This window comes from Oncorhynchus clarkii, chromosome 18 (assembly GCF_045791955.1).
Source record: "Oncorhynchus clarkii lewisi isolate Uvic-CL-2024 chromosome 18, UVic_Ocla_1.0, whole genome shotgun sequence".
In the NCBI taxonomy this organism is placed as follows: domain Eukaryota; kingdom Metazoa; phylum Chordata; class Actinopteri; order Salmoniformes; family Salmonidae; genus Oncorhynchus; species Oncorhynchus clarkii.
The window spans coordinates 28,863,933-28,936,021 of NC_092164.1; the positions used below are offsets into that span (position 1 = coordinate 28,863,933).

Here is a 72,089-nt window from a genome sequence, read left to right on the forward strand (position 1 = left end):
AGTATTGAATTTCAAAAAGATGGTGGCGTACTGGATGGCCGCCGTTTTTGCAAGCTCTGACCCAACTTTGCTATTTTTCTTACAACCAACAACGTCTTTTGAACATCACATTGGCAGTTACTTACCTCAATTCCGGCTTCAAATTAGAATTCCGAACAAATTTTTGGCCTCCAAAGAGGCAAGAGAGGTGGGGGTCCTGGCGAGATTATGGCGTAGGAAAAATGTGGCACCTCTTCTCTCCATCCAACTGGCCAATGTACTTGAAAATAAGATGGATGACCTCCGATTGCGGATATTCTACCATCGGGATATGTCAAAACTGCAATATTCTCTGCTTTTCTGAAACATGGCTCTCGGACAAAATACCCCCATGAATGTCTAACTCGATGGATTCTCCATTCACCGTGTGAACTGGACAGTGGAGTCAGGGAAATTGAGAGGGGGAGGGTGCCCGCCCCACGCACCAGGCCTCCTGTGTGTCTCTCCAGTCCGGTGAGTCTTGTGCCTGCATGAAGGACCAGCCCTCCTGTGTGTCTCCCCAGCCTGGTGAGTCCTGTGCCTGCTGCACGAACTAAGCCTCCAGTGATGATCCATGGCACGAAGCCTCCAGTGATGATCCATAGCACGAAGCCTCCAGTGATGATCCATGGCAAGAAGCCTCCAGTGATGATCCATGGCAAGAAGCCTCCAGTGATGGTCCATGACACGAAGCCTCCAGTAAATGATCCATGGCAAGAAGCCTCCAGTGATGATCCATGGCACGAAGCCTCCAGTGATGATCCATAGCACGAAGCCTCCAGTGATGATCCATGGCACGAAGCCTCCAGTGATCATCCATGGCACGAAGCCTCCAGTGAGGAGTCATAGCACGAAGCCTCCAGCAACAGCCTCCAGTCTGGAGCCTCCCGCGACGGTCCGCACACCCCTTTTTGTTCTTGTGCTGTCTCTCCGAGTGCTCATTGACTCTGGGGGTGATGAATGTCTTGTGAATGCCACGATAGCTTCGGAGTTTGGTATTCCCACTCAGCCTCTCTCTGTGCCCATGGATACTAGGGCACTGGACGGCCGCTCTATAGGGGAAGTCACCCATAGTACTGTGCCCGTTCAATTACGGGTTTCTGGTAACCACAGTGAGACCATACAGTTCATCCTCATTGCTTCTCCCCATGTTCCGGTTGTGTTGTGTTGGGATTTTCCTGGCTACAAAAACACAATTCTGTGATTGACTGGACCACAAGCTCAATCCTGGGTTGGTCCTTTTTGCCATTCCCACTGCCTTCAAGCAGCATAGCCTTCCCCAAGTCGTCCTCCCCAGGATGTTAGCAAGATTGTGGATGTCTCTGCTATTCCTACTGAATACCAAGACCTCCTGGAAGTGTTCAGTAAGACACGTGCTACTTCCCTTCCCATGCACCGTCCTTATAATTGTGCCATCGACTACACCAGCTCGGGGTTGGTTTTAGTCTCTGTCCGGACCAGAGACCAAAGCTATGGAGGAGTATATAGAAGTGTCTCTGGCCACTGGGGTCGTCCGTCCTTCTGCATCTCCTGCTTGCGGAGGGGTTTTCTTGTGGAGAAGAAGGACAAGACCCTGCGCCAGTGCATTGACTACAGGAGACTTATTAACAATGTCACTGTCAAAAATCGTTATCTCTCCTCTCCTCAGCGTTTGAACCTCTCCAGGGAGCTACCATGTTTTCCAAGTTGAACCTTTGGAATGCCTACCACCTGGTTCAGATACGTGAGGGGGATGAGTGGAGGACAGCCTTCAACACAGCCGGTGGACATCATGAGTACCAGGTCATGTCATTTGGACTCACCAACGCCCCCGCTGTCTTCCAGGCTTTGGTCAATGATGTGCTTCGGGACATGCTCAAACGGTTTGTGTTCTACCTGAACGACATCCTGTTTTTTTCCCAATATGCCCAAGAACATGTACTCCATGTCAGACAGGTCCTTCAGTGACTCCTGGAGATCAAATTGTTTGTGAAAGCCGAGAAGTGTGAGTTCCAACGCTCTTCTATCACCTTTCTGGGATATGTCATTGCTGAGGGCAATGTTCAGATGGATTCTGAAAAGGTCAAAGCAGTGGTTGATTGGCCTCAACCAACGTCCAAATGCAGTTGCAACGGTTTCTGGATTTGCAAACGTCTACCTCCGTTTCATTTGGGATTACAGCACCCTGGCGGCTACCCTCTCGGCACTCCCCTTCCCTCAAGGTACCGTTCAAATGGTCTTCAGCTGTCAACAAGGTCTTTGTGGACCTGAAGCATCAGTTCACAACAGCACCCATCCTCATCCATAAGGACCCCTCTCGTCAATTTGTGGTGGAAGTGGATGCTTCGGATGTGTGAGTGGGGGCCATCCTGTCCTAGCGATCTGCCCAGGACCAGAAGCTTCATCCCTGTGCCTTCCTGTCCCATCGTCTCAATCCTGCTGAGATCAACTACGATGTTGGCAACCGAGAACTCCTGGCGGTGAAGATGGCGTGGAGTGGAGGCACTGGCTGGAAGCAGCAGAACAGCCATTCCTGGTCTGGACCAACCATAAAACCTGGAATATCTCTGTTCAGCCAAGCACCTCAACTGAAGGCAGGCCCGGTGGGCCCTCCTGTTAACCAGATTCAACTTGACCATTTCCTACCATGCTGGGTCTAAAAATGTGAAGCCTATTGCTCTCTCCCACCTACACAATTCCTCTGCCACACCCTCGACCTCTGAAACCATTCTCCCTACCTCATGGCTTACTGCCACTGTGGATTGGGGTATTGAGAACCTGGTTCGCAAGGCGCAATGCTCCCAACCTGGACCTGAAGGTGGCCCGGCTAACCGACTGTTTGTCCCTAACCCAGTCTGGTCCCGTGTCCTGGACTGGGCTCATTCCTCCAGGCTGACCTGTAATCCAGGGTCCCGTCGTACCCTAGCCTTCCTTCAACAACGTTTCTGGTGGCCTACAATGGTCCCTGACATCTCTGCCTTCATCACCGCATGTACTGTGTGTGCTCAAAACAAGACTCCACGGCAAGCTCCTTCTGGCCTCCTGCAGCCACTACCAGTTCCTCATCATCCCTGGTCTCAAATATCTCTGGACTGGCAACACTGTCATTCTAACGGTAGTCGACCGGTTCTCCAAGGCCGCCCATTTCATCCCTCTCCCCAAACTACAAGGAGACGGCCCAGCTTATTGTGCAGCATGTCTTCTGGATCCATGGACTCCGCTCAGACATGGTCTCCGCTCAGAGTTCTCGTCTCAGTTCTGGAAGGCATTCTGCACCCTTAATGGGTCGGCGACAGTCACCAGACCCAAGCTCCCTGCTACTGCATTGGGCAGAGGGTATTGCTTTCAACTCGGGATCTGCCCCTTCGGGTAGAGTCCCGCAAGCTGTCTTCCCGGGTTCATTGGTCCTTTTCCCATCTCCAGAGTCCTGAGTTCCGCTGCTGTCCATCTTGTGTTACTCCGTACCCTCCGTATTCACCCTAACTTCCATGTTTCTATGATTAAGCCTGTGTCTCACTGTCCTTTGTCTTCTGTCTCCAGGCCCATCTCTCCCCCCGGGTTATCGGTGGCCAGTAAGCGTATACGGTGAGACGCCTCCTGAGGGTTTGATCACGGGGCAGGGGTTTCCAGTACCTGGTTGACTGGGAGGGATATGGCCCGGAGGAGAGGCACTGGATTTCAGTCAGTAAGTTAAAGCTTGGTCGCAAATGGGTCTTCCAAATGGACAATGACCCCAAGCATTCTTCCAAAGTTGTGGCAAATTGGCTTAAGGACAACAAAGTCAAAGTATTGGAGTGGCCATCCCAAAGCCCTGCCCTCAATCCTATAGAACATTTGTGGGCAGAACTGAAAATGTGTGTGCGAGCAAGGAGGCCTACAAACCTGACTCAGTTAGACCAGAACTGTCAGGAGGAATGGGCCAAAAATGTTGACTCAAGTTAAACAATTTAAAGGCAATGCTACCAAATACTAATTGATTGTATGTAAACTTCTGACCCACTGGGAAAGTTATGAAAGAAACAAAAGCTGAAATAAATCATTCTCTCTACTATGATTCTGACATTTCACATTCTTGTTTCTGATTAAATGTCAGGAATTGAGAAAAAACGGAGTTTAAATATATGCACACTTCCGACCAACTGTATAACTAAACATTAACCTCAAAATGTGGCCATTGATGTGTTATTCATTTTAAGGTTGAATAAACACTGTTCAATTAGTTTTTAAGATCGCCTTATTTACTGTATTACAAAAGTAATATTGAATTCTTTGGTTGACATCGCAACCAAATCTTAACATTTAAAGGTGATGTATCTAATGATCGATCGTTTCTCCGCTGACCTTACTGAACCCATTATCTTTCTCAACCTTCAGTCTCAACCTTGACTGTGATTACTCATAATTATTAATTATGTTTTATTTTGCTTGTTTTTTGTTGTTGCTGTACAGCCCTTTGAGATGTTTGATTGTTATGAATAGCACTATAAAAGTCAAATCAATTGTTATTATTATTCATTTTATCTGAACCACTCTCTTAATCTTATTCTTTAACTTTTATTTTTGGTTTAGTTGGAGATGTGAATCCAACAAATAATATCTTAACAAGTTAATAGGCTGTGTATTGTATTGCAATAGTGATATTGAATTGTTTTTTGTTATCAACGCAACCGAATATGTACATTTGAAGGGGATTTATGACTTAGTCTAGCTTTAATTCCAGTTTGTCTACAAATAAATAATGTATATGGTGGATTCATGCCTTCATCTTAACCATACATGTAAGTTAAATAACAGGACTAAATCAAATCAAACTTTACAGAAAGTGCTTGGGGAAAAAAGAAGGAAGGGAAGCGCTGCAAAGGTATACAATAGTAGGTTTTTGTAGACAGAAGGTGCTCCTTGGTAAAAGGGGTAAATTGATCAACGAAAGGAGAACAAAGGCACACTTCATATAATTACTTAAAATGTATTTATTTGTATTGCATGTGGTTACAGAATTCATTGGACAACACCTAGTAAGCAATATCATACACATTAAAAAAGTATAATAGATACAGTGGTGGAAAAAGTACCCAGTTCATTCTTGAGTCAAAGTAAAGATACCTTAAAAGAAAATGACTCAAGTAAATGTAAAAGTGACCTAGTAAAATCCCACTTGAGTAAAATCTAAAACTATTTGTTTTCAATGTACTTAAGTATCAAATTAAAAGTATAAATAATTAAAAATTCCCTATATTAAGCAAACCAGACAACATGATTTTCTTGTTTTGTCACGTCCTGACCTTAGTTCCTTTTTTATGTCTCTGTTTTAGTTTGGTCAGGGCGTGAGTTGGGGTGGGCATTCTATGTTGTGTTTTCTAGGTTTCTATTTCACTGTGTTTGGCCTGGTATGGTTCCCAATCAGAGGCAGCTGGCAGTCGTTGTCTCTGATTGGATACTCCCTTAAAGCCCAGCTCATTAGCTATCGAACTAGCTTTGTTACAGTCGATCAAGTGAAGACCGCCCGCTTATCGGCGTGCCATGAAGGTGTCGCTTTCAAATCAAATCAAATCAAATCAAATTTTATTTGTCACGTACACATGGTTAGCAGATGTTAATGCGAGTGTAGCGAAATGCTTGTGCTTCTAGTTCCGACAATGCAGTAATAACAAGTAATCTAACTAACAATTCCAAAACTACTGTCTTGTACACAGTGTAAGGGGATAAAGAATATGTACATAAGGATATATGAATGAGTGATGGTACAGAGCAGCATAGGCAAGATACAGTAGATGGTATCGAGTACAGTATGTACAAATGAGATGAGTATGTAAACAAAGTGGCATAGTTTAAAGTGGCTAGTGATACATGTATTACATAAGGATACAGTCGATGATATAGAGTACAGTATATACGTATGCATATGAGATTAATAATGTAGGGTAAGTAACATTATATAAGGTAGCATTGTTTAAAGTGGCTAGTGATATATTTACATCATTTCCCATCAATTCCCATTATTAAAGTGGCTGGAGTTGAGTCAGTGTCAGTGTGTTGGCAGCAGCCACTCAGTGTTAGTGGTGGCTGTTTAACAGTCTGATGGCCTTGAGATAGAAGCTGTTTTTCAGTCTCTCGGTCCCAGCTTTGATGCACCTGTACTGACCTCGCCTTCTGGATGATAGCGGGGTGAACAGGCAGTGGCTCGGGTGGTTGATGTCCTTGATGATCTTTATGGCCTTCCGTGGTGTAGGTGTCCTGGAGGGCAGGTAGTTTGCCCCCGGTGATGCGTTGTGCAGACCTCACTACCCTCTGGAGAGCCTTACGGTTGAGGGCGGTGCAGTTGCCATACCAGGCGGTGATACAGCCCGCCAGGATGCTCTCGATTGTGCATCTGTAGAAGTTTGCGAGTGCTTTTGGTGACAAGCCGAATTTCTTCAGCCTCCTGAGGTTGAAGAGGCGCTGCTGCGCCTTCTTCACGATGCTGTCTGTGTGAGTGGACCAATTCAGTTTGTCTGTGATGTGTATGCCGAGGAACTTAAAACTTGCTACTCTCTCCACTACTGTTCCATCGATGTGGATAGGGGGGTGTTCCCTCTGCTGTTTCCTGAAGTCCACAATCATCTCCTTAGTTTTGTTGACGTTGAGTGTGAGGTTATTTTCCTGACACCACACTCCGAGGGCCCTCACCTCCTCCCTGTAGGCCGTCTCGTCGTTGTTGGTAATCAAGCCTACCACTGTTGTGTCGTCCGCAAACTTGATGATTGAGTTGGAGGCGTGCGTGGCCACGCAGTCGTGGGTGAACAGGGAGTACAGGAGAGGGCTCAGAACGCACCCTTGTGGGGCCCCAGTGTTGAGGATCAGCGGGGAGGAGATGTTGTTGCCTACCCTCACCACCTGGGGGCGGCCCGTCAGGAAGTCCAGTACCCAGTTGCACAGCATTTGTGTTTAGTGAGTCTGCCATATCAGAGGCAGTAGGGATGACCAGCAATGTTCTATATTAATAAGTGTGTGAATTGGCAATTTTCCTGTCCTGCTTAGCATTCAAAATATAACAAGTACTTTTGGGTGTCACGGAGTAAAAAGTACATTATTATCTGTGTTCGGCCTAGTATGGTTCTCAAACAGAGGCAGCTGTCAATCGTTGTCCCTGATTGAGAATCATACTTAGGTAGCCTGGTTTCACTTTTGAGTTGTGGGTGTTTATTTTCTGTTTAGTGTTTGTGTGACTAGTGTGCACGTTAACCTCTAACGTGTTTTCCTGTTCGTGGGTTTTTTGCTGGACTGTTTTAGTCCCCGTGTTTGGAACATTTTTTTTATGTGCGCCCTGTGTTTTCGTGGGGTGGCTTATGTTCGCCGTTTGTGCATTAAATAGCACTACCCTGAACTCTCTGCTTCCTGCACCTGACTTCGCACCCACTACACCCAGATCGTTACAGTAGACTAGTGTTGAGATATGTCAACAAACCCATACATTTTGTAGATCCAGCTATAGGCCTCAATCACCAATGAATGGTAAAAATAAATAACTAATTTCCTAGGTTAATTTGGTGCTCATCTTTTCCATTTGTTTGGGGGTTGAGGAATATAGCTGGATCGACACAACCAATGGTCTGGGAATAGGATATTCTGTATTTTAACTCTAGTTACCCTATTGACTTTGATAAACATCTGCATTCTACATGGAGCTGTATTTCTATATTGATACTTTCAACAGGAAATCTGTCTAAGGTCAAGTGTATGAAAATTACCAGTTAATCCCTGCTTATATGTCCCTGCTTTACTCATGTGCTTTTATCCATATTAAAGATTAATTAGACACATTGTCAGTTAAAATCAAATTGTTAAAGTGGTGCAGCAGAGCTTTTGTATCATTTCAGCCAGTAGTTTTGAAGTAGTGTTCACGAGTCAAAACGGGTTCACGGAAATTGTACACAATTGTGTACAACATCAACCATTTCATATGATATGTTACATACCACAAAAATATTCTATAAAATCCTGCAATTTGTATATATTACGGATTTGTAAGTGCTCAAGATCCCGTTCAATCTCCTTATTTAATAACAAGTCAACAGTAAAGATGTCATCCCTTACGAATGATGCAGAGCCTCACCTTTGGCCAAATAGTCACAACAATTCAAGCTCAAAATGGAATAGGAGATATGCTTGTTCACAGTTTGGAATTACTAACGTACGAACAGACGGAGACAAGAGCCATAGTCTCCCCTCCAATTTCTTCGTGGTGCCAATTTACACACGAGCGAAAAGCAAGACCGATGTGCGAGTTAAATATACTCCCTTTTCACTTTTAGTATTTGTCCAAATTTGAATCCACTAGGGAAGACAGAACCTGCAAAGGAAGAAATCAACTAGGAAAGAAAGAGAAAAAGCTAAATTTGACCAGGGTGATCGCTTTGCTGTTGTCTGAATCTCAGATTGACCCTTTAATTCTGTGCTCATACATCAACTATTAATAGGTAGCTATTTATTCATGAAATCATGATTATTCAATTACATCAGAGGGATTCATTACCTTTTGCTCAAACATCAGGCAGCTTTTGCCACCAACAGAAAATAAGTACTCAGATAGAAACGAACAAAGAAGACAATCTATCCCTTCATCCAAATGATAGATGGATGAATCACAGACACACAGGCGCACACACACTGCTGTGATTTACAAGGCTTCTCCGTCAGACTCCCACTCAGATTGGTCCTAAAAATGGTACAATTCAAAGGCTTTCCCTTTTCATTGCTGTCACTCACCATCATTCCCCAAGATGCTTAGTGCCCTCTCTGAGTGGTCACTGACTCAACACAAAGTAGTACACAATTGGACAGACAGCAGAGTCTGTACATTCCAAATGGCAACCTATTCCCTAGACTAGTGCACCACTTTTGACCAGAGCCCTATCACAAGTAGTGCTCTAAATATCCATCAATCAATCAAATGTATTTATTAAGCCCTTTTTACATCAGCAGATGTCACAAAGTGGTTATACAGAAACACAGCCTAAAACCCCAAACAGCAAGCAATGCAGATGTAGAAGCATAGTGGCTAGCAAAAACTCCCTAGAAGTGTAGGAACCTAAAGAGGAACCAGGCTCTTAGGGCTGGCCAGTCCTCTTCTGGCTGTTCTGGGTGGAGATTATAAGAGGATATGGCCATTAAGGTCAGCTCATTCTTCAAGATGTTAAAATGTTCATAGAATCAAGCAGAATCAAACAATAATCACAGTGGTTATAGAGGGTGCAATAGGTCATCACTTCAGGAGTAAATGTCGGTTGGCTTTTCATAACCGAGCATTCAGAGGTTGAGACAGCAGGTACGGTAAAGAGAGAGAGAGAGAGATGGAGAGAGAGGAAAAGAGAGTCGAAAACCGCAGGATCAGGGCAAGGTAGAATGTCCGGTGAACAGGCCATGGTTCCATGGCCGCAGGCAGAACAGTTCAAAGTGGAACAGCAGCACGACCAAGTGGAATGGGAACAGGGACAGCCAGGAGTCATCAGGCCTGGTAGTCCTGAGGCATGGTCACAGGGCTCAGGTCCTCTGGGAGAAGAGTGAGAGAGAGAGATGTAAAAATTTGAGGGAGCATAGGACACCAGATAAGACAGGAGAATTACACCAGATAGTTCAGACTGGTCCAAGCCCCCCGGAACATAGACTATTGCAGCATAGATACTGGAGGCTGACAGGGTGGGTTGGGGACACTGTGGCACTGTCCGATGATACCCCCGAAAAGGACCAACCATACAGGATAAAACCCTACCCACTTTGCCAAAGCACTGCCCCCACACCACTAGAGGTATATCAACAGACCACCAATTTACTACCCTGAGACAAGGCTGAGTATAGCCCACAAATATCTCCTCCAATGCACAAGCCCGAGGAGGCGCAGAACCGGACAGGAAGATCACGTCAGTTACTCAACCCACTCAAGTCGAGTATAGCAAAAAAAGCAGCATGTGAGCACTAGTAAGCCAGTGACTCAGCCCCAGTAATAGTGTCAGAGGAAGAGAATCCCAGTAGAGAGAAGGGAGCCATCCAGGCAGACACAGCAAGGGTGCTTCGTCACCCTGGTACCTTGCCTTTCACCTTCACACCCCTGGGCCAGACTACACTCAATCATAGGACCCACTGAAGAGATGAGTCTTCAGTAAAGATTTAAAAGTCAAGACCAGGTCTGCGTCTCTCAAATGAATAGGCAGACCGTTCCATAAAAATAGAGATAAATAGGAGAAAGCACTGCTTCCAGCTGTTTGCTTACAAATTCTAGGGACAATAGGGAGGCCTACGTCTTCTAACTGTAGTGTATGTGTAGGTACAGTATGTACCGCAGAACCAAATCAGAGAGCAAGTTTGGAGCAAGTCCATGTAATACTTTATAGGTTAGCAATGAAACATTGAAATCATTCCTAGCCTTAACAGGAAGGCAGTGTAGAGAGGCTAGCACTGGAGTAATATGATAGATTGTTTTGGTTCTAGTCAATATTCCATCAGCCGTATTTAGCACTAATTTAAGTGTATTTAGTGCTTGATCCAGGTAGCCGGAGAGTAGAGCATTGTAGTAGACTAATCTAGAAGTGAAAAAAGAGTGGATTAGATTTTCTACGTAATTATTGGTGGAAAGATGGAAAAAAGCTGCCCTAGAAATATTCTTCATACTGTATGTTCGTCTAAAGAGATATCAGGGTCCAGAGTAACACCGAGGTACTTCCATGTGTTATTTTAGACAACTGTACAACCATCAAGTTTAATTGTCAGATCAATTGTCTGATTATATCTTGCGACCTAGAACTATCATCTCTGTTTTGTCCGAGTTTAAAAGTAAAAAATGTGCCTCCATCCACATCCTTATGTCTGAAACACAGGTTTCCAGGGTCGGCAATTTTTTTGCCATCACTATGTTTCATCTATGTTTCATTTAAATCTTGTGTGTTATCTGCATAGCAGTGAAAGTTGACATTGTATTTCCGAATGACATCACCAAGAGGTAAAATATATAGTGAAAACAATAGTGATCTTTAAACGGAACCTTGAGGAACACCAAAACCTACCATTGATTTGTCAGAGAACAAACCATCCACAGATGGAGTCAAAAGCGGCATCGATGGCGCCACCGTGTATACATTTATTTTGTCCCCCTACACAAAACGCGATCACGACACGCAGGTTAAAATATCAAAACAAACTCTGAACCAATGACATTAATTTTGGGAAATATTATGTAGAAATACGATATTCAAAGAGGAGTCCATCATTTTATTTTTAATGATAATTATATCTTTGTTGAAGAAGTATCTTTGCGACAGTATAAAAACAAAATTTTTGATTGTTTTTATTCTCCTTAATCAGGTTGGAAAAGCAGCAGCGATACTGTACGTTGCTGTCTTTCCAAACTAGTCGGAAGACTTCCAATTTGGTGGAACGCCACTTCCGTTCCAATTTTCTGGAAGCTTGCTTCAGGGCTCATGTATTTTCTGTATACCAGGGAGAAAATTTCTATTGACAAAGTTGTTTGGTTTTCAGAGGTGCGACTGCATCCAGGGTATTATGGATTCCATCGTGCCATCATGATGCACAAAACAACCATTTGATGCAATATCAGTATTATAACATATTCTTGTAATTTCTCTCACAGCCCTTGGGAAGGTGGAGGGAGTCTGAAAGGGAATCTAGGAATCTATGGGTTGTCTGAGATAGTGCGGCTTTTGATAATCCTTGCTAGGGGACTGAGCAGATTATTGGTTGCTATTGCAGACGTTAAAAATGGTGGTCCGATAGTCCAGGAGGAAAAACCTTTAGATCCACAATATGTATTCCACTGGACAAAACTAGATCCAGAGTATGATTGTGGCAATAAGTAGGTCCGGAGACAGGTTGGACAAAACCTATTGAGTTGATAATGGCTTCGAAAGCCTTTTGGAGTGAGTCTATGGACTTTTCCATGTGAATATTGAAGTAACCAAAAAGTAGGATATTACCTGCCATGACTACGAGGTCCAATAGGAATTCAGGGAATTCAGTAAGAGACGCTGTATACGGCCCAGGAGGCTGAATATGGCCCAGGAGGCCTGTAAACAGTAGCTATAAAAAGTGATTGAGCAGGCTGTATAGATTGTATGACTATTGTATGAGGTTTCGCGGAAGGAGATCGTGGTTCCTGGTGACGAGCCGGCGACGAGTGGCTAATCTGCCTTTGCCATCGGTACTATTGGCCAACGTACAATCGCTGGAAAAAGGGGATGAACTACAAGTATGTATATCCTACCAACGAGACATTAAAAACTGTAATATCCTAAGTTTCAGCGAGTTGTATCTGAACGACGACATGAAAAAGTTACAGCTGGTGGGTTATACAATGTATTGGCAGGATAGAACAGCAGCCTCTGGTAAGACAATGGGTGTGGGTCTATGTATATTTGTAAACAACAGCTGGTGCATGATATCTAAGGAAGTCTCAAGGTTTTGCTTGCCTGAGGTAGAGTATCTCATGATAAGCTTTAGACCACACGATTAACCTAGAGAGTTTCCATCTATATTTTTCGTAGCTGTTTAGTTACCACCACAAACCGATGCAGGCACTAAGACCACACTCAATGATCTTTATACGGCCATAAACAAACAGGAAAATGCTCATCCAGAGGCTGCGCTCCTAGTGGCCGGGGACTTTAATGCAAGGAAACTTAAATCAGTTTTACCTCATTTCTACTAGCATGTTAAACGTGCATCCAGAGGGAAAAAAAACTAGACCACCTTTACTCCACATACAGAGATGTGTACAAAGCTCTCCCTCGCCCTCCATTTGGCAAATCTGACCACACTTCTATCCTCCTGATTCCTGCTTATAAGCAAAAATTAAAGCAGGAAGCACCAATAACTCTGTCAATAACAAAGTGGTCAGATGAAGCAGATGCTAAGCTACAGGACTGTTTTGCTAGCACAGACTGAAATACGTTCTGGGATTCTTCCTATGGCATTGAGGAGTACATCACATCAGTCACTGGCTTCATCAATAAGTGTATCGATGATGTCATCCCCACAGTGACTGTACGTCACCAGAAGCCATGAATTGCAGGCAACATCCGCACTGAGCTAAAGGGTACAGCTGCTGCTTTCAAGTAGAGGGAATCTAACCCAGAAGCTAATAAGAAATTCCACTATGACCTCCGACGGAAAGCGTCAATAAGATCGAATTGTACTACACCGGCTCCGATGCTCGTCGAATGTGGCAGGGCTTGCAAACTATTACAGACCACAAAGGGAAGCACAGACGAGAGCTGCCCAGTGACACAAGCCTACCAGATGAGCTAAATCACTTCTATGCTTTGGATGACTGTGTGATCACGCTCTCCGTAGCCGATGTGAGTAAGATCTTTCAACAGGTTAACATTCACAAGGAAGCAGGGCCAGACGGATTACCAGGACGTGTACTCTGAACTCACACTGACCAACTGGCATGTGTCTTCACTGACATTTTCAACCTCTCCCTGTCTGAGTCTGTAATACCAACATGTTTCAAGCAGACCAACATAGTCCCTGTGCCCAAGAACACCAAGTTAACCTGCCTAAATGACTACCAACCCATAGCACTCAAGTCTGTAGTCATGAAGTGCTTTGACAGGCTGGTCATGGCTCACATCAACACCATTATCCCAGAAACCCTAGACCAGGCCTGGGAAATTCTAGTCCTCTGGGGCCTGATTGGTGTCACACTTTTTCCCCATCTATAGAAAACACAGCTGATTTTAAACTAATTGCATTTTTAATTGAAGATCATGATTAGTCGATTATTGGAGTCAGGTGTGTTAGCTAGGGCTGGAACAAAAGTGTGACACCAATCAGACCCCCGAGGACAGGAGTTACCCAGGCATGCCCTAGACCCACTTAACTTTACATACCGCCCCAACAGATCCACAGATTATGCAATCTCTATTGATCTCCACACTGCCCTTTCAAAAATGGACAAAGGGAACACCTGAGAGAATGTGAGAATGCTATTCATTGACTACAGCTCAGCGTTCAACACCATAGTTTCCTCAAAGATCATCACAAAGCTAATGACTCTGGGACTAAACACTTCCCTCTGCGACTGGATCCAGGACTTCCTGATGGGCCGCCCCCAGGTGATAAGGGTAGGTAACAACACATCCGCCATGCTGGGTCCCCTCTCAGAGGTGTGTTTTCAGTCCCCTCCTGTAATCCCTGACTGCACGGCCAGGCACGACTCCAACACCATCATTAAGTTTGCCGATGACAAAACAATGGTAGGCCTGATCATCGGCAATGATGAGACAGCCTATAGGGAGGAGGTCATAGACCTGGCGATGTGGTGCCAGGACAACAACCTTTCCCTCAACGTGATCAAAACAAAGGGTGATTGTGGACTACAGGAAAAGGAGGACCAAGCACGCCCTCATTCTCTCTTAGCTGAAGAGCTAGTCGCAGGTTGAGAGCTTCAAGTTCCTTGGCGTCCACATCAAAACAAACTAACATGGTCCAAGCACACCAAAACAGTCGTGAAGAGGGCACAACAAAACCTATTCCACCTCAGGAGACTGAAAAGATTTGGCATGGGTCCTCAGATCCTCAAACGTTTCTAGAGCTCCACCATCGAGAGCATCCTGACAGGTTGCATCACTGCCTGGTTGCATCAAGGTTGCATCAACTGCTCAGCCTCCGACCGCAAGGCACTACAGACGATAGTGCACACTGCCCAGTAGATCACTGGGGCCAAGCTTCCTGCCATCCAGGACCTCTATTCCAGGCGGTGTCAGGAAGGCCCTATAAAGTGTGACCCGATTCAATAAAACTAAGCGTATGTCGCAAGTCATGACATCACAGGAGAGCGTTTTGAACGTAAAAAAATATTTTCTTTATCAAATTGCGTTTTTTGAAGCCTGCTGTCTATATGAGCTCCTCAGTCTGTGTTGGTATTAAAATAAAATCTAATTGTATTATTCACATGCGCCTGTAGACCTTAGAATGAAATGCTTACTTACGAGCTATTAACCAACAATGCAATTTAAAAATATGCAGATAAGAATAAGAAATCATAATATTAATCCTGTCGAACACGGCTTTACATTTTTTTTTATTGTGTACTGGAGCTGCATAAGTGTTGCTCTACACTTTCTGGAGGATCAAGTTTTGAAATCAGTGGAATTAGAGTATGATAACTAAAGAGATGGAGAAAACACCTGTCTCCGGATTACACTTATAGCAACCATGGTATGGCGTTCATGACAGGGAGACTCATCCATCATGCAAGGGTAAGATTGTCTAGTGTTAGCTAGCTACATTTTCAGATATTACATGTTTCTAATTTTGACAGAAAGTGGTTTCATTTCAAGCAAGTGTACTGTTAGCTAGCTAGCTAACATTAGCTGGCTGGCTACCTAGCGGACATTACTATTCGTTTCCCAGAGCTGTTTGCTTTTCTAATTAGAGCCTAATGTTAGGCATTGTTGGCACATTGTTCGTTGTTAACGTTAGCTAACTAGCTAACGTTAGCTGGCTGGCTCGTTAGCTAACGTTATGTGACGTGTGTACAACACCCCTTGAATATGGTTGGTGTCAGTAAACGTCTGAAAAAAGACGTAATGGAATTGTTGTCAACAGAGCTGATTAGGCTGTTTTCTTGTTATCCAAAGGTAAACAAATCATCGGTCAGAGCATCAACTGTGCACTACTACAGCGAAATGAGATGGGTGGGGCTAAAGCTTAAGAGGGTGTGAACAATGCTGAATTAGTTGTAGACAAAGAAGAGCACTTCACTAGATACCAAAACATTCAAATGCGATTTTCTCAAAAGTGAGTTTACAGGTTGATCAAGTTTCAAAGCAAAATTACTTTCCATTGTTCCTCAAATGCAGTGTATGATATACCATTTTGTAGCTCTGAGTCTCTACTTTTATCCAATGTAAAAAAACACAATTTCACATTTTACTACATAAGACCGAATCCAAGTGGTGAGTCACAATTGTAAAAGACTCCAGCCACCTTAGTCATAGACTATTCTCTCTGCTCTGCTCTGTAATATTTCTAAACTTTTAAAACCATGACTAAAGAGAGACAGCAAAAAGCTGCTGTTTATGTCAGTAAGTTAATGTTTGAGTTGTTATTCAGCACTGTCAACAATTTGTTCAACACTTTTATAAGCCATAAAATGCGCGTTCTACCTACTTCCACTCACATTACAACCAGCACTGCAGCTGCAGTGAATGAGTATAGAAAAGTGCTTAGATAAGCTTGCATTATTATTATTAGCGGCTTGTGTCTTTTTTAATATCAAGGAATATTTCCCTGTCTCTGTTTATAGGAGGAACAATATGATTTGGTGCATGAGGCAGAATTAATGCAGTGGAGCTTGAGTTTTGCCATCAGCTGGAAGACTGTGTCCCCTTTTCTCAATAAAGGTAGGGAGAGCAGAGGGACGGTGAGTTGGATGAGTGGCAGCCTCACCACTGCTCGCTCCCTCCCCTCAGACTGACAATCAGATGCAGACCATCAGTCCAGTAACATTTAAAAAGCTAAATATTACGCTTACTCAGCTGTGCCTCACAAGAAATACAACAAATTATCTATTATCAGTGTGATCATATACCTCCAATTTTGAAATATTATTTGGCAGGGCAATTTAAGCATAGGCAATATGCCATGAAAATATATTGTGCCTATAGCCTACTGCACAAACCTCATTGCTACTTAAATGTTTTTAAAGTTTTTTAAGATTTTTTTTTTTTTTATCTGAATGGAAGATCTCGGTTTGCTTTTGGACTCAGAAAGTGATGTTGAGAAAAGGTTGGTGACCACTAGGCTAAGGTGTTATATCTTCCACTGGGAGGCAGTGTCAAGCTACAGTATATGCTACTGTGCTGCAGTTAAGTAACTGCATTGCCCCTCATCCCAAACACCCCTCCCCAACGTGTGTTTATAAAGTGATGCATTCTCTCTTACATGCCAGAAAATCTCTCCAGTCTCCACGCAACAATGATGCCAGTGTGCTCTCGTTGACTCTACGCACAAATCTGCATCTTTCTGCGGACTGTCAGTGGATTGACATATACGACAGCTCGCCTACAGAACAATTCAATGTCAAAACGACAGGAGTGTAAATTGGAAATAATCCTCTGGACCAGACTTGCTACCATGGGCATTTTTGTGATGCTCTCCACAACTGTATAATTATTTCATAGAGATACAACTGATAAGGATGAAAATATATTGATCTGATTAATTGTAATAGTTTGAAGAACAGAGAAAAAACATGGCTTTACAAACTTCTAATGACACTTCTTTGTCAACATTCCTGGACTGTCTGCCACACCTGCAGAGCAACTCATCCGTGAATGCATCTGGAAATATGAGCAAGGAAGTTACCAATACCACCTGTAGCAATGCGTCTGTCATCACAAAAGCCCCATCCGTGCAGCAAAAAGGTAATACTGGAAGATTCCTAAAGATTCTCTATAACAATCTCAGTTCTTTTGAGGTTCTTGAAACCTTTTCCTATCATTAAATTAATTACATGAGATTAATTCCTACATTAAATGATATGATGGGTTGCGATTGGCACAGCAGCATAGGATTTAATTAAGTGAGAAATGCAGGTTGTTCACACCACATTGAACAATAGGGTAACTTGGAGGAAATTTATATTCACCTTAAGGGAAATATTTTCTGACAGAAAAAAAGTTATGTTTGGTAAGATTTAGATATATTGCAAAATGCCCCCTGACAATTAGTGTGTTAATTGACTCTTAAAAGCTAAAGTCTAGGTATCTTATTTTAATTAAATAAATCAAATTTTGGAAAACAAAATGACATTGCATACGTAAACGACGTCATGTTGCTTGCTTAGAGATTACTACTTCCTCCCGATTTGGGGCATGCCTTGCACGAACTCAGGTGCTCTGCCTTGCTAGCACAGGTGACACCCTCCTGAAGTGTTTTACCAGTCAGCACCACACAAAGCTAGTTATTCAATTACGCAAGTGGGGTAACTAGTACAAAAAACTGTTTATATACAGTACCACTCAAAAGCTTGGACACGCCTACTCATTCAAGGGTTTTCCAAAATGTTTACTACTTTCTACATTGTAGAATGATGGTGAATACGTCAAAACTATGGGAATAACACATATGGAATCATGTAATAACCAAAAAAGTGTTAAAGAAGTGAGATTATTCAAAGTGGCCATCCTTTGCCTTGATGACAGCTTTGCACACTCTTGGCATTCTCTCAACCAGATTCCCCTGGAATGCTTTTCCATCAGTCTTGAAGGAGTTCCCACATATGCTGAGCACATGTTGGCTGCTTTTCATTCACTCTGCGGTCCAACTCATCCCAAACCATCTTAATTTGGTTGAGGTCGGGTGATTGTGGAGGCCAGGTCATCTGATGTAGCACTCCATCACGGTCGTTCTTGGAGTTGTGATGAAAAACAAATGACAGTCCCACTAAGTGCAAACCAGATGGGATGGCGTATCACTGCAGAATGATGAGGTAGCCATGCTGGTTAAGTGTGCCTTGAAAAAAAAAAAAATCGTAGACAGTGTCACCAGCAAAGCACCCATACACCATCACACCTCCTCCACCTTGCTTCACAGTGGGAACCAAACATGTGGAGATCATCCATTCACCTACTCCTGTAGTAGTTGTTTCTTTGCAGCATTTCGAATTTGAGCTATGTTTACCATAATATGTACTTGGTATTTTACCAAATAGGTCTATCTTCTGTATACCACCCCTACCTTGTCACAACACAACTGATTGGCTCAAACGCATTAAGAAGGAAAGAAATTCCACAAATTAACTTTTAACAAGGCACACCTGTTTGATTGATCATGAATTTGGTAGAGAGAACACCAAGAGCTTTCATTAATGCAAAGGGTGGGTGGCTACGTTGAAGAATCTCAAACTGTTTTCTATTGATACCCCAACCACATCGATCTCAACACATTCAAATTATATTATTCAATTAAATACACATTTATTCACACATGTACGGAAACAAGCGTGCGCACACACACACATACAGCCCTGACATACCTAATGTAGACTTCATCTGCAGACTCCATGGCTAAAAGGAGTTGACTTTTAGTTGACTTGGCTGTCTCTGAGACAGTGTCACGAGTTCCACCAAAGTCGGCTCCTCTCCTTGTTCGGGCGGCGTTCGGCGGTCGACGTCACCGGCCTTCTAGCCATCGCCGCTCCATTTTTCATTTTTCCATTTGTTTTGTCTTGTTCCCCGCACACATGGTTATATATATATATATATAATAATATATAATAATATATAATACAATGTGATTAGGGAATTAAACCATGTGTATATATATATATTCCTCTGTTTCCCCCCATGTCCTTGTGTTTCAGTAAACTGAAATAAAAACATGTAACTGCTAGGCTAAACTTCTCTGCTGATTAGGCCCTGTGGCTATCACACTGTGATGGTGTGAGGTGAACCCATGCACATGTGGAGATACTGTGTGTGGCTGTGTGAGAGCGAAGTCTTGCATCTCGCTCATCTCAATATCTGCAGTGCTGTTCATGGCAAAGTAATTTAGCTGAATCTACTCTCTTAGAATAAGAAGTGACTTGACGAACCCTTGAGATTATCAAGGAACCCCTGGAGTTCCTCAAGGAACAATTGCTATTCAATGTTTCATATTTGCACCTTCGGTTGGTTGAGGGTTTCTTGGAGGAAACTTTAATGGTTCAATGTAGCAACAGGTTCCTGGAAGAACCATGGAGTGGAGGCTTGGCTTATTAGGGGCGTTGCTTTAATATATATATATTTTTTGTGCCACCCGTTAGAGTAAACATCATTCATGTAAATATTTTCTGTTATATTGTCATCAAGGTTGAATACTGACAGTTTTGTAGTGTCAATGAAGCTAAAAGAGGTTTCTGAGTTCCTCAGGAGCCTATGAAAATCCCAAAGTTGGTTTAGTTACCACTTTCTTACTGCATGTAATCAGCAATGTTAATATTATATTTTAATAATTGCATAAATATTCAAGGATTATTTTGTTGTTGCAGTGTACACATTTTTTAACAAATGACATTTACGCTAACAGGGAACCGAAAATAACTATCTTAAAGCCACATCCTCTATATTAAAACGGTTCAACATTGAACTCCTCCATCACAAAAGGTTCTGGTTTGAACCTTTACACAGGGTTTCCTCAAATACACTTCTCAGAGGGGTTCCTCAAGAAACCTTTTTCAACTGGAAAGGTTCCGCCAGTGTGGCAACACATAATATTCTTCCAGGCAACTTTACTTCTAAGAGTGTACTTTTAACAAACCTGTTTGAAAAACTAAAACTATAATGAAACTATTATTTTTGACTCCAAAACTAACTAAAATAAAATAAAGACCATCATGAATTATGTTCAGTTTATTTTTTTAAATGCGATACCGTCATGTATAATATCAGTCTGACAGTATTTTTGACAGTATTTCAATCTGAAGACAGTATGGTTTGAAGTGACTGAAATGCATCAGAAAGGTATTGGGAAGTTCAAAAGATCATGATGTATGATCCTGTGTAGAAAATAACATTACTAACCACATTTCCATCCACAGTTTTAATGCAAGTAATTTTATACAGTATAAACTAAAATCATGACAGCTGTGATAGAAACATGAAGTTTCAGTACAATTTTATAAATGCCGACAGATAATTTGTTAATTTGAAATGGTGGGATTTTTTTGTGTCTGTAAAATTAACTATGCACAAATTGGCTGTGGAAACTCCTTTATGTGTAAATATTGATATACTAACCATCATATCGAAGTAAACTTTGAGTCACGTGATGATATTGTGTGTGGTCTTCCCACAACTACTTGGGAAAGCATACAGTTTATTAGGCTATTACAACTGCAACCAGAGGTTACCAGAGGTTACTGTGGCAACCAGAGGTTACTGGTTACACATTTTCACTTGGGAACCCATTTTCAAATCAGGCGACTCCTAATTTGATTAACCCTGATTTTAAGGTAGACTCGGAGCAAGGACATTGCCACAAGCAGCACCGCAGTTATTGGGAGTGTTTGAGGGGTAAGGCTAAGACTAAAGCAACTGACTGTAGATGAAAGTTGAGGAATGAAGTCGGAGGAGGTGCATCTGTGACAGCCGAAAGTCGGACACTAATGTGGTTTTCCAACAGCAGGGCTCAGATTAACATGGCAGTGTTGCCATTGTTTATAAAATGTTTTCTTTATAATGTCGAAATTAACATGTATCTATGCCTCATATCACACACTCACAAACTAAAATTATAATATAATATTATACAATCACTTAGTGAGAGCCTCAAATATCACATTTATTTGTATATCCACTGTTGTACATATACATCTTGGCAAATTGGTTCCTATTTGAGTTATGTCTTTGGTCACGTTCGCATTAGTCAAACAAAACACCCTAATGATTTGTTGACAATAGATACTCCCACAATGCATGCAAAGGCTGCAGGATGAAGTTGGTGAAGGGCAACTGCAGAAGCTCGAAGTCCACTGCAGTCAAAATGTAATGAACTTTGATTACAGGATTCTTGTAAAATTCATGCAGTTGTCATGTAGGTGCAAGGGGAAATTGCCCTGCGTAAGGTGCCATCTTTCGGATGGGATGTTAAACGGGTGTCCTGACTCTCTGTGGCCATTAATTATGGCAAGGCGATCCCCTAGGGGAACCCCCCCCCCATTCAGCTGAAAAGGTGGCGCAGGGAATTCAAACATATTCTAGAAATATTTAACTTTCACACATTAATTAACAAGTCCAATACAGCAAATGAAAGATAAACATCTTGTTCATCTACCCATCATGTCCGATTTTTTAAATGTTTTTCAGCGAAAACACAACATAACATGTTAGACCTCCACCAAATAAAAAAAAAACACAGCCATTTTTCCCAGCCAAAGATAAAGTCACAAAAGCAGGATTAGAGATAAAATGAATCACTAATCTTTTGAAAATCTTCATCAGATGACAATCATATGACATGTTACACAATACATGTATGTTTTGTTCGATAATATGCATATTTATATCCACAAATCTCGGTTTACATTGACGCCATGTTCAGAAATGCCTCCAAAATATCCGGAGGAGTTATAGAAAGCTACGCCAGATAATAGAAATACTTATCATAAACTTTGACTAAAGATACATGTTCTACATATAATTAAAGATACACTGGTTCTGAAAGCAACCGCTATGTCAGATTTTTTAAAAACATTACGAAAAAAGCCTACCATGCAATAATCTGAGACAGCGTTCAGACATATATACATTTCTCCGCCATGTTGGAGTCAACAGAAATATGAAATTACATCATAAATATTCCCTTACCTTTGATGATCTTTCATCAGAATGCAGAACTAGGAGTCCTAGTTCCACAATAAATTGTTGTTTTGTTCCATAATGTCCAATACTAGTGTCCAATTAGCTGCATTTGCTAGCACTTTCAGTTCACGTGCCCAAAAGCTGACGCTGGTCCAGATATATTCCAGGTTGAATAAACTGGTCAAACTAAGTAGAGAATCAATCTTCAGGATGTTATTTTCATATATATCCAATAACGTTCCAACCGGATCATACGTTTTCATCTGCAGCCAAATGGAACGACGGTGACACCCACAGACAAATGCGCCACAGGGATATGACATTCTGCTAAGACAGTGACTATTTCCCCTCCCATTCGGTCAAAGTTCACACCAGAGGCTCCATTCCACGTTCTACTGAATGAGGACATCTAGTGGAAGGCGTAGGAAGTGCTACCAGATCCATATCTTGTTTGGAATGGAAGGGGCGATGACGTCAAATTTGACCCACATTCAGAATTTCACTTCTTGTTTGGAAGATTGCCTGCCCTATGAGTTCTGTTATACTCACATACATAATTCAAACAGTTTTAGAAACTTCAGAGTCTTTTCTATCCAATAGTAATAATAATATGCATATACAGTGCCTTGCGAAATTATTCGGCCCCCTTGAACTTTGCGACCTTTTGCCACATTTCAGGCTTCAAACATAAAGATATAAAACTGTATGTTTTGTGAAGAATCAACAACAAGTGGGACACAATCATGAAGTGGAACGACATTTATTGGATATTTCAAACTTTTTTAACAAATCAAAAGCTGAAAAATTGGGCGTGCAAAATTATTCAGCCCCCTTAAGTTAATACTTTGTAGCGCCACCTTTTGCTGTGATTACAGCTGTAAGTCGCTTGGGGTATGTCTCTATCAGTTTTGCACATCGAGAGACAGACATTTTTTCCCATTCCTACTTGCAAAACAGCTCGAGCTCAGTGAGGTTGGATGGAGAGCCTTTGTGAACAGCAGTTTTCAGTTCTTTCCACAGTTTCTCGGTTGGATTCAGGTCTGGACTTTGACTTGGCCATTCTAACACCTGGATATGTTTATTTTTGAACCATTCCATTGTAGATTTTGCTTTATGTTTTGGATCATTGTCTTGTTGGAAGACAAATCTCCGTCCCAGTCTCAGGTCTTTTGCAGACTCCATCAGGTTTTCTTCCAGAATGGTCCTGTATTAGGCTCCATTCATCTTCCCATCAATTTTAACCATCTTCCCTGTCCCTGCTGAAGAAAAGCAGGCCCAAACCATGATGCTGCCACCACCATGTTTGACAGTGGGGATGGTGTGTTCAGGGTGATGAGCTGTGTTGCTTTTACGCCAAACATAACGTTTTGCATTGTTGCCAAAAAGTTCAATTTTGGTTTCATCTGACCAGAGCACCTTCTTCCACATGTTTGGTGTGTCTCCCAGGTGGCTTGTGGCAATCTTTAAACAACACTTTTTATGGATATCTTTAAGAAATGGCTTTCTTCTTGCCACTCTTCCATAAAGGCCAGATTTGTGCAATATATGACTGATTGTTGTCCTATGGACAGAGTCTCCCACCTCAGCTGTAGATCTCTGCAGTTCATCCAGAGTGATCATGGGCCTCTTGGCTGCATCTCTGATCAGTCTTCTCCTTGTATGAGCTGAAAGTTTAGAGGGACGGCCAGGTCTTGGTAGATTTGCAGTGGTCTGATACTCCTTCCATTTCAATATTATCGCTTGCACAGTGCTCCTTGGGATGTTTAAAGCTTGGGAAATATTTTTGTATCCAAATCCGGCTTTAAACTTCTTCACAGCAGTATCTCGGACCTGCCTGGTGTGTTCCTTGTTCTTCATGATGCTCTCTGCGCTTTTAACGGACCTCTGAGACTATCACAGTGCAGGTGCATTTATACGGAGACTTGATTACACACAGGTGGATTGTATTTATCATCATTAGTCATTTAGGTCAACATTGGATCATTCAGAGATCCTCACTGAACTTCTGGAGAGAGTTTGCTGCACTGAAAGTAAAGGGGCTGAATAATTTTGCACGCCCAATTTTTCAGTTTTTGATTTGTTAAAAAAGTTTGAAATATCCAATAAATGTCGTTCCACTTCATGATTGTGTCCCACTTGTTGTTGATACTTCACAAAAAAATACAGTTTTATATCTTTATGTTTGAAGCCTGAAATGTGGCAAAAGGTCGCAAAGTTCAAGGGGGCCGAATACTTTCGCAAGGCACTGTATTAGCAATCTAGGACAGAATAGGATGCAGTTCACTATGGGCACGCAATTCATCCAAAGTGAAAATACTGCCCCCTATCCCCAACAAGTTAAAAATCCCATGGCACTTATCGCAAGAGTGCAGGTGTTAACCCCAGTGTCATGGCTAAATTCCCAACCTTGTCCAATTCCATAATGTCCATCTAATCACCCCCCTCATCCCTACAATGCATATATCACTCCTCACCTCTCCACTTGATAGCTGATGTGTGGTGAGCGTTCTGGCACAAAAATGAATGCCGTACATCACAGAGGTGGGTGCTGCACATTGGTAGTGGATGAGGTGAGTTTCCCCCTTACTATGTAAGCTCTTTGAGTACCTCAGTTGGTAGAAAAGCGCTATATACTGTAAATCCAATCCATTTTTATTACTAATCAAGTCTGACAGTTTTCATCCCCAGAATTCAACACACTATGAAAAGCGGTGACCAATGATGGTTCCCATCTTGACAAAAGTGAACCGCTCGAACGCGGCCGTTGAGATGAGCACAATTCAAGACTTTGCTTTCACACAGTCACACAGAGTATCTGCACATGTGCATGGGTACGATTCACACGCTGCTACAACGTCGTAACAATGTGACCAGAACAGCTGAGAGAACTAAATCATCTAAAAATGAAATATAGATATTTTTATAAAACTAGTCAAATGCATCTAAAAACTAACTGAAACTAAACTAAATTTTAAATAAAAACTTTTGAACTAATATAAATAAAACAAATATATATATATATATATATATATATATATATATATATATATATATATATATATATATATATATATATACATACACAAAACTATAATAATCTTGCTTCCATCACAATCATCGATTTTAGCTGTCAGTGTCATTTTTGATATCATAAAGGCTGTCAGAAGCATTATGTTCATCTTACAGCATTTTGGTGATAGAAAGAAGCCACTCGATTGCTATAGGGAACAATGAATCAGATGCATGTCTTTACTCTAAACAGGCAACTGGGTCAGTTAGGTTCAGTTTTGAATTTTCAATCACAATGAATGAGCTTAACATGGATAAGGGAGGGCTGCGCCTCTGAGACACTTCATATGACACCGGCCACTGATCTAATGCACAGATAAGGAGATGACATGGATTTCCATTGATTTAATTGAAAGGGAGTCATGTTCGGAGCTGACACTGTCCTTCTGCATGGTTTAGAAAATAATGAGTCATGAAGCTGATATGATACTGTCAACATTTATTCAAGTCCCCCTCGGGCACTGGAAATGCTGGGACCAAGTGAGTTTCAGGTATCCAGTGAGCATAGATGATCATTGTTTTCGCCTGATAGATTTAATGTGATTGGGGCTACTTCTGCCTTCTTCACGACTGTGTTGGTGTGTGTGGACCATGATAATACCTTAATGATGGGGCGGCAGAGTAGCCTAGTGGTTAGAGCGTTGGAATAGTAACTGAAAGGTTGCAAGTTCATATCCCGAGCTGACAAGGTACAAATCTATCATTCTGCCCCAGGCAGTTAACCCACTGTTCCTAGGCCGTTATTGAAAATAAGAATTTGTTCTTAACTGACTTGCCTAGTTAAATAAAGGTCAAACAAAACAAAAATGATTTGGACACAGAGGAATTTGAAGCTCTTGACCTGCTCCACTACAGCCCTGTGGATGGGGTCATGCAGGGCGCTCTGTTTCCTGTAGTCCACGATCAGCTCCTTTGTCTTGCTGACGTTGAAGCTCTCGACCTGCTCCACAACAGCCCTGTGGATGGGGTCATGCAGGGCGCTCCGTTTCCTGTAGTCCACGATCAGTGGTTGTCCTGGCACCACACTGGTCACTGATCAGTTTTTCACAATTCCTAAAATGTAATCCTAGTAAAAATTCCCTGTCTTTGGTCAGCTAGGATCACCACTTAATATTAAAAATGTGAAATGTCAGAATAATAGTAGAAAGTGATTTATTTCAGCTTATATTTCTTTCATCACTTTCCAAGTGGGTCAGAAGTGTACATACACTCAATTAGTATTTGGTAGCATTACCTTTAAATTGTTTAAGATGGGTCAAATGTTTCGGGTAGCCTTCCACAAGCTTCCCACAATAAGTTGTGTGAATGTTGGCCCATTCCTCCTGACAGAGCTGGTGTAACTGAGTCAGGTTTGTAGGCCTCCTTGCTTGAACACGCTTTTTCAGTTCTGCCCACAAAATTTCTATAGGATTGAGGTCAGGGCTTTATGATGGCCATTCCAACACCTTGACATTGTTGTCCCTAAGCCATTTTGCCACAACTTTGGAAGTATGCTTGGGGTCATTGTCCACTTGGAAGACCCATTTGCGACCAAGCTTTAACTTCCTGACTGATATCTTGAGATGTTGCTTCAATATATCCACATAATTTCCCTCACTCCTGATGCCATCTATTTTGTGAAGTGCACCAGTCCCTCCTGCAGCAAAGCATCCCCACAACATGATGCTGCAATCCCCATTCTTCACTGTTGGGATGGTGTTCTTCGGGCTGCAAGTCTCCCCCTTTTTCCTCCAAACATAACGATGGTCATTATGGCCAAACAATTCTATTTTTGTTTCATCAGACCAGAGGTAATTTCTCCAAAAAGTATGATCTTTGTCCCCATGTGCAGTTGCAAACCGTAGTCTGGCTTTTTTATGGCGGTTTTGCAACAGTGACTTCTTCCTTGCTGAGCGGCCTTTCAGTTTATGTCGATATAGGACTTTGTTTTACTATGGATATAGATACTTTTGTACCTGTTTCCTACAGCATCTTCACAAGGTTCAATCCCTGTTCTGGGATTGATTGCACTTTTCTCGCCAAAGTACGTTCATCTCTCGGTGACAGACTGGGTCTCCTTCCTGAGCGGTATAACGGCTGTGGTCCCATGGTGTTAATACTTGCGTACTATTGTTTGTACAGATGAACGTGGTACCTTCAGGCTTTTGGAAATTGCTCACAAGGATGAACCAGGCTTGTGGAGGTCTACAATCATTTTTCTGAGGTCTTAGCTGATTTATTTTGATTTTCCCATGATGTCAAGCAAAGAGGCACTGAGGTTGATGGTAGGCCTTGAAATACATCCACAGGTACACTTCCAATTGACTCAAATGATGTCAATTAGCCTATCAGAAGCTTGTAAAGCCATGACATCATTTACTGGAATTTTCCAAGCTGTTTAAAGGCACAGTTAACTTAGTGTATGTAAACTTCTGACCCACTGGAATTGTGATATTGTGAATTATATGTGAAATAATCTGTCTGTAAACAATTGTTGGAAAATGACTTGTGTCACGCACGAAGTAGATGAACTAACCGACTTGCCAAAACAATAGTTTGTTAACAAGAAATGTGTAGAGTGGTTGAAAAACAAGTTTTAATGATTCAAACCTATGTGTATGTACATTTCCGACATCAACTGTAAGTACCTTACTTTGATTGTGTTAAATTAAAATGGCCCCAAAAAGAATAGTTTCTCAGCAAAAATGCAATTTCTCAAGCAAAAATGTTGCTAGGACTGTCTGGGAGTGGTCTGAGAGAGGGGCCTAATTGGAAGAGCCTAATAGGAGGGAAGTATAACATGAAAACTAACTTTTACAAACCTCTCTTTGTTATTGGTAAATTAACTTACACCACTTGCTGATGTCACCAGGCAGTCCAAAAAACCAAACCAGGAAAACAAGCAGACATTTTCAGGCTGTCTTTTCAAAAAGCTTTTACACTAAAAGTGCATTATGATAATTTTCTCAATTTCACAGTATTATTCCAACCTCATAGTGTGAAAATATAAATAAAACACAGAAAAATCATATTTTTACTGCACTGGAAGTCAGGATTTGTTTCGTACATTAAATAACCATGATCTGTTTACGTTACAAATATACAATGCATTCTGAAAGTATTCAGACCACTTGACTTTTTCCACATTTTATTACGTTTCAGCCTCATTCTAAAATGGATGGAAAAAAATACACATAATACCCCATAATTACAAAGCAAATACAGGTTTTTAGAAAAAAAATACCAGATTTACATAAGTATTCAAATAAAGCAGCTTTGGTATAGATGGCATCCTCGTGTCTTCTTGGCTATGACGCTACAAGCTTGGCACACTTGTATGTGGGGAGTTTCTCCCATTCTTCTCTGTAGTTCCTCTCAAGCTCTGTTGGTTGAATGGGGAGCGTCGCTGCACAGCTATTTTCAAGTCTGTCCAGAGAATTTAGATCGGGCTCTGAATACTTTCCGAATGCACTGTTATCGATAAGGTTTTGTTTCTATTGTTTGGATATACAGTACAGCCTAGTGTACATCATATAATAATATCTACCATTTAGCAGATGCTTTTATTCAAAGCAACCTACAGCAGTGTACAACAATGCATTTCAGTACATGTGGCCCCATCAGGAATCGAACACGTGCTTATGTCATTGCTAGCTCCACGCTCTTATCTACTGCGTTAAACAGGACCGGTCAAGTGTAGATTACTTTGCATTATTTGACCTTTTAAAATGTATCTAGATTCAGCTCAGTTCATTATAGAGTAGCCAGGTTTTCTTCGTGTGTTTAGCAAGCCTCATGGGTAATTTTATGCATTTTTGGCATGGTGCACAACAAGCAGACATTTTAAAAGTGCCAGCAATAAGACAGCAAAAAATGTTTGGGTTAGTCTTGGCCCCTCTAGGGTTTGCATCGCTCGAACACCAATTCACTTGAATACTGCTGGTTATTCTAACTTATCTTGTTAAAAAGTAGACTATAAAGATAGTTGTTTTTTTCTTCGGTGTGTTAAGCTACAGCACATTTTTTAATACTTCATCAATTAACTTAATTGTCAAATGTTGTTGTTGGCGGGCTGTCAGGCTGGCTGGCTGTAGATCAGTATATATGTATATGCAGTACCAGTCAAAAGTTGACAAACCTATTCAATCAAAGTTTTAGTTTTATTCTTACTATTTTCTACATTTCGGAATAATAGTGAAGACATCAAAACTATGAAATAATGCATATGGAATCATGTAGTAACCAAAAAAAGTTTTTTATTTTAGATTCTTCAAAGTAGCCATCCTTTGCCTTGATGACAATTGAAGATATATGGACAGAACCTGTAACCACTACTAGTGTAGGCTACCTGCTACTTTTCCCCAATAATTTCTTATGAACAGAATTGCAAAGCGGGGCAGTATTGGTATTTCCAAGCACAAGTGGGGCATTTCGATTTGTTGTGAGCATTATGGTCGAGGAGCTTTGATTTTAGCACAGAAGTCTATTGATTGGTGAGAGAGTGTAGTGCCCATGCTGAAAGCCTTACTGGCGTAGCACCAGAGCAACGGGGAGCAGCTCGGGAGCATAAGAGCAGGTAGAGACTGATTAACTGTGACGCAGCAATTCTGTAACAGTGTAACCGTTCATTTCCACACACACCGGTTCTATTAACCCTGTGGTTCCCCCCATCACAGCCACAGACCTTACCGCAGACCAGTCTGATAGGTTACTTGTTTATTTATTTATTCATCCCACGCCTAAGGTGCAAGGAAACTAAAGTCTGATTTACCTAGCTCTCTAGCCACCAATGGAGTCTCCAGAGTTAACCAATGCATTTTAATTTTAAATCTTAACGGTAATGTTACGTAAGTCTAAGTTTGTGGCTTTGTAAACAAACAGTGCATAATAATGTGATCTATGATTTCAAAGCAGTCCAGCCAAACTTTTTGTAAAGAATAAATTGAGTAACAAACTGTCTCATTTGATAAAATGAATTGTGCCCTGAAAAACAGCATCCAAAGGTTTAGGAGTAGAGGAAGCTGCACTTTACTAAATTGTATTACAATAATCAAGAACAGTGCGTGCGGAAAGTATTTACACCCCTTCAAATTATCCACATTTTGTTACGTTACAGCCTTATTTTAAAATGGAGTCAATTGTTTTTTCCCCCCGCTTCTCAACAATCTGCACACAAAATCGCATAATAAAAAAGAGATATCACATTTAAATAAGTATTCAGCCACTTTACTCAGTACTTTGTTGAAGCACCTTTGGCAGCGATTACAGCCTCAAGTCTTCTTAGGTATGGCGCTACAAGCTTGGCTCGCCTGTATTTGTGGAGTTTTTCCTATTCTTCTCTGTAGTTCCTCTAAAGCATTGTCAGGTTGGATGGGGAGCGTCGCTGCACAGCTATTTTCAGGTCTGTCCAGAGATGTTAGATCGGGTTCAAGACCCGGCTCTGGCTGGGCCATTCAAGGACATTCATAGACTTGTCCCGAAGCCACTCCTGTGTTGTCTTGTCTGTGTTCTTAGGGACGTTATCCTGTTGGAAGGTGAACCTTTGCCCCACTCTGAGGTCCTGAGCACTCTGGATACAGCTTTTCATCAATGATCTCTCTGTACTTTTCTGCGTTCATCTTTCCCTTGATCCTGACTAGTCTCCCAGTCCCTGATGCTGAAAAACATCCCCACAGCATGATTCTGCCACCCCCATGCTTCTCCGGAAGTGGCTTCCATCTGGCCACTCGACCCTATATATGTATATCTTTTTTTAAATTTAACCTTTATATAACTAGGCAAGTCAGTTAAGAACAAATTCTATTTACAATGACAACCTACCCCAGCCAAACACGGACGACGCTGGGCCAATTCTGCGTCCAGCGCTCCCAATCACGGCCGGATGTGATGCAGCCTGGATTCGAACCAGGGACTGTAGTGACGTCTCTTGCACTGAGATGCAGGGCCTGCTGCGCCACACATAAAGGCCTGATTGGTGGAGTGCTGCAGAGATGGTTGTCCTTCTGGAAGGTTCTCCCATTGCCATAGAGGAATTTTGGAGCTCTGTAAGAGTGTTCATCGGGTTCTTGGCCCTTCTCCAACCCTTAAATAAATAAATAATTTTAAAAATAATTTTAAAAGGCCCTTCTCTCCCGATTGCTCAGTTTGGCCCGGGCGGCCAGCTCTAGGAAGAGTCTTGGTGGTTCCAAACTTCTTCCACTTAAGAATAATGGAGGCCCCTGTGTTCTTGGGGACCTTCAATGCTGCAGAAATGTTTTGGTACTTTTCCCCAGAACTGTGCCTCGACGCAATCCTGTCTCAGAGCTCTACGAACAATTCCTTCGACCTCTTGGCTTGGTTATTAATCTGACATTCACTGTCAACTGTGGGACCATATATAGACAGGGTTGTGCTTTTTCAAATCATGTCCAAACAATTGAATTTACCACAGGTGTAATCCAATCAAGTTATAGAAACATCTCAAGGATGATCAATGGAAACAAGATACACCTGAGCTTGAAAAAAAAAACTGTTTTCACTTTGTCATTATGGGTTATTGTGTGTAGATTGATGAGAATTTTAAAAATAACGGAACAAAATGTGGAAAAAGTGAAAGGGGCTGAATACTTTTTGAATGCACTGTAAAGGTTGATTGCACAATCTGCTTCCTGCTGACTAGAGAGAAACAAGATATGTTTCTGTAAAAAACGGCCACTTTAAATCTTAGTTTCTCAACAAGCTCATTCGTATGCTTTATAAACTATAAGTCATTGTCAAACAATAAGTATTTGAAGTATGAGTATGCATCCTGCAGACATTAACCCTTGACTTTGGGGGTGACATTACTCTTGTAATCACTCAGCTCAGCAGATTGTCAATGGTGACCTTGTCCCGTCACATACTGTCAGCTTCAAGCACAGGGTCCGTGACAGTGTAATGACTAGCATTGACTTCACTGGCATCCTTGGAGCTCTCTGTCCTTGCAGTCATAGATGCTCAGTTGCAGACTAGCAGATTGTCTAGATGTATAGAATGTAGAATATATTCCAACTATGGTGTGTTGTGATTATGCTCCGTATAAAATGATATAATACTGATATGTTTTAATATGTGATCTCTCTCTCTCTCTCTCTCTCTCTCTCTCTCTCTCTCTCTCTCTCTCAGAGATGGACTCGGTGCGGATCCTGCTTTACTCTGTCATCTTCCTGCTCAGCGTCTTTGGCAACCTTCTGATCATTGTGGTCCTGACGGTCAACAAGCGCATGCGCACGGTCACCAACTCCTTCCTGCTTTCACTGGCGGTCAGTGACCTGATGATGGCTGTCTTCTGCATGCCCTTCACACTCATCCCCAACATGCTGGAGGACTTCATCTTTGGAGCCGCCATGTGTAAAACGGTCACCTACTTCATGGGTAAGATTGTGGCTGTGTTCCAGACGGTCTGCAAAGCAGTTGCACTGCACAAATTCACCAATGATTGAATAGCATGTAATCTACATTGCAGTCGAGCATCAGATTGCAATATTATATTGGTGTAGTTACTGACATGGACAACACTTATCCAGGCATTATGAGATTTGGTGCAATAACAGCTTTGTAGACAGGCTGGATATTACTGGCCTGGAACTGTCACATAGATCTGAAAGCAATGCATTACATATTTTCAGTATTCTTACTAGATATCAGAGCATAATTAGGTTCTGGAGTTAATCATCTTTAAACAGTGGTTTGAGAAGTCTCTTCCTAGTGACATCCTGTTTTGGAGTCGTAACAACAGCCAAAGGGGAATTAACTGTAGCTCATTTATGCTGAGGTCAGGGCGGACACAACCCATCATGCCAGAGCCAGTTGGACTGTCATATGTCCGCAGGAGTGTGACTTACTGATGAGCTGGCCTTTCATCAGGCTGAGCCCAATTGACCACAATGCCTCCCTGAGTCAGAGAGAAAAAAAAGAGAGGAGAGTGAGTAAGAGGGAGTGAGAGTGAGAGAGAGGGGGGAGAGGGGCAGACAGAGAACGAGAGAGAGAGAACACGAGAGAGAGAACACGAGAGAGAGAACACGAGAGAGAGAGGAAGTTTCAAATTTCACATTTTATTTGTCATGTAAGGGATAAACATGGTATACACTGTCCAAGAAAATGCTTATTTGCAGATTCCTTCCTGACAATGCAACAACAAAAAGAAATACATTTTTTTTTTAAATGTATAGTACAGGACGAAACATTTTACAGTCCAACATGTGTTTTGGGGAAGGGGGGATTGGGGGGCAAGTATTTAATTGTGAATAATTTAGCAATGATAATAAGAGTCTGGTAGCAGCAGTTGCGATGTTTGTGTAGCATGAATGTGTGTTGTCGTAGAAATTCATTCTGAGAGAGACTGCCATTTCTTCAAACAATCAAGTTCAAGTTCAAATCCTCGAGCTGACAAGGCAAAAATCTGTCGTTTTACCTCGGAACAGGCAGATAACCCACTGTTCCTAGGCCATCATTGAAAATAAGAATTTGTTCATAACTGACTTGCCTAGTTAAATAAAGGTACGATAAAATTCAAAAAAATGTAAACTTGTTTTTCAACACTCCACAAATTTCTTGTTAATAAACTATTGTTTTGGCAAGTAGGTTAGGACATCTACTTTGGGCATGACATAAGTAATTTTTCCAAAAGTTGTTTACAGGCAGATTTTTACACTTATAAATCACTGTATCACAATTCCAGTGGGTCAGAAGTTTACATACACTAAGTTGACTGTGCCTTTAAACAGCTTGGAAAATTCCAGAAAATGATGTCATGGCTTTAGAAGCTTCTAATAGGCTAATTTATGTAATTTGAGTAAATTGGAAGTGTACCTGTGGATGTATTTCAAGGCCTACCTTCAAACGCAGTGCCTCTTTGCTTGACATCATGGGAAAATCATAAGAAATTGGCCAAGACCTCAGAAAAAAAATTGTAGACCTCCACAAGTCTGGTTCATCCTTGTGAGCAATTCCCAAACGCCTGAAGGTATCACGTTCATCTGTACAAACAAATGTACGCAAGTATAAACACCATGGGACCATGCAGCCGTCACACCACTCAGGAAGGAGACGCGTTCTGTCTCCTAGAGATGAACGTACTTTGGTGCGAAAAGTGCAAATCAATCCCAGAACAACAGCAAAGGACCTTGTGAAGATGCTGGAGGAAATGGGTACAAAAGTATCTATATCCAAGGTAAAACGAGTCTTATATCAACATAAACTGAAAGGCCACTCAGCAAGGAAGAAGCCACTGCTCCAAAACCGCCATTAAAAGGCCAGACTACTGATTGAAACTGCACATGGGGACAAAGATCATACTTTTTGGAGAAATTACCTCTGGTCTGATGAAACAAAAATAGAATTGTTTGGCCATAATGACCATTGTTATGTTTGGAGGAGAAAGGGGGAGGCTTGCAAGCCGAAGAACACCATCCCAACCATGAAGCACGGGGGTGGCAGCATCATGTTGGGGGGTGATTTACTGCATGAGGGACTGGTGCACATATATGTCAATCATGAGGGAGTAAAATGAAGTGGCTGTATTAAAGGAACATCTCAAGATATCAGTTAAAGCTTGGTCGCAAATGGGTCTTCCAAATGGACAATGACCCCAAGCATTCTTCCAAACTTGTGGCAAAATGGCTTAAGGACAACAAAGTCAAGGTATTGGAGTGGCCATCACAAAGCCCTGACCTCATTCCCATAGAAAATGTGTGAGCAGAACTGAAAAAGTGTGCGCAAGCAAGGAGGCCTACAAACCTGACTCAGTTACACCAGCTCTGTCAGGAGGAATGGGACAAAGTTGTCCCCAACCTATTGTGAGAAGCTTGTGGAAGGCTACCCAAAAAGTTTGACCCAAGTTAAATAATTTAAAGGCAATGTTGCCAAATACTAATTGAGTGTATGTAAACTTCTGACCCACTGTGAATGTGATGAAAGAAATAAAAGCTGAAATAAATCATTCTCTCTACTATTATTCTGACATTTCACATTCTTAAAATTAAGTGGTGATCCTAGCTGACCTAAAACAGGGAATTGTTGCTAGGATTAAATGTCAGGAATTGTGAAACACTGAGTTTAAATGTATTTGACTAAGGTGTATGTAAACTTCTGACTTCAACTGTATCTATTTGTGTGATCTGCCTTATTCATATCATGCAGTTAGAAACATCACTCTGAAGCAGACAAGAAAAAGCAATGGGCAAAAGTTTCATCAGCCAAAAGCAATCAATGCAGAGGGCTATTATGACTTTCTTTCTTCAGACATTGATTTTGTGCCTAGGCACAGCAAAATTGCCCATTAATGCCTGCACATAGAGTCGTACCATCAGTCCCAATGACTGGCTAAAGGTAGATGATGTACATTAAATAGATTTCCTGTATATATTGATGAAGTGTGTTGTTAACCTCTTGATGTGTAAGTTTAAATATGAATAACGGCCCTTACAATGTGAGTTCTTCTTGCACGCAATACCATAATTCTATGTTGCATTTTGCCATTATTCTCTGCACCCCTCACTGCATCAAGACCACATTTTCCGCTTAATATTAGGCTTTACATAACCCTTATCCCTTCTGCATATGGTAGTAGCAGTGAGTATATATATTATTATTGATAAATCTCTTATTATTATAATCTATATTATGTTATTATCTGAAAGAGGCTTTGGTGTTAGCCTGTCTGAGTGCGGGGACTTTGGCATGAGTGAGGCAAGGTTGTAGATATAATGAGTTATCTATGGAGCTAGACAGGATTATCTATATTTATATTTTGGCGTCATCTATGGGCTGAATGTTATGTGGGTGGACCAGTTATCGATCTCCTTCCAAAACATGGTTACATTTGTATTAACTTAAAGTATTACTAACTACAAACCGCCCTAAAATGGTTTCACCCGAATCTGGCAACCCCATTTAGCTTTCGCACTACAGCTAGGCTAGGCAGTAGGCTTGTATTTGAGGTGATAATCTGTGAGGTGAAAACATTCATTTGCTTTGTGATTTGTTAGAAACTATAAACGACTTGTCAAGTCATGTGCCCCGGTTCTTGTATTTACTGTAACAAGCACATCGAAGATTTGTACTATGCTGAAAAGTGGCCAAACTAAATGAATCTTATTCAGGCAATGGGCGCAGCCATCTTTGACTTTGTTAATTTGTGTCTTATAGTCAATGGCATTTTGGGGTTAGGGAGTTTTCATTGGTCAAACATAAACAAACATGTCTGCAATCATGAAGATTTTAGCCGCTGTTAGCTTAGCTGGCACGTACCTCTATAATATTAAATTTCTCCCTTGTGCTCACCAGAGATGTGGTACATTGTAAACAAGTCTAGCTGTTAGGTTGCAAATTTATGTTTCGTTTTTTGTCAGCGCAACTTGTTTTTTTGACTGGTTTATGGAATGAGTTTGGCTGTGGATGTGTTCCGTGTGCTGCTTGGATGCTAAAGTTTGCACTTACAATAAAAGGTAAAATTGAGGAATAAAGTTGTGAAAGTGTCACGTTCTGACCATCGTTCGTGTGTGTTTTCCTTGTTTTAGTGTTGGTCAGGACGTGAACTGGGTGGGCATTCTATGTTGGATGTCTTGTTTGTCTATTTCTATGTCTGGCCTGATATGGTTCTCAATCAGAGGCAGGTGTTAGTCATTGTCTCTGATTGGGAACCATATTTAGGTAGCCTGGGTTTCACTGTGTGTTTGTGGGTGATTGTCCTTAGTGTTAGTTTGCACCAGTTTAGGCTGTTTCGGTTTTCATTACGTTTATTATTTTGCACTGTTTGTATTTAGATTCGTGTTGCTATAGTCACAATAAACATGGATGCAATCTACACGCCGCATTTTGGTCCGACTCTCCTTCTCATCAAGAAAACCGTTACAGAATCACCCACCACCAACGGACCAAGCAGCGTGTCAACAGGCAGCAACAGCAGCGTAAAGAGGAATGGACATGGGAGGACGTTATGGACAGCAGGAGTATGGACTATACTACTTGGGAGGAGGTCGACAGGTGGGCGGCCGACCCAGGGAGAGTGCCGGAGCCCGCCTGGGATTCGCTGGAGCAGTGCGAGGAAGGTTATCGTAGAATGGAGGCGGTGAAAGCAGAGAGGCGCTGGTATGAGAAGGCAGCACGGCGACGCGGATGGAAGCCCGAGAGGCAGCCCCAAAAATGTATTGGGGGGGGGCTAACAGGGAGTATGGCTACGCCAGGTAGGAGACCTGCGCAAACTCCCTGTGCTTACCGGGGGGCTAGAGAGACCGGACAGGCACCGTGTTATGCAGTGGTGCGCACGGTGTCTCCAGTGCGGGTGCATAGCCCGGTGCGGTATATTCCAGCTCCGCGTGTCCGGCTCTACGCAGCTGGTCCCCAGTGCGTCTCCTTGGGCCGGCTTACATGGCACCAGCCTTGCGCTCGGTGTCTCCGGTTCGCCTGCATAGCCCAGTGCGGGCTATTCCACCTCGCCGCACTGGCAGGGCGACCGTGAGCATTCAACCAGGTAAGGTTGGGCAGGCTCGGTGCTCAAGAGCTCCAGTGCGCCTGCACGGTCCGGTTTTTCCAGTACCACCTCCACACCCCAGCCCTCCGGTAGCAGCTCCCCGCACCAGGCTTCCTGTGCGTGTCCTCGGCCCAGTACCACCAGTGCCAGCACCACGCATCAGGCCTACAGTGCGCCTCGCCTGTCCAGCGCTGCCAGAGCCTTCCTCCTCTCCAGCGCTGTCGGAGTCTCCCGCCTGTTTAGCGCTGTTAGAGCCTTCCTTCTCTACAGCGCTGCCGGAGTCTCCCGCCTGTTCAGAACTGCCAGTCTGCATAGAGCTGTCAGTCTGCATAGAGCTGTCAGTCTGCAAGGAGCTGCCAGTCTGCAAGGAGCTGCCAGTCTGCAAGGAGCTGCCAGTCTGCAAGGAGCTGCCAGTCTGCATAGAGCTGCCAGTCTGCAAGGAGCCGCCAGTCTGCAAGGAGCCGCCAGAGCTGCCTTTCTGCAGGATGCCGCCAAAGCTGCCAGTCTGCAAGGAGCCGCCAGAGCTGCCAGTCTGCAAGGAGCCGCCAGAGCTGCCAGTTAGCATGGAGCAGCCAGGGCCGCCAGTCAGTATGGAGCAGCCAGGGCCGCCAGTCAGCATGGAGCAGTCAGGGCCGCCAGTCAGCATGGAGCAGCCAGGGCCGCCAGTCAGCATGGAGCAGCCAGGGCCGCCAGTCAGCATGGAGCAGCCAGTCAGCATGGAGCAGCCAGAGCTGCCAGTCAGCATGGAGCAGCCAGTCAGCATGGAGCAGCCAGAGCTGCCAGTCATCATGGAGCAGCCAGTCAGCATGGAGCAGCCAGAGCAGCCAGTCGACCAGACTCTTCCAGATCTGCCAGTCGACCAGACTCTTCCAGATCTGCCAGTCGACCAGACTCTTCCAGATCTGCCAGTCGACCAGACTCTTCCAGATCTGCCAGTCGACCAGACTCTTCCAGATCTGCCAGTCGACCAGACTCTTCCAGATCTGCCAGTCGACCAGACTCTTCCAGATCCGCCAGTCGACCAGACTCTTCCAGATCCGCCAGTCGACCAGACTCTTCCAGATCCGCCAGTCGACCAGACTCTTCCAGATCCGCCAGTCGACCAGACTCTTCCAGATCCGCCAGTCGACCAGACTCTTCCAGATCCGCCAGTCGACCAGACTCTTCCGGATCCGCCAGTCGACCAGACTCTTCCGGATCCGCCAGTCAGCCAGGATCTTCCAGAACCGCCAGCCAGCCAGGATCTGCCGGATCCAACCACCTGCCTGAGCTTCCTCTCAGTGCTGAGCTTCCTCTCAGTGCTGAGCTTCCTCTCAGTGCTGAGCTACCCATCAGTCCTGAGCTACCTCTGTCCCGAGCTGCCCCTCTGTCCCGAGCGGTCTTTAAGGAGGGTAACCTATCTAGGGACGCTAAGGAGGTGGACTAAAACTGTTATGGAGTGGGGTCCACGTCCAGCGCCAGAGCCGCCACCGCGGACAGATGCCCACCCACACCCTCCCCCATAGGTTTAAGTTGTGCGTCCGGAGTCCGCACCTTGGAGGGGGGGTACTGTCACGTTCTGACCATCGTTCGTGTGTGTTTTCCTTGTTTTAGTGTTGGTCAGGACGTGAACTGGGTGGGCATTCTATGTTGGATGTCTTGTTTGTCTATTTCTATGTCTGGCCTGATATGGTTCTCAATCAGAGGCAGGTGTTAGTCATTGTCTCTGATTGGGAACCATATTTAGGTAGCCTGGGTTTCACTGTGTGTTTGTGGGTGATTGTCCTTAGTGTTAGTTTGCACCAGTTTAGGCTGTTTCGGTTTTCATTACGTTTATTATTTTGCACTGTTTGTATTTAGATTCGTGTTGCTATAGTCACAATAAACATGGATCGCAATCTACACGCCGCATTTTGGTCCGACTCTCCTTCTCATCAAGAAAACCGTTACAGAAAGCCTTTATTTTCCATCAGTAAGTAACATTGTTTAGATGCTTTACAGACAACAACGCCATTTAGATGTGTTTGTTATGTGTAGATGTTCTGTTACTTCTGTTCCAATCACATATTTGCGATGGTACGCTGCAGGGACCAATCAAAAAATATCACAAATATGTGACCGTACGCTTGACAAGGTTAAGGGTCCAAGGAGCCATTTTTATCTCAATATCAAATAATTTCCTGGTAAGAATGAAGAAGTATCTTAATGTAATTGTTTCCAATTAAAATGAACAAAAATTCTTAGCAAAGAGCAATTTGTCAAGATAGAATTTAGCTCGGACTGTCTGGGAGTGGTCTGAATTGTGAGGGGAAAACTGAATGCCGTGGCTGCGAATACAGAGTTTTCTGTCACCTGCCGCCCCTCCGGAAACCTTTTAATCAAAGCTAAGGCTACGTATGACATTCTGTGCATGTGTTATTTTACATACACTACATAGCTGCTGCTCACACTACCCCTCTCTCGATTCCCCATTTTCTGTAGCCTACAGTACGTCTGCCTCATATTCCTGAACATTTTAAATAAACAAAAACATGCAGCGATTTGAATGAACTTTCACAAAAATCTATATCGAAGGCTATACAACCTCTGTCTGTTGTAATGGATATTGCAGTTGAACAAGCAGGACACAGTCCCTTAACATCGCATTGGAGCAAAAACAATCACTGATGATGTAGGCTAATCTTATAGTTTCTGCCATATTGCAGCCACTAGCCAGAGTTCCTGAAAAAAGAATACTACCACTTTGGACTGACTGTCTGTCTCCAGCTTAGCCAATGTTCAGAATGATGATGAAAATATAACATTAAATCGCTTGTGATTGATATGCTACCTAGTTAAGAGGAGCATCAAATTAACACATCCACGCTAGACATCAAAAACAATGAGAATACACAAGGACCTCTCTTGTTTAGGATCAGGCCACTCGGTAGCTATCAATTTATGAACTACAAACCAATTCAAGGCCACCCGTGAGGGGATCTTGCAAGAATTCTACTTGGACTGCTGAAATCCCTTGTTGTGGAGAGTTGAAGACCGTTGGTTCCAGACATGATGTACGTAAGAGAATCCATTTCGATCTCACCTATCTTTACCCTGATTGTGTGTAATCTGTATCTGTTGCATTATTATTACTATCTACACTGAAAAAAAATATAAACGCAACATATAAAGTGTTGGTTCCATGTTTAATGAGCTGAAATAAAAGATTCCTGAAATGTTCCACATGCACAAAAAGCGTATTTCTCTAAAATGTTGTGCACAAATGTAATTTCATCTAACTCAGCAATAAAATAAGTGTCCTCTCACTGTCAACTGTGTTTATTTTCAGCAAACTTAACATGTGTAACATAACAAGATTCAACAACCGAGACATAAACTGAACAAGTTCCACAGACATGTGACTAACAGAAATGGAATAATGTGTCCCTGAACAAAGGGGGAGTCAAAATCAAAAGTAACAGTCAGTATCTGGTGTGGCCACCAGCTGCATTAATTAAGTACTGCAGTGCATATCCTCCTCATGGACTGCACCAGATTTGCCTCTTCTTGCTGTGAGATGTTACCCCACTCTTCCACCACGGCACCTGCAAGTTGCCAGACATTTCTGGGGGGAATGGCCCTAGCCCTCACCCTCCGATCCAACAGTTCCCAGATGTGCTCAATGGGATTGAGATCCGGGCTCTTCGCTGGCCATGGCAGAACACTGACATTCCTGTCTTGCAGGAAATCACGCACAGAACGAGCAATATGGCTGGTGGATTTGTACAGGCCAGAGTCCAGAGTACAGGCCTCGGTGTAACGCTCATTCCTTCGACGATAAACGCGAATCCGACCATCACCCCTGGTGAAAAAAAGGGTGAGACAGAACTGCGACTCGTCAGTGAAAAGCACTTTTTGCCAGCGAGGGTGGGTTTGTGCCTATAGTCGACCTTGTTGCCGATGATGTCTGCTGAGAACCTGCCTTACAGAAAGCCTACAAACCTTCAGTCCAGCCTCTCTCAGCCTATTGCGAACAGTCTGAGCATTGATGGAGGGATTGTGTGTTCCTGGTGTAATTCGGGCAGTTGTTGCCATCCTGTACCTGTCCCGCAGGTGTGATGTTCAGATGTACCGATTCTGTGCAGGTGTTGTTACACCTGGTCTGCCATTGCAAGGATGATCAGCTGTTCATCCTGTCTCCCTGTAGCGCTGTCGTTGGCGTCTCACAGTACAGACATTGCAATTTATTGCCTTGGCCACATTTGCAGTCCTCATGCCTCCTTGCAGCATGCCTAAGGCACATTCACGCAGATGAGCAGGGACCCTGGGGATCTTTCTTTTGGGGTTTTTCAGAGTCCGTAGAAAGGCCTCTTTAGTGTCTCACAGTACAGTAGTTTCCATAACTGTGACCTTAATTTCCTACCATCTGTAAGCTGTTAGTGTCTTCACGACCGTTCCACAGTTGCATGTTCATTAATTGTTCATGGTTCATTGAACAAGCATGGACAACAGTGTTTAAACCCTTTACAATGAAGGACAGGATCCTGAAAAAGGGACGTTTCTTTTATGCTGAGTTTATGTTAGTGAGGATTTCTCCTTTGCCAAGATAATCCATCCACCTGACAAGGTGTGGCATGTCAAGAACGTGCATGATCATTACATAGGTGCACCTAGTGCTGGATACAATAAAAGGCCACTGTAAAATATGCGGTATTGTCACACAACACAATGCTACAGATGTCTAAAGCTTTGAGGGAGCATGCAATTGGCATGCTGACGGCAGGAATGTCCACCAGAGCTATTGGCAGGGAATTGAATGTTAATTTCTCTACCGTAAGCCGCCTCCAACGTCGTTTTAGAGAATTTGTGACTCGTTTCAGGAAACTAGTGTCACGACTCCCTCCTCTTCCTGTTCGGGCGGCGCTCAATGGTCGTCGTCACCGCTCTAACTAGCTGCCACCGATCCCCTTTTCATTTTCTGTTAGTTTTGTCTTATTGGTTGCACCTGTTCCTCTGTTTGTTTTGTAGTTGTGCCTTTTTCTCAATTTTTTCCAGACTGTGTGGTCCTGTGTTTGGGCCGGTCTTTTGTATGCGCCTGGCTTTTGGTGTGACCGTTTTGTACCGGAATAAATATTAAGATTATCCTAAAACCTCTGCTCTCTGCGCTTGACTCCGCCCCCACTACTCCTAGAAGATGTGACTCCATGGACTCAGCAGGAGCAACGACCACCCCCCTTCCATCTTTGGAGGAGCGCCTCCTCCATCATACGGCCATCCTCCATCGTATCGGGTCAGCGATGGACCAAATGATGGAGAGAATGGACCGATGGGAGAGGAGTGGTCTCCCTACCTCTCCTCCAGCTCTTCCTTCGACGACTCAACCCACTCCTCCAGTGGCGTCCGGCCCCAGCGCACTCCATCTCGCGCCCCCGAGGGAGTACGATGGAGCTGCTGAAGGGTGCCGGGGATTTTTGCTCCAGCTCGAGCTACACCTGGCTACCGTTCGGCCGACACCTTCGGGTTAGGAGAGTGTGAGCGTCCTCGTCTCCTGCCCGACGGGCAGAGCCCTGGAGTGGGCCAACGCTGTTTGGAATAGCCCACACTCTGCCAGGGACCACTACCAAGAGTTCACCCGCTGTTTCCGGGCCGTGTTCGACCACCCTCCAGAGGGCCGAGCGGCGGGTGAACGGCTGTTCCACCTTAGGCAGGAGAAGAGGAGCGCGCAGGACTTTGCGCTGGAGTTCCGGACCTTGGCCACTGGGGCGGGGTGGAATGACAGGGCCCTGATGGACCACTACCGGTGTAGTCTCCGGGAGGACGTCCGCAGGGAGCTAAGTTGTCGGGACGCCACTCTCTCCCTCGTTGAACTCATAGACATGTCGATCCGACTGGACCACTTGCTAGCTGCTCGCGGGCGTTCAGAAAGGGTCCTGTCAGTTCCACATTCTGGCCCCCCCGCTTTCACACCTATGGAGTTAGGGGGGGCCACATCGAGTGGGACCGGAGGAGGCTCCTCCTGCACCAGCTGTGGTCGGAGAGGACACACTTCCGATCGGTGCTGGAGGAGCTCGTCTGGGAGTTGAGAGGACAGGCGCAACACTTCTCGGTCACCCCAGGTGAGTCAGCACCAAACTCACCCAGAGCTCCCTGTTGGTCACCTGTTTGTATAAAAAAAATTGTTTGTGTTTTCTCCCTCTCTCCAGCATAAGGCGCTAGTCGATTCAGGCCCAGCTAGGAACTTTATGGATCGCGGACTCGCTCATAGGTTTGGGATTCTGTTGGTGCCGATAGATCCACCCTTCCCCGTGCACTCCTTAGATAGTCAACCTTTAGGGTCAGGGCTGGTCAGGGAGGCCACGGTTCCATTGGACATGGTAACGCAGGGGGATCATAGGGAGCGGATTAGTCTCTTCCTTATCGATTCACCTGCGTTTCCAGTGGTGCTGGGGGTTCCCTGGCTGGCTTGTCACAATCCCAGGATTTCATGGAAATGGGGCTCTCCAGGGGTGGTCAGAGGAGTGTTGAGGTAGGTGTATAGGAGTTTCCATCGGTGCCACGTCGGTGGAAAGTCCAGACCAGGTTGTGACCAGACCTTTCGACTGTGCACATCCCCTCAGAATATGCCGATTTGGCTATCGCCTTCTGTAAGAAGAGGGCGACCAAATTACCACCTCATCGACGGGGGGATTGTGTGATAAACCTCCAGGTAAACTCTACACTTCCCAGGAGTCACGTGTACCCATTGTCACAGGAGCAGACGTTGGCTATGGAGACATATGTCACTGAATCTCTGGGGCAGGGGTACATTCGTCTCCTTGAGTTAATTTTTTGTGAAAAAAAGGAGGGAGGTCTGCGTCCGTGCATTGATTATCAAGGTCTCAATTCCATCACAGTGGGGTTTAGTTACCCGCTACCGCTCATCGCTGCAGCGGTAGAATCCTTTCACTGAGCGCATTTTTTCACAAAACTGGACCTCAGGAGCGCGTATAATCTGGTGCGTATTCGGGGAGGAGATGAGTGGAAAACTGCGTTTAGTGCCACATCTGGCCATTATGAGTACCTCATCATGCCGTATGGGTTAAAGAATGCACGCGCATGTGTCTCTGGTGCGCAAGGTACTTGGGCGACTGCTGGAGCATGACCTGTACGTTAAGGCTGAGAAATGTATGTTCTCCAAACGAGCCGTTTCCTTCCTGGGTTATCGCATTTCCACCTCGGGGGTGGAGATGGAGTGTGACCGTGTTAAGGCTGTGCGTAATTGGCCGACTCCGACCACGGGAAATGAGGTGCAGCGGTTTTTAGGGTTTGCCAATTACTACCGGAGGTTTATCCAGGGTTTTGGCCAGGTGGCGGCTCCCATTACCTCACTGCTGAAGGGGGGGCGGCGCGTTTACGGTGGTCGGCAGAGGCGGACAGAGCTTTCAATCGGTTGAAGGCGCTGTTTATTGATGCTCCCGTGTTGGCACATCCGGACCCCTCTTTGGCGTTCATAGTGGAGGTGGCTGGGGTTGGGACTGTTCTATCACAGCGCTCGGTCACGCCACCAAAGCTCCACCTGCGCTTTCTTTTCGAAGAGGCACGGTCCGGCGGAGTGAAACTATGATGTGGGGGACCGGGAGTTGTTAGCTGTGGTAAAGGCCCTGAAGGTGTGGAGACACTTTCTTGAGGGGGCCAAGCACCCTTTCCTCATCTGGACTGACCACCGTAATCTGGAGTAAATCCAGGCAGCGAGGAGACTGAATCCGCGTCAGGCAAGGTGGGCCATGTTTTTTACCTGATTTAGGTTCACTCTCTCTTACAGACCAGGTTCCCTCAGCACGAAGGCCGACGCGCTGTCGCATCTCTATGACACAGAGGACCGGCCCATCGGTCCTACTCCCATCATTCCAGCTTCATGGCTGGTGGCACCGGTGGTATGGGAGGTGGACGTGGACATCGAGCGGGCGTTACGGTTGGAAACTGCGCCTCCACAGTGTCCCACGGGTTGTAAGTACGTGCCGCTTGTTGTCCGTGATCAATTGATTTGGTGGGCTCTTACACTACCCTCCTCGGGTTCCTGGTATTGCTAGGACAGTGCGGGGTCTTAGGGGGAAGTACTGGTGGCCCACCTTAGCTAAGGACGTTAGGCTCTATGCCTCCTCCTGTTCAGTGTGCGTTCAGAGTAAGGCTCCTAGGCACCTGCCTAGAGGGAAGTTACAGCCCCTCCCCGTTCCACAACGGCCGTGGTCTCATCTGTCGGTGGACTTTCTTACAGATCTTCCCCCGTCTCAGGGCAACATTACTATTCTGGTCATTGTGGATTGGTTTTCCTGCCGTCTCCTCCCGTTGCCGATTATCCTAAAACCTCTGCTCTCTGCGCCTGACTCCGCACCCACTAGTCCTAGAAGACGTGACAACTAGGCGTATTTCGTGCATCACTACTTCACAGGAGAGCCATTTGAACGTAAACTTTTTTTTATCAAAATGCATTTTTTTGGCAGAAATCCCTTCTGGAACATTGGAACTTTAATGTGCTATAATAACAAAATTGTATGCCATCTGTAAATGCAAATTAGAGTATTACATTTCAAACCTAGCTGGTTTAGCCACAGAAAAAGACAGCAACTTTCTCTCTAGCCATGATTGACTGAGATAAATCAAATCAAATCAAATTTGTCACATACACATGGTTAGCAGATGTTAATGCGAGTGTAGCGAATTGCTTGTGCTTCTAGTTCAGACAATGCAGTAATAACCAACGAGTAATCTAACCTAACAATTCCACAACTACTACCTTAAACACACAACTGTAAAGGGATAAAGAATATGTACATAAAGATATATGAATGAGTGATGGTACAGAACGGCATAGGCAAGATACAGTAGGTGGTATAGAGTACAGTATATACATATGAGATGAGTAATGTAGGGTATATAAACATAAAGTGGCATAGTTTAAAGTGGCTAGTGATACATGTATTACATAAAGATGGCAAGATGCAGTAGATATAGAGTACAGTATATACATATGCATACGAGATGAGTAATGTAGGGTATGTAAACATTATATTAAGTGGCATTGTTTAAATTGGCTAGTGATACATTTTTACATCAATTCCCAACAATTTCCATTATTAAAGTGGCTGGAGTTGAGTCAGTATGTTGGCAGCAGCCACCCAATATTAGTGGTGGCTGTTTAACAGTCTGATGGCCTTGAGATAGAAGCTGTTTTTCAGTCTCTCGGTCCCTGCTTTGATGCACCTGTACTGACCTCGCCTTCTGGATGATAGCGGGTGAACAGGCAGTGGCTCGGGTGGTTGTTGTCCTTGATGATATTTATGGCCTTCCTGTGACATCGGGTGGTGTAGGTGTCCTGGAGGGCAGGTAGTTTGCCCCCGGTGATGTGTTGTGCAGACCTCACTACCCTCTGGAGAGCCTTACGGTTGTGGGCGGAGCAGTTGCCGTACCAGGCGGTGATACAGCCCGACAGGATGCTCTCGATCGGGCATCTGTAGAAGTTTGGGAGTGCTTTTGGTGACAAGCTGAATTTCTTCAGCCTCCTGAGGTTGAAGAGGCGCTGCTGCGCCTTCTTCACCACGCTGTCTGTGTGGGTGGACCAATTCAGTTTGACCGTGATGTGTACGCTGAGGAACTTGAAACTTACAACCCTCTCCACTACTGTCCCGTCAATGTGGATAGGGGAGTTCTCCCTCTGCTGTTTCCTGAAGTCCACAATCATCTCCTTTGTTTTGTTGACGTTGAGTGTGAGGTTATTTTCCTGACACCACACTCCGAGGGCCCTCACCTCCTCCCTGTAGCCGTATCGTCGTTGTTGGTAATCAAGCCTACCACTGTAGTGTCGTCCGCAAACTTGATGATTGAGTTGGAGGCGTGCATGGCCACACAGTCGTGGGTGAACAGGGAGTACAGGAGAGGGCTCAGAGCGCACCCTTGTGGGGCCCCAGAGTTGAGAATCAGTGGGGTGGAGATGTTGTTACCTACCCTCACCACCTGGGCGCGGCCTGAAGTCCAGTACCCAGTTGCACAGGGCGGGGTCGAGACCCAGGGTCTCGAGCTTGATGACGAGTTTGGAGGGTACTATGGTGTTAAATGCTGAGCTGTAGTCGATGAAAAGCATTCTCACATTGGTATTCCTCTTGTCCAGATGGGTTAGGGCAGTGTGCAGTGTGTTTGCGATTGTATCGTCTGTGAACCTATTGGGGCGGTAAGCAAATTGGAGTGGGTCTAGGGTGTCAGGTAGGGTGGAGTTGATATGGTCCTTGACTAGTCTCTCAAAGCACTTCATGATGACGTAAGTGAGTGCAACGGGCGGTAGTCGTTTAGCTCAGTTACCTTAGCTTTCTTGGGAACAGGAACAATGGTGGCCCTCTGAAGCATGTGGGAACAGCAGACTGGGATAAGGATTGATTGAATATGTCCGTAAACACACCAGCCAGCTGGTCTGCGCATGCTCTGAGGACGCGGCTGGGGATGCCGTCTGGGCCTGCAGCCTTGCGATGATTAACACATTTAAATGTTTTACTCACGTCGGCCACGGAGAAGGAGGGGGGGGCCCATAGTCCTTGGTAGCAGGCCACGTCGGTGGCACTGTATTATCCTCAAAGCGGGCAAAAAAGGTGTTTAGTTTGTCTGGAAGCAAGACGTACAGTATGTGTCTGGTTTTCTATTTGTTGTCCGTGATTGCCTGTAGACCCTGTCACATACGTCTCGTGTCTGAGCCGTTGAATTGCGACTCCACTTTGGCCCTAAACTGACATTTAGCTTGTTTGATTGCCTTGTGGAGGGAATAACTACACTCTTTGTATTCGGCCGTATTTCCGGTCATCTTTCCATTGTTAAATGCGGTGGTTCACGCTTTCAGTTTTGCGCGAATGCCGCCATCTATCCACAGTTTCTGGTTAGGGTAGGTTTTAATGGTCACAGTGGGAACAACCTCTCACTTGCTCATCCTTATAAACTCACACAGTGAATCAGCGTAGACATCTATTTTATTCTCTGGGGCTGCCCGGAACATGTTTCAGTCCACGTGATCAAAACAGTCTTGAAGCGTGGATTCTGATTGGTCAGACCAGCGTTGAATGGTTCTTGTCACGGGTACATCCTGTTTGAATTTCTGCCTATAGGAGGGGAGAAGCAAAATGGAGTCGAGGTCAGATTTGCCAAATGAAGGGCAGAGGAGGGCATGGCAGAAGTTAGAGAAGCAGTGATCCAGTGTTTTGCCAGCCCGGGTACTACAATCGATATGCTGATAGAATTTAGGTAGCCTTGTTCTCAAATTTGCTTTGTTAAAATCCCCAGCTACAATAAATGCAGCCTCCGGATATATGGTTTCCAGTTTGCATGGAGTCCAGTGGAGTTCCTCGAGGGCCGTCGTGGTGTCGACTCGGGGGGGGATATACATCGCAGTGACAATGACCGACGTGAATTCTCGTGGGAGATAATAGGGACGACATTTGATTTTGAGGAATTCTAGGTCCGGTGAACAGAAGGACTTGTGTTCCTGTATATTGTTATTTTTGAATGAGCAGTCGTTCATGTGCAAAGTATTTATTCTCATGAGCATAGTTTCCACATGTATGTACCAGCCCACTCTCTTTGTCTCTACCGCTCTCTTTATCTTGCCCCTCCCTTTCATTGTGTAACAAGCCATCATACTGGGTTAGTCCACCTTGGACTTCATTGAATTATTGAAGTAATCAACCTATAATCTATCCTGTGTGTGTGTTTATGTAATTCTGTGTGAGTATTTAGTTAATTTAGAGATCTAACATTGAGCAGGACAGAACGACAATGGTGTGATTCCATCAGTGTGGGGCTATTTGTCTGAAATGTAATGCTCTTCGTGTCTTTACTTAATTATAAGCTAAAGAGGCTTTACCATTTGTCTTTACTTTTTTGGTGGCCTACGAGCATCTCTCTGATGTGGCAAGCCTGCTCAAATACATAGAAGATGTTTACCACTATCAGACCTGGTAATATAGTATTTGTTTTCTTTAATTTAAATATTTTTCCTGCTTAAATTAACTTCCCTTGCTCAATGGAGACAATGTAATTGTCTCACAAGTTTAAACCCCGTCCATCAGGCACTCCAGACAGAAAACAAGTACCATTTGAACCCAGGTCTGATCACTGTTGATAGTCATTTTAATCTCTCTTATTGACCCCTACCCCTTCCCTACATTCCTATAGGGCTCTCCGTCAGCATCTCCACCTTCAGCCTGGTCGCCATAGCAATCGAGAGGTACAGCGCCATCTGCAACCCGCTGAAGTCGCGAGTGTGGCAGACTCGTTCCCATGCCTACCGGGTCATCGCCGCCATCTGGGTGTTGTCGTTGGTCATGATGGTGCCCTACCCAGTGTTCAGCCACCTCAAGTCCTTCCCCAAACCCGACCGAACTACGGGACACATGTGCCGCCTGGAATGGCCAAGCGGTGGGGTGGAACAGACGTGGTGAGTAAGTTTCTGACTGGAGACCTCTACTGCAGTGGTCAGAACTGGTTTTTGACCGTTTCCTGACGCTAATTAAGTCAGTTCTCGAGTGGTATTTTCAAAGTAAGCCGTTATCAAAGGAACATAGAATGCCAGTCAATTGTACAAAAAAGTATCTTGAGTTTGTTCGGTCTGTTTTTATGTTTGATTGCTTTTATTGAATAGATTTGTTTCAAAATAAATGTTTTTTTCCCCACATTTCTGATCAGGGAAGCAATGAAATGTTTCATGCTGTTTTCATTATCTTTCCACTTATATTACATTTGCCCAAAAGTAATGCCTTCCCCCTGCAAGACTGAACAGAATCGTCATAGCCGGACATTTCGGAGCACCACAGCAACATCTAAGGCAAAGCAATTATATTATTAGGCGGATTAGTTCGCATTGACTCAGGGCTAGCGAAGCAGTTTTAGAAGGTAATTACACTCTAAAGACCAGCAGTTTATTAAACACTGGTCGACGATTAGTAATATCGCTAGAATATATCTGCATCTGCAGTTCAAGTTTAGGCTTTTTCTGTAGAAACTGTTGCTGTTAAGTTTGGGCACAGAGGACTATTCATCAATTTGCCCATAAACAAACAGAGAGACTGTGGAGTAGAGCAATTAAAGGAAGATTGACATTCTCCAGGGGTTCTCCTCAGCCTTATACAGCTCTCTCGTCTCTCTCCTCCACACCATACTTCTTATCTTTTACACTAAATAAGCTCTCTCTCTGCAGACCTTACTACTTAAATTGTAGTTGTTCACTGATTGCAGCCTGTTAAAACCTTTCCAGACTTTACTTGTTTTTCTTTTACACTACAACCCTAAGAGTCATTTGAGGATCTACAGTGCATTCTGAAAGTATTCAGACATCATGAATTTTTCCACATTTTGTTGCATTACAGCCTTATTCTAAAATTGATTAAATAATTTTTTCCCCTCAGCATTCTACACACAATACCCCATAATAACAAAGCAAAAAAAAATGTTTTTTTGTATGAATAAATAAAAACGTAAATATCACATTTACGTAAGTATTTAGACCCTTTACTCAGTACTTTGTTGAAGCACCTTTGGCAACTATTACAGCCTTGAGTGTTCTTGGGTATGGTGCTACAAACTTGGCACACCTATATGAGGAGATTCTCCCATTCTTCTCTTCAGATCCTCTCAAGATCTGTGATGTTGCTGCCCAGCTAAGCCACTCCTGCATTGCCTTGGTTGTGTGCTCAAAGTCGTTGTCCGGTTGGAAGGTGAACCTTCTCCCCAGTCTGAGGTTCTAAGCACTCTGGAGCAGGCTTTCATCAAGGATCTCTCTTTACTTTGCTCCGTTCATCTTTCCCTCGATCCTGACTAGTCTCCCAGTCCCTGCCGGTGAAAAACATCCCCACAGCATGATGCTGCCACCACCATGCTTGACTGTAGGTGTCACGAATCCCGTTTCCTGAGTCTGTTTTTTGCCTGTGTTCTGTCCTGGAGTGTTTTTTCAGGCGTCCTGGAACGCACCCTGTCTGGTTGCCGGGCAATGTAGCCAGTTGGGAGTTCTGATTACCCACACCTGTATCCCATCAGCTATCTGCACACCTGGTCCTGATCATCATCTCTCCTCTTCATAAGCCCGGACCTGACATCCATTCCCTGCCGGATCGTTAGCCATGAACAGTATGTTGTGCCATAGTATCAGCCTCAAGTTGGATAGAATTTGTTTTTTACGTATTGCTTGCCTTAAACTTACCTCCGTTTGTTCTGTCTTCAGTTACTCACCCGGATCATTTACCCCATTCCCGCCTGGTCGTCGGAGGATTCCGCTTCCCCATTGGATCCACCTATTTACTCCCATCAACTCACCACCGCTGCCCGCTACGCCACCTGGATATATCTACCCATTCACATTCACTTGTAAATAAATACTCACCTTCTTCCTACTCTCCTTTTCCTGGTCTGCTTCTGGGTTCGATTTTGAAGAAACGTGATAGTAGGGATGGTGCCAGGTTCCCTTCAGACTTGACGCTTGGCATTCAGGCCATTGAGTTCAATCTTGGTTTCATCAGACCAGAGATTCTTGTTTCTCATGGTCTGAGAGTCATTTAGGTGCCTTTTGTCAAACTCCAAGCGGACTGTCTTTTGCCTTTTACTGAGGAGTGGCTTCCATCTGGCCACTCTACCATAAAGGCCTGATTGGTGGAGTGCCGCAGAGATAGTTGTTCATTTGAAAGGTTCTCCCATCTCCACAGAGGAACTCTGGAGATCTGTCAGAGTGACCATCGGGTTCTTGACCAAGGCCCTACTCCCACTATTCTTCAGTTTGACCGGGCGGCCAAATTTCTTCCATTTCTTTGTGGTTCCAAACTTCTTCCATTTCAGAATGATGGAGGCCACTGTGTTCTTGGGAACCTTCAATGCTACAGAAAGTTTTGGTATCCTCGATACAATCATGTCTCGGGGATCTACGGACAATTCCTTTGACCTCATGGCTTGGTTTTTGCTCTGACATGCACTGTCAACTGTTGGACCTTACCTAGACAGGTGTGGGCCTTTCCAAATCATGTCCAATCAATTTAATTTACCACAGGTGGAATCAAGTTGTAGAAACATCTTAAGGATGATGAATGGATGCACCTGAGGTCAATTTCAAGTCTCATAGCAAAGGGTCTGAATATTTTTTTTTTATATAGATTTGCAAACATTTCTGAGGATTTATTGTTATTTAATCCATTTTAAAATAAGGCTGTAACCGAACAAAATGTGGAAAAAGGGAAGGAGTCTGAATACTTTCCGAATGCACTATTTCTCTTAACAATGGCAGGCACAATCATTTTAATAGTATTCATATTCTAATTTGTATTGATATTCAAAAAATGATCAAAGCAGCAGTGACAGTAGATGTAATCAACAAGCACACACAATATAATACCTATCATTTTTGAATTATTACAATATTCTTCAGAAAAGATGCTATTGAAATATAACTTGTGACCTTAGTACTTTTGTACTTTTGGTGACCTCTTTGAGGCCAAGCATCTTGGTGTAATGGCTAAGGTGTTGGACTGACAGTCACAGGGACTATTTGAGTCCATTACGGGCTATTCCCCAAATTGGCTATTGAATCAGCATGTCTAATTATGCTTACTAATGATGCCGGCCATGAAGAATTGTCAAATAATGTGAAACAGAAGTATTAGTGTAGCACCTGCTCCTCGCCCCTTTCCATGTTCTTCTCTGACAATAGAGAATAAGGATCAAAGACTAAACAAAAGATGAACCATCTTTTATTTACTGCCTCTCTGTATGTCCTTCCTTCCTGTCACCTTTTGTCCCCCAATCTCTGATGTGTGACCCACTATCAAACAGAGTACTGATGAAAAGCTTTGAGTATCAGAGGCTGCATTAATGAATGAATGAATGAGAGCCTAACCTTCTGCAAAGGCTGATGGGAGATTAAAAATGAACCATCCATGGAGGATGTTCAGAGGAAAACACCCACGCACCCATTAGAATTTCACACAACGCAAAATAAAGGCTTCCTCTCTACTAATTCTCAAAGTGTGTGGAATGAACAATAGTGGATTTGTACTTTTTTTGTACACGGCCAAGTTGATAGTATCCGCATTGATGTGAAGATAATTGGAAAAAATGTAATTACCACCATAGAAATATTATTTTATTTTATGACCACAATGATCAAAGTAACTTTTTTCTCTTCCTGTCTGGCTTCCTGTCCCTCTTTACCTCCGTCTTTCTCTCCCTCTTTCTTTCCCTCCCTTTTTCTCTCAATTTCCCTCTTTTTCTTTCACTCCATGTTTCCCTCTCTTTCCCTCTTTCTTTCTCTCCTTTTTTTCTCAGGTACATGCTGTTGCTTTTAATCTTGTTCTTCATCCCTGGGGTTGTGATGATCGTTGCCTATGGACTCATCTCCAGAGAGCTGTACCGGGGGATGAAGTTTGAGCTGGACCAAAACAGAGAGAACAGTTGTGAGACTCCTACACCACATGTATCTCCTGCCATGGATATGATTGAACAACTAATTTGTTTCTCACAAATAGAAAGTTATGTCAATGAAGTTGAGGTTTTGGGTTAGGGATTGGGGTTGGGGTTTTGAAATAGGGCGGTGCTGGGCAGAAGCAATGAGGGCAAGGACTAGGATTAGGGTTTTTAAAACAGGCAATGGTAAGGCTGGGGCCAGAATAAGGGTTTTGCATTCATACAGTAACTATTTTCTCATAAGGCCTGTTTATTTGTGAATGCATGTTCCCCACAATGCAGGCTTATGTCACCAACTCTTTTCTCATCCTATTATTAGTAATGTGCTCTGTCTTCAACCTACACACTTACTCACCTACACACTTACACCCAATTCAGACCCACTTACACACTTCAATGTACATTCCACAGCACTGAAGAATGGCGTAAACACCACTGTGACCACCAGCAACAACGACACAGACGATGATGGCTGCTACATCCAGATACCGAAGAAGCCACCGTCCATGGAGCTGTCCACCCTCACCACCCCTACTCTGGCCCCTCCTAAACCCAGAGTGTCCGCCGAGCACCCTCGAAGCAATACCTCGGAGGCTAAACTCTTGGCCAAGAAGCGCGTGATCCGCATGCTCATTATCACTGCCATTCTCTTCTTCCTCTGTTGGATGCCCCTGTACACGGCCAACACGTGGAAGGCATTTCACATCAGCTCAGCCCACAGGCTCCTCTCGGGGGCACCCATCTCGTTCATCCACCTATTGAGCTACACATCGGTGTGCGTCAACCCCGTTATCTATTGTTTTATGAATACACGCTTCCGCAAGGCGTTGCTCACCACCTTCGCCCACAGCCGTCTGCCCTGCTGTCGGCGGGAGAGGCGGAACGGCGGGGATGATGAGATGACAGTGACGGGGACTATGGGTCCTTTGTCCATGTCCAAGATCAGTTATACCACAGTGAGCACCGCGGGGACCTACTGATTCTTTGTGAAGGGGGCTAGGGGTACAGTGTCCATATTAGGACAGCCTCATTCTCAGCAGGACTTCTTCCTAATATGGACCCTGTATAGGGGAACACAGGGGGCTGTAGCAGTGGGTACACAGGTAGTTGTGACCAAGGATGGCAACCAACAGAATGCTTGTGCATTTTCTCTGCTTGTTCGCTCCTGATTTCTTAACGTTTTATTGTGTTACATACTGGGATTAAAATTGATCTCCTCAAAGCACTCTGTAATGTCAAAGTGGAAGAAAATGTCTAATGAAAAATAAAACACAAATATATATTGATTTGATAAGTATTCACCCTCCTGAGTCAATACATGTTAGAAACACCTTTGGGGATCATGACTAGACATCAATTTAAAGTCTTGCCATACATCTTCAAGCAGATTTAAGTCAACTGTAACTTGGCCACTCAGGGACATTCACTGTCTTCATGGTAAGCAACTCCAGTGTAGATTTGGCCTTGTGTTGTAGGTTATTGTTCCACGGAAAGGTGAATTCCTCTCCCAGTGTCTGGTATAAAGCAGACTTAAGCAGGTTTTCCTCTAGGATTTTGCCCGTGCTCAGCTCCATCCCATTTATTTTTGTCTTGGCCAATATCAATCATATCTATACCATGATGAAGCCAACAACATACTTGAAAATAAGGTGGCAGTTAGTCAATGATGTGTTTTATTGGATTTACCCCTAACGTAAGGCTTTGCATTTAGGTCAAAAGGTAATTTAGGTCATTTCATTAGGGCAACTGTATCTTTGATGTGTCTGGGTGGTTTAAAACATAATCAACAGCATAATTGTAAACTTTTTTTATTTGACGTATTTAACCTTTACATAACCAGGCAAGTCAGTTAAGAATACATTCTAATTTACAAGGCAAAAGGCCTCCTGCAGGGACGGAGGCTATGTCAGATAGGGGGAGTGAGGCCTAAGAAGGTTTTATAAATAAGCATCAAGCAGTGGGTCTTGCGACAGTTATACAGATATGACCAGTTTACAGAGGAGTATAGAGTGGAGTGATGTGTAAGGAGGATTGGTGGCATTTCTGATGGCCGAATGGTAAAGAACATCTAGCCGCTCGAGAGCACCCTTAACTGCCGATCTTAACTGCCGATCTCTAAACCCTCAGAGGTAGTAATCACACCTGTCGGGAGAGGGGCCTTCTTCTTACCAAACCATATGACCTTTGCTGGGAAAAGATAGGATAAGGCCGCATACACTGAGTGTACAAAACATTGTGTATGTGTGCCGTTCAGAACAAGGATAAGGGCAGAGAAAGCATGTTGGACACTAAGAAAGCTTTGTTTTAAGAGTAACACAAAATCAGAGGAGGGGCCAGCTGAGTATAAGACTGTATCATCTGCATATACAGTACATGGATGAAAGAGCTTCCTACTGCCTGACCTATGTTGTTGATGTAAATTGAGAAGAGTGTGGGGCCTAAGATCGAGCCTTGGAGTACTCCCTTGGTGACAGGCAGCGGCTGAGACCGCAGATCTTCTGACATTATACACTGCACTCTTTGAGAACTTGATTAAGCTTAAATGTCAGACTTGGTATTGTTACCCATCTATCAATCACTGCCCTTCTTTATGAGGCTTTCAAAAAGCTCCCTGGTCTTTGTAGTTGAATTTGTGCTAAATTCAATACTTGACTGAGGGGCCTTACAGATGTTGTATGTATGGGGGACAGAGTAAGGGAAAATAATGCCAACCCCTGTTATTTCACACAGTTAGTCCATATATTTTACTACTGAACTGATTTAGGTTTGCCTAAACAAAGGTGGTGAATACTTATGCAACAAATATATTTTAGTTATTTAGGTTTTCCTTTGTACACACAGTTCATTTGTACACATTTGTAGAATTCTCTTTTCACTTTAACAATATGGAGTATTATGTGTAGATCAACAACAAAAAATTTACAAGTAATGCCAGAAAAAAAAATCCAAGGGGTGTGAATACTTATGATACCCACTGTATGTGTGGTTTATTTATAGGACTGATTACCTGAACATATAAGGTATTTCAAATACAAAATGGAATGTTGATATTTTATGTAGTGCTTAAATGTGTGTGTGCTGTATATGTAATGTAAATGTTTCTGTATTTTTTATTGTTTTTATAAATCAATGCCAAACTGTATCACACAATGAGGAAAAGAGAGCATACGGCCGCATACACTGAGTGTACAAAACATTGTGTATGTGTGCCATTCAGAGGGTGAATGGGCAAGACAAAAGATTTAAGTGCCTTGTGTGAAGAACTGCAAAGCTGTTGGGTTTTTCACGCTCAACAGTTTCCCGTGTGTATCAAGAATCGTCCACCACCCAAAGGACATCCAGCCAACTTGACACAACTGTGGGAAGCATTGGAGTCAACATGAGGCAGCCTCCCTTTGGAACGCTTTCAACACCTTGTAGTGTCCATTCCCCAAAGAGTTGAGGGTGTTCTGAGGGCAAAAGGGGGTGTAACTCAATAGGAAGGTGTTCCTAATGTTTTATACACTCAGTGTAGAAGTTGTCTGATTACTCATCCTGAATTTAATTTTGCTGGTCTATCAATCGCTCCGTATATCAGTCTGAACCTACTACTTTGGAAGTCGTTTGTGCTGACGTGAAGATATGTATAGGCCCAACTCATCGGTTTCCAGAACGGTTTGACTTTGTTCGCATTTAAGAAGGCAAAATTCCAAAACTGTAGTGGGTGTGGCATTTGGCCGGAGATGTGGATGGGTAACCAGGCAAACATAGAAGATCTGTCACCCAAAGACTATTGATACAGTAGCTTGGTGGTTGGTGTCTTATAGCTCCCTACTGGAAATGTACAGTATATGTTTAAAATTAGTTGGAAATACTATAATTACACAATAGCACATTTAATTTTAACACAAATTAAATTATTACATATTTTCGTATTTTACCCCCTTTTACTCCCAATTACAATCTTGCCTCATCGCTGCAACTCCCCAAAGGGCTCGGGAGAGGCGAAGGTCGAGTCATACATCCTCCAAAACGTGACCCGCCAAAGTGCCCTTAACACCCACCTGCTTAACCCTGAAGCCAGCTGAATCAATGTGTCGGAGGAAACACTGAGGTCACCCTGCAGGCGCACAGCCCACCACAAAAATCATTAGAGCATGATGAGCCAAGTAATGCGCCCTCGGTCAAACCCTCCCCTAACCTGGACGACGCTGAGCCAATTGTGTGCCACTCTATGGGACTCCCGGTCACAGCTGGTTGTGACACAGCCTGCGATGCAGGGCCTTAGACCGCTGCGGCACTCAGGAGGCCCCGAATTGTATCATGTTACATGCATTCTATTCCGCCTTCGCTTTCACAAACAGCTAAAACGCTTGTTTGGAGTGCAGTTTTTTTTCCCCCGAAATACATTTCAAATGTATTGGAAAGAGGTTATCAAGTCCATTCAAATACATGGAACATGTTACAATTACAAACGTGTAAATCTTGTGTGAAATATCCGGTAAAGCTGTTTCCCACAGATAGTTATTACCTCCTCTGAAATGCTGTTGAAGCTTTTTATTGAGGGAAGGTACCACAGCCACAGTGTATCTACCATCCTCGTGTTGAACATATGAAAAACCATGTTGTACCTGCTGTAGAAATTTTTGCTTTGTTATTTCATGGTCCAAAGGAAAATTACTGCTAAAAATATGTTTCAATGTACCTGTTTGCAAATTGCAATGTTTCAGATCCATCCATGCATTATGTGATTGGTCTGTATACCGCAGGTGGACTTGCTCTTTGCTCAACGGTGTTCTGGCTATACATGGTACAGAAAAGCTGTTTTAGTCCAAGTCAACCTTCATGCTTGAGTTTCTCTGCAGTGTACTCACCCACCAACCGTAGCAGAGGCAAATTGATCGTGCTCAGCTTTAGACATGCTCAAAACCTCCATTTTATGGTTATAGATAAACAGCTGTGTTTTGGAGAGCTCCTGCAATGCTTATCTCATTGCTTCCTCGTCTTAAAAATGTTTACAAATAGCTGTATACTGATATATCTCTGTATTATTGACTGTGCCATGGAAAGGACTAAATCCTCCTTTTAGTGTGTGGTAATACACTATACTTTCCAACAATCCACAGTGTAGCAAAGAACTGACACCATTTAGATGATGCTGCTTTACGGTGTCCATTTTAGGACACCCTCTATCTCAGCAGAACTGCTTAGGATAATCATAACACAGTCAAATGAAGTAATGAACCGATGAAACTCAAAATGTGCAGAAACCCCATGAAATCCAAAATGCACAGAAGGCCACACACATTACACTCTTATTTATTTCCACGCAAGCGCACACACACGCACAGACACACACATACAGACACACACAACACACACACACAAAGGATCAGAGCTAAATCCTATGCAGGATTACACAATTATACAATTTCAATGCCCTCGCTGTTTCACCTTTACTTTTCCTCCCCTTAGGAAATGAAAATAGGCCTCTTTCCATGTCCTAACCTTATCCCCCTTAGACCTTTTCTCTCTCAGCAGAGAGGCGTTGAATATATGAACGGCAATAGAGACACTGCTGTGATATGCTTATGGTCCGTGTTCAATAACGGTATGTCACAGAGTCTTTAGGGGATTATTTGACTCCAATGGGCACATGCATAAACTCGCACATGCCTTGTAAAAGACATTGTTCAATCGTAGGTGTCTCTTAATCTTGGTATGACAAACGCCTGGGAGGGAATTCGGTAACACTCTACCTATAGCCTGTTGGTGTAATGCTTTATAAGTATTATGAGCCCTACAATGCATTATAACTGCAGGCTTTAAGTAAAGTGTTACTGGGAATTCATCACTTCGTTGATCAGCGTGGAGTAGCATGCACCACACTTAGCATCATTTGCTGCTCTCCCTGGCCTCAATTTGACCTTGTTTATCTACAATCTGTTCATATTGTTATGATCCTCTGTCCCGGTTACAAAAAGCCAATATCCATTTTAATACTCTGTTTAATTAGTGTTAATCTAAACGTCATCCCTACACACAATATGATTAGCAAACATATCATTGTGTGGTGTGTCTCTCACTTTGTGGTGTCAGCTTCACAAATGTTGTACGTATGAGGACCATAAAGAAGAGGAACAACCATTCACAACAACGTTATGACTAAAAATCTGTCTTTCTTTAAAAAACATCTTTATTTCTTTATTTTTTTTCCCCAAATTACAATTGTTTATTGCTAGATATGGTTGGAGCTAAGAGGGCAAAGCCAACAATAACTACAAGTAACATTTTAATGATAGGTTCTTATCCTCCAAGATATAAAAACTCGAACACAATTCTCTAATGTAGTTGAAGAAATGGCTCCTGGTAATCGGAAATGGGACCGAGAATAAGACCCTGGTGTTAAAATGTCTGTGGCTGATTCCAGAAACTCTAAAGTCAACATGGCACCCTTAATGGAAATGTAAAATTGAAATGGACCTAGACGGGGTGAACATGTCACTTGTTCCTGTGAGAGCATTTATTCAGGATAAACTCCATGTCTCTCTTCTTTAAATAGGTGTTAAAATAAGAAAAATACAGGCGCCATGGACAAACAATCTTGGTCTCGCCTCGTTTTCCAATAATTGTCTTGTACGTTTCAAGGTACCACGTGGCACCAACTAAATTACCTAGGGGACTTTATTAATTTACAATACATGATAAACTGCCTTGTTGTCTTTGTCTATCATTTGTTCTTAGTCTGGTGATGCATGCTTTTTTATTTAGTTAAGGATCTATCGCTGTTTTTCTTTGCTCTATTCCTTCTTGTTATTCGCATTGACAGAGTAATGCATGCAATGTAGTCCAAATGAGAACTTGATTTAAGACAGTATTAAATGATAGTGGCTTTACTGATAGTTCATTCAGAGGTATCTTGGTTTTGCACAGCAGTGCCAGTGTGTCTTGGATGGAGGGAGAATGGGAGATACAAAACCTGATTGAAAGCTAATCTTGCACACAAAACCAGACTGACAATTTATACATCAAGTGACAACTATATTATTCATCCAGGACATGCTGCTTTGCAAACCAAAGGGACAAGACAGACCAACACAAATGTCGGACGTGCGCAATTGATCACTTCCTGGCAGACGACAAACGGTGACGATTCAATATGCAGAATCGTCTGGAAATTAAAGGAAAACGATGGCTGATGTTCTGTGGTTAGAGACGATAGGATGGCCTCTCACTTTACACGACGCCCACCCACTTAAACACACTTCTGAAAGTATTATCTGAAATCGAATGAACTGCAATTGATTTAATACAGGATAAATGGGAATCTAAATGTGATTTGATGTATAATTTCTGCCAAATAATAGTAAGCCAAGAGCATATTTTCGAAAGATGCATTTATGCATGTATTTCAATTGACTGATTTCCTTATATGAACTGTAACTCAGTAAAATCATTGAAATTCTTGCATGTTGTGTTTATAATTTTGTTCAGTATATCTTCATTGCAATTTCCAACCGTCAACTAGGGGCAACGCGAGTGCCTGCTAATTTGGTCGGATCGCAACAAGCTAGGGCATTGGGGAGGAGGATAAGCTAAAACTATGCGCTATGGCTCCAAGAAATCACAGGTTCAATCCCAGCGTTAGGCATTTCTTTTGTGTTTTAACCCTTTCCCAAACCTTAACCATTCAGAATTAATGCCTAAGCTTAACCCTAATGCCTAAACTTAACCTAGACCTTAACACTTACTCAGTTAATGCCTAAACAAATGTTTCCCTTTCGTGCAGTTTGACTGACAGCTAACAGGTGTGGATAAATAAGATACTTTTGTACATGGTTCAGTTCTTACTTGGTTGAATCCTTGAAGTCTTTTTCAGACAGAAAGAGTTTCTGTGTCTGTGTTGTAAACTGCAACCATCAAGTCTGAACAACTGACTGCCATTAACTTTTGATAGCGTTATACTGCATTCTTTTCTGTATCAATCTGATTTGTCCATGCCAGGCCAGCTTTTGGTGTAAATTATTTGGTGTAAATTATTATCTGTAAAATGTTAGTGTCGCCACTTTGCAATGTTTTCAGGATTCTGGTTAGTTTCCCCACTTTGTAATGTTTTCAGGTTTCTGTGTTTATTTGTGTTTCATGTAAAATTATATTTAAAAAACAATAAATGTTTGGGCAACTCAGATAGGCGGTCTGTCATTAAATGTACACTGTGTTTTTTTGTGTGTGTGTCTCTGTCTGTGTGTGTGTGTGTGCATACGTACACACATCTGTGGCTGTGTGTACCATAGTGTGCATGCATAGACCTACGAGTGTGTACATGTTCATGGGAATTTGAATTCCACCAGCACTGAACAGTATCTCCTCATTTGATGTAACTTCTCTGGTTGCTGCTACCATAAAATTGGTTCTCTCGTGTGTCCGTTTATAGGCCTGTGAAATATTTTGCGTGAGGTCAACACTAAATAGAGCTCATTGGTTCACTCTATAGAGGCTGGTCTTTCATGCTAACATCAGGGCCAGGTCTCAAAGCTCCTGACGTGGTACCCCCTCAGGTGAAGGGCATAAACACTCGGTTTGTACAACTGATACCTATAATTATAGGTATAGGAGAAGAAGGGATAACAAAATAAAAAAAGAACAACAAAAAAAACGCTATAGAATTTATTGCCATAGTAACAAACTTTTTTCCTCAGACTTCTTTACTCATAAAACTGGAGCAATATATTTCTAAAAGTTATCTATCAAAGACACTGGTCCCATCACAATAAAAGCAATTCCCAAAGAGAGTGCCAGAGATGGTATCGGGATGCAACTAGTCATAGCTTGTCTGTCAGCAGGTGTTTGAAATTGTGTTTTGTTATTTGAGCAGAGTATGTTAAGGTATTGAGTGCGGCATAAAGTTTAAAGAATAAATACGTTTTGTCAAAGCACATGGCATATTATCATTAGGCTGATATTTGCCATATTCTTAAACCTGTCAAATCTTCCAGAGTAGATTCAGGTGTAATGCACAATGGATTTCAATAGCGACAGTAATAATGAATGAGTCAATAATGAAGCATATTAACCTTTTTCCCCATAACCTCTAAAAACAGTAAATAGTATGTATTTTTCTATAATGTTACACAAACAAAACACGTTTGGAATAGATGCATAGTGTCCATTATTAGTCCCCTGCCTCCATCCCCATGTGTTATGTCTGTGGGGCCGCTCCAGGGTACATTACTAACGTCAGATCCGGCACTCCAAGCAAATAGACTCTCACTCTCCCAATCAGCCTACCTAGACAGACAGAAAGGCTCATTCATCTCTCTCCGGGCCCTGACCCACTCTCAGGTGTACTCCACTCTCCTTTTCTATATAAATTGTTCTCCCCTCTCTTCTTCTCTAATTTCTGTATATACAGTGAATTGCAAAAGTATTCAGCCCTTTGGTGTTTTTCCTATTTTGTTGCATTGCAACCTGTAATTTAAATAGATGTTTTATTTGGATTTCATGTAATGGACTGTTAGGAATTTTATGAATAACGATTAAACAACATCTACATTTTAAATAGAACTATAACTAATTAAACTCTACTCTGTTTTATTATATCTGATTAATAATATGAATTCATAAGGAAGGGATTGTGGAGCATGAAACAGGGGGTAATTAAATAAAATAAATACCATTCCAGCCAGGTTGAGGACTGGAATTGTGGGTTTTTAAGTAAGCAAAAAGGATCGTTAACCTATGGTTGAACCGACTCAACTTAGCTCTGGGATGTTTAGATAAGGCAGTGTGTGTTTTCTTAGGTTTTCCATTAGCTGGGACTGTCTGCTGAATGGTGATGGATGAAGACTTCAGAAGTTTAATCTCAATTTAATTGTGTGTCTGGAGTGAGAGAGAGAAGGGGTGGGAATAAACTTTTGAACTGTTGGGAGAAAGGACAATTTATAACCTATGACGTCATATTTTGTATATAAACTGTTGTTCGTGGTTACATGGCAGCGCACTCCGAGAATAAATACTATTATTTAATTTTGATTAGACTGGTCTCTGTCTATTTTATGCAAATAAGAATCTTAAAAATTCTCATAGAATAGACTAAGATAATTAAATTAATGAAAACATATTGGAATTATGAAATTACATTAACATGGACATACACAAAATAGTCCAAATTAGTGAAGTGAAATGAAAAAATAACATGTTTCAAATAATTCTCAAAAATGAAAAACGGAAAGGTGGTGCAAGCATATGTATTCACCCCCTTTGAAATGAAGCCACTAAATAACATACGGTGCAACTAATTACCTTCAGAAGTCACATAATTAGTTAAATAAATTCCACCTGTGTGCAAGTGTCAATTTATCTGTCACATGATCTCAGTATATATACACCTGTTCTGAAAGGCCCCAGAGTCTGCAACACCACTAAGCAAGGGGTACCACCAAGCAAGTGGCACTATGAAGACCAAGGAGCTCTCCAAACAGGTCAGAGACAACGTTGTGGAGAAGTACAGATCTGAGTTGGGTTATAAAAAATTATTCAAAACTTTCAACATCCCACAAGCACCATTAAATCCATTATTAAAAAATTGAAAGAATATGGCACTAAAAACAAACCTGCCAAGAAAGGGCCGCCCACCAAAACTCACATTCCATAAGGACCACTTTAAGCCGTACACTCCACAGAGCTGGATTTTATGGAAGAGTGGCCAGAAAAAAATAAGCAAACATGTTTGGTGTTCGCCAAAAGGCATGTGGGAGACTCCCTAAACATATGGAAGAAGGTACTCTGGTCAGATCAAGGAATTTGGCCATCAGCAGGGACTGGGAAACTGGTCAGAATTGAAGGAATGATGGATGGCACTAAATACAGGGAAATTCTTGAGGGAAACCTGTTTCAGTCTTCCAGAGATTGCAGACTAGGACAGAGGTTCACTTTCCAGCAGGACAATGACCCTAAGCATACTGCTAAAGCAACAGTTGAGTGGTTTAATGGAAAACATTTAAATGTCTTGGAATGGCCTAGTCAAAGCCCAGACCTCAATCCAATTGAGAATATGTGGTATGACTTAAAGATTGCTGTACACCAGCAGAACCCATCCAACTTGAAGGAGCTGGAGCAGTTTTGCCTTGAAGAATGGGCAAAAATCCCAGTGGCTAGATGTGCCAAGCTTATAGAGACATACCCCAAGATACTTGCAGCTGTAATTGCTACAAAAGGTGTCTCTTCAATGTATTGACTTTGGGGAGGTGAATTGTTATGCGCGCTCAAGTTTTCATTTTTTTGTCTAATTTCTTGTTTGTTTCACAATAAAAATATGTTGCATCTTCAAAGTGGTAGGCATGTTGCGTAATTTAAATTATACAAACCCCCCAACAATCAATTTTAATTCCAGGTTGTAAGGCAACAAAATAGGAAACATACTTTCGCAAGCCACTGTATTCCTCTCTCTCTGTCTCTCTCTCTCTCTCTCTCTCTCTTTCTTATTTAGATTTCCTCCTCCCTCTCTTTTTCTGAAAATGTTTGCTCTTCTCTCTCTTTCCCTCTCTGTCTTTCTAAGGTTCTCGATTTAATCAGTATTGCTCAAGTTCAGCGCTGCAATGTTCGCAGAGGCTGCATTGACGATAAACGCTCCATATTTCGGCTCAGTCGGAATTTACTTTAGTGACGTGGTTTGGAGAAAAGAAAGCAGGAGAACAAGAGGTACTATACATTAGATGCTAAAAATGTTTGTTAGTATAGTGTTTGTGGAGCTGAATTCAACCAGATTTGATGTGTTATTTAAGTATGTGTAAAACAACTGCTGATTTAAGGGATATATCAGTGATGTTAAAATGAATGATAAAATAACTGTAATAAAAATTATTAATTTGATCAATCATTTTGTCATCTTCATGTCTTTTCTGCATGAAAAAATAGATTTCTGAACTAGTACTTCCAAATTTGCGGTGGTCTGGAACAAAATGCTTAAGCAGGCCAGGGGAAAGACAGCCTCGCCGTGTGCCTTTCTCCCACCCTTCAAACTCCAAACTCAATGTAAATCATTGACATGACTTGTGCATGCGTTTTTCTACCTTATACTGCCAGCTAACAGATGGTAAAAGGCAGAGAGCTTCGCAGCCTTTCATTTGTCAGCATTGTCTCATTTATTTTCCTTGCACTCAAATAATAAGTGTGCAGGTATATTGGCGTGAAACAAATAATGGGATAGGCTGGAGGATAGGCAGGATGGCTAACATATTGTGTCTGAAACCATTTTCAACGTTGGATTTTCTAGCAAAATAGGGCCAGGGTGATAAAGGATGAAATAACAACAACTGAGCTTGGGGACCTACATCAAGGAAGGAACAGAAAATACAAAATTATTTAAATCTTAGTGGTAACAATGGAAAGACTGGGTCTGTGGCTGCGCTGCTAGCAGCCGACTCTACTGCTTCCCCTGCCTTCTTTTCCCCACCAGCAACAGTGTGTGGACAAGAACCGGTTACTGCATCTTGAACAACTTGCCTATAGCACTCAACAAGCATGAGAAATGTGTGTCTCACATCCGAAGGCAGATAGCTCTTAAAACATTTGGCAGCTCACAGATAGATCTGGCATTGAATGAATAACATAGATTGAACATCAGCATGCACAATGCAAAGGTAAATGAGAATCGTGAGATTTTGAAAGATCAAATTAAATAATGCTACCTGCTACCGAAGTAAACATGAGTTGGCATTTTGTGGCAACGATGAGAGTGCCAGCTCATCAAACAGGCCAAAGAAAAAAGAGGCCCAGGGGCAACCACAGTGAGTGTACAAAATATTATGAACACCTGCTCTTTCCATGACATAGACTGACCAGGTGAATCCAGGTGAAAGCTATGATCCCTTATTGATCACTGTAGATGAAGGGGAGGAAACAATTTTTAAGCCTTAAGACTATTGAGACACGGATCGTGTATGTGTGCCATTCCGAAGGTGAATGGGAAAGACCAGTACCATTGAACGGGGTATGGCAGTAGGTGCCAGGTGCAGGAACTTCAATGCTGCTGGGTTTCCTGTGGGTATCAAGAATGGTCCACCATCCAGCCAACTTGACACAACTGTGGGAAGCATTGGAGTCAACATGATCTTGTCAGATTGTACAGTTCACAAATGGTACGAGACATTCACCTGGACAGGTTTTCAGCTTGTTGTTCCAGAATGACCTCACACACTCTTCCCTAGGCGACAAAGTTACTGCAGTTGGTCCTCACTATACCAGCTGTAACAGCATCCGTTGAGAGGTTATTTTCTGAGCTGAAACAAATATAAATTTATAGTCAAAACTGGACCGATAAAGGACGACTCTCATCCCTTGACATTTTCTCCATCGAGACCGAGACTTCTATAATTGATGGCCAAACAGGGAGGAGTTTTATAGTCCAGTCACTGATGTCTTTACTCAGAAGGATAAATGAATGGACTTTGTTTACAAGTAAACGTAAGTGCAAGCAGGTATTTATTTGCAGTAGAGCCGTCTACTATTATTACATTACAAATCTACCAGTCAAAAGTTTTGGACACACCTACTCATTACAGGGCTTTTCTTTATTTTTACATTTTTTTTACATTGTAGCATAATAGTGAAGACATGAAAACTATGAAACAACACATATGGAATCATATAGTAACCAAAAAAGCGTTAAATAAATCCCCAATATATTTTACATTTGAGATTCTTCAAAGTAGCCACCCTCTTCCATGATGACAGCTTTGCACACTCTTGGCATTCTCTCAACCTGCTGCATGAGGTAGTCCCCTGGAATGCAATTCAGTTAACAGGTGTGCCTTATTAAAAGTTAATTTGTGGAATTTTTTTCCTTCTTAATGCGTTTGAGCCAATCAGTTGTGTTGTGACAAGGTAGGGATGGTATACAGAAGATATACCTATTTAGTAAAAGATCAAATCCATATTATGGCAAGAAAAGCTCAAATAAGCAAAGAGAAACAACAGTACTTCATTATTTAAAGACATGAAGTTCAGTCAATTAGGAACATTTTAAGAACTTTCAAAGTTTCTTCAAGTGCAGTCGCAAAAACCATCAAGCGCTATTATTAAACTGGCTCTCATGAGGACGGCCACAGGAAAGGAAGACCCAGAGTTAGCTTTTCTGAAGAGGATAAGTTCATTAGAGTTACCAGCCTCAGAAATTTCAGCCAAAATAAATGCTTCACAGAGTTCAAGTAACAGACACATCTCAACATTATCTGTTTCGAGGAGACTGTGTGAATCAGGGTTTCATGGTTGAATTGCTGCAAATAAAACACTACTAAAGGACACCAATAAGAAGAATAGACCTGGTGGAAATCTGTCCTTTGGTCTAATGAGTCCAAATTAGATATTTTTGGTTCCAACCACCGTGTCTTTGTGAGACGCAGAGTAGGTGAATGGATGATCACTACATGTGTGGTTCCCACCATGTAGAATGGAGGAGGAGGTGTGATGGTGTGGGGGTGCTTTGCTGGTGACCCTGTCAGTGATTTACTTAGAATTCAAGGCACACTTAACCAGCATGGCTACCACAGCATTCTGCAGCGATACGCCATCCCATCTGGTTTGCGCTTAGTGTGACTATCATTTGTTTTTCAACAGGACAATGACACAAAACACTCATCCAGTCTGATATAAGGGCTATTTGACCAAGACGGAGAGGAATGCAGTGCTGCATCAGATTACCTGACCTCCACAATCACCTGACCTCAACCCAATTGAGATGGTTTGGGATGAGTTGGACCGCAGACTGAAGTAAAAGCAGGCAACAAGTGCTCAACATATGTGTGAACTCCTTTAATACTGTTGTAAAAGCCTTCCTCATGAAGCTGGTTGATGGAATTCCAAGAATGTGCAAAGCTGTCATCAAGGCAAAGCTTGGCTACTTTGAAGAATTTTTGTTTTGGTTACTTCATGATTCCATATTTGTTATTTTATAGTTTGGATGTCTTCACTGTTCTTTTACAATGCAGAACATTTAAAAAAAAAGAAATGAGTACGTGTTCCCAAACCTTTGACTGGTTCTGTATATATATATATATTTTTTTACCCCATTTTTCTCCCCAATTCCGTGATATCCCATTGGTAGTTACAATCTTGTCCCATCGTTTCAACTCCCGTATGTGTCCCGGGTGGCGGTCTAAGGCACTGCATCTCAGTGCAAGAGGCGCCACTACAGTCCGTGGTTTGAATGCAGGCTGTATCACATCTGGCCATGATTGGGAGTCTCATGGGGTGGCGCACAATTGACCCAGTGTCATCCAGATTTGGCCGGGTAGGTGGTCACTGTAAATAAGAATTTGTTCTTAACTGACTTGCCTAGTTAAATAAAGGTAAAATATGTATGTATATATATCAATATATATAAATATATTTACCAAAAAAGATTGGAAATTATGCAGACAATTACATTAACGCAATATTAAACCCTAAGAAAAAAATACTCCCGTATGGACTCAGGAGAGGCAAAGGTCAAACGCCATGTGTCCTCTGAAACACGACCCTGCCAAGCCGAACTGCTTCTTGACACACTGCTCACTTAACCCAGAAGCCAGCCATACCAATGTGTCAGAGGAAACACTGTACAACTGGTGACAGGCATCATGCAACTGGCCTGCCACAGCAGTTGCTAGAGAGCAATGGGACAAGGACATCCCAGCTAGCCAAACCCTCCTCTAACCCAGACAATGTTGGGCAAATTGTGCACTGCCTCATGGGTCTCTCAGTCGTGGCCAGCTGCAACACAGCCAAGGTTTGAACCCGGGTCTGTAGTGACTTCAATGCAGTGCCTTAGACCACTGTGCCACTCGGGAGGCCCCCCCCCCCCAAAAAACGTGTATTTAACATGAAATAATATATATTTACTTCACAATTCTAAAAACAAAATGATACTTATTAGTATTAAAATGCGTATTTACATGCATAAATTGAAATAGAAAACGGTTAAATGAAAATTGGAAATGGTAAACAAAAATGATATTACAAATCCTAAATGGTAAATGGAAAGAGACAAAACCATTTAATAGTAAACAGAAAATCATGAACACAATGTGCATAGCGGAAATGAAAACTATAACGCCACAGGATGAGACACATGGTTTGAGTCTCTGAAATGCATTAGAATACAAGAGGCAGGCAATAGGCAGGTCGAGGACAGGCAGAAGTTCATTATCAGCTCAGAGTCCGAAAGGTACAGTGTGGCAGGCTTGAGGTCTGGGTAGGCAGAAAAGGTCGAGACCGGGAAGGCTAGAAAACAGAGACTAGGAAAAACAAGAGCACGGACAAAACACGCTGGTAGGCTTGACGAGACAAGACGAACTGACAACAGACAAACAGAGAACACGGGTATAAATGCACGGGGGATAATGTGGAATGTGGACACCTGGAGGTGGGTGGAGACCAGCACAAAGACAGGTGAAACAGATCAGGGTGTGACAAAAGTGTTTGTTTTCATTTTCCAACTTCCCAATAAGCATTTTCTTTTTTTTATTTTTAAAGGGTAAATTGCTTCTTGGAGGCATGAACCAGGTGAAGCATAGGTCTGCTAAACTGAAGCCTAAGCATTGACTCGAGCTAATGTAACTCTTCAGGTCTCATGCAAGGTTAGGCCTAGTCATGATGCATGTCTGGTAACTAAACCACCTCGGTTACAATTCATCATCCTTTGAACTCCTCCTCACAAACACCCATCTGAGCCATGGCACAAATATGACTGACAGGGTTCGAACAAGGGTCTTCTGCACATCAGAAAAGCACATTAGTCCGCTAAACCAAAGCCGATAGCCAAATGCAACTAACCAGTAAGAAGTGGTTCGGTGACTATGCACACGTGATGAGTAACTTCTCCTGAGACCAGAAAAATTGCATTGGCTCCCCAAACTAAATTGCCTAGGCTTTGGTTTTGCAGGCTAATAAGTTATTCTGGTGTACAGAACACCAGATTTGAACCTTGTAGGTTACACTGAATGGTGGTGTTGTGTTTCTTTCCTGGCTCACTCCTCAAGGAAGCAATTTGCATACACTTTGAAAATTAATACAGCCACTTTGCACATTGCATTTACCATTTTATGTTTACCATTCACCACTTTATGTTTACCATTTACCATTTTCATTTATAATTTCTGTTTGGGCGATTCCATGCCAGCGTAGCCCGACATTTTTTGAGGGGTATCTCAATTTGTCCTGGAAATTTTCACATATAAACTCAATTTGCAGGAAAGATGTTTGACATGCTTTTTAAATTTGTATCACAAACAATTTTTTGTGAAAATCATGATGAAATTGGCCATTTTCTACCCTTTTTAGACCTAGACATGACTCATTTAAGACCCATGAACTGTGCATGATACATACAACATCTTGGTGTCATTATACTCCATATAGTGTGTTCTCAAATATGGAATATGTCTATATTCTGAGATAAAAATGTCACATTAATTTATTCAACATATACAAATGCTTGAGACTATGAGGCTCTGTCGGCAAAAAGATAAATTGGAGATAATTGGCTTTAAAGTGCCGAACCCGCATTGGATTGAATAGTGTCAGGGCTATGTTAAAACCAAGCTAATAACAATGTTTTGACAAAAATGCAAATAGAACCTTATAGTCCCAAGCTCTCTATGTCTAAAAATGAACAATATTCATATTAATAATGTTTTATGTTGAATAAAATTTATGTTAAAATGTGTATTTCAGAATCTAGACCTTCTCTGTATGTTAAAGCACACTATGAAGAGTACAATGACACCAAGATTTTGTCTGTATCATGTACGGTTTACAGATCATATGGTCTAACAGGAGGCATGTAT

The 72,089-nt window shown here is 42.9% G+C and overlaps 1 protein-coding gene across 1 annotated transcript; it reads left to right on the forward strand.

Annotated features, from left to right (window-relative positions):
• The first annotated feature begins 17,245 nt into the window (after window positions 1-17,245).
• LOC139372553 (cholecystokinin receptor-like) lies at window positions 17,246-55,265 on the forward strand. The gene is made up of 5 exons (XM_071112290.1): window positions 17,246-17,417; window positions 32,526-32,774; window positions 50,020-50,281; window positions 54,148-54,275; window positions 54,697-55,265. The coding sequence occupies exons 1-5, from the start codon at window positions 17,246-17,248 to the stop codon at window positions 55,263-55,265; spliced, it is 1,380 nt and encodes a 459-aa protein (XP_070968391.1).
• Window positions 55,266-72,089: the final 16,824 nt, after the last annotated feature.

What these genes read in the sequence shown, in the direction of transcription:
- LOC139372553 (XM_071112290.1), top strand. Translation starts at nt 17,246, where the DNA reads ATGGCTTTACAAACTTCTAATGACACTTCTTTGTCAACATTCCTGGAC. An exon ending in CCCATCCGTGCAGCAAAAAG is followed by an intron (nt 17,418 to 32,525) that starts GTAATACTGGAA and finishes TCTCTCTCTCAG; the next exon opens with AGATGGACTCGGTGCGGATC. An exon ending in AACGGTCACCTACTTCATGG is followed by an intron (nt 32,775 to 50,019) that starts GTAAGATTGTGG and finishes ACATTCCTATAG; the next exon opens with GGCTCTCCGTCAGCATCTCC.